At 36.6% G+C, this 72,089-nt stretch overlaps 5 protein-coding genes across 5 annotated transcripts; 2 read left to right on the forward strand and 3 right to left on the reverse strand.

The window, feature by feature from the left end:
• Positions 1–3,472: 3,472 nt before the first annotated feature.
• LOC114364304 (sodium-dependent neutral amino acid transporter SLC6A17) lies at positions 3,473–10,421 on the reverse strand. The gene is made up of 5 exons (XM_028320409.1): positions 9,706–10,421; positions 5,422–5,654; positions 4,660–4,890; positions 4,232–4,342; positions 3,473–3,718 (listed from the first exon to the last, which is right to left on the reverse strand). Exons 1-5 carry the CDS (start codon positions 9,968–9,970, stop codon positions 3,473–3,475), a joined length of 1,086 nt encoding a protein of 361 aa, XP_028176210.1. The 5' UTR covers positions 9,971–10,421.
• Positions 10,422–18,695: 8,274 nt separating this feature from the next.
• LOC114364305 (tyramine/octopamine receptor-like) lies at positions 18,696–20,090 on the reverse strand. Its single transcript, XM_028320410.1, has one exon. The coding sequence runs from the start codon at positions 20,088–20,090 to the stop codon at positions 18,696–18,698; it is 1,395 nt and encodes a 464-aa protein (XP_028176211.1).
• A 5,330-nt stretch (positions 20,091–25,420) lies between these two features.
• On the forward strand, positions 25,421–30,259 carry LOC114364289 (transmembrane protein 127). Its single transcript, XM_028320391.1, has 4 exons — positions 25,421–25,624; positions 26,423–26,671; positions 27,049–27,348; positions 28,154–30,259. Exons 1-4 carry the CDS (start codon positions 25,600–25,602, stop codon positions 28,432–28,434), a joined length of 855 nt encoding a protein of 284 aa, XP_028176192.1. The 5' UTR covers positions 25,421–25,599; the 3' UTR covers positions 28,435–30,259.
• A 423-nt stretch (positions 30,260–30,682) lies between these two features.
• Positions 30,683–31,699, reverse strand: LOC114364290 (nuclear receptor-binding factor 2). Its single transcript, XM_028320392.1, has 2 exons — positions 31,579–31,699; positions 30,683–31,503 (listed from the first exon to the last, which is right to left on the reverse strand). The coding sequence occupies exons 1-2, from the start codon at positions 31,600–31,602 to the stop codon at positions 30,751–30,753; spliced, it is 777 nt and encodes a 258-aa protein (XP_028176193.1). The 5' UTR covers positions 31,603–31,699; the 3' UTR covers positions 30,683–30,750.
• Positions 31,700–35,555: 3,856 nt separating this feature from the next.
• LOC114364317 (phosphatidylethanolamine-binding protein 1) lies at positions 35,556–37,225 on the forward strand. Its single transcript, XM_028320430.1, has 4 exons — positions 35,556–35,938; positions 36,025–36,117; positions 36,314–36,368; positions 36,704–37,225. The coding sequence occupies exons 1-4, from the start codon at positions 35,702–35,704 to the stop codon at positions 36,895–36,897; spliced, it is 579 nt and encodes a 192-aa protein (XP_028176231.1). The 5' UTR covers positions 35,556–35,701; the 3' UTR covers positions 36,898–37,225.
• The last annotated feature ends 34,864 nt before the right edge of the window (positions 37,226–72,089 follow it).

Here is a 72,089-nt window from a genome sequence, read left to right on the forward strand (position 1 = left end):
TCTAATTGTGTGAATCAATGAAGAATCTCGTAAAGGCGGGAATGGCCGCCATAAACGTATAGTGAAGCTTTATGGCGCGCCTTGTGTGGACTAGGGCATGAATATCGGAATCTCGGAATCTCGTAATATCGGAATCTCGGAGTACGAGATCCGATATTACAATTCCGATATTGAGCGACCCAATATCGTAATATCGGAATCAGATAAAGTTTTTAATTGAGATTTTAAACAAAGCGTTTAAACGCGCCACAACCTGCCACAAAGCCCAAAGTACATGATTGGCAAAGACCAATGATTTTCTCATGTCTCTCACCATCACTTTTTGTCCCACTGCAAATATTTATGGTTAATTTTACTTGTTCTAAAACAATTTTAACACTTGCCGTACTTGGTGAAAAACGACATTTCAACTCCCTTCCAAACATTAATTGGACTATGGCCCGTTAGTTCTGCGTAGCTACTATGTGCCCTGCCCATTGCCACTTCAGCTTGCTAGTCCGTCAGATTATGTCAGCGACTTTAGTTCGTTAACGGAGCTTCTCATTTCTGATTGGATCTCGTAAAGAAACACCAAGCACGGCCCTCTTCATAGCACTGCAACTTTGACGACACACACACACTGATTGAGGACTTTCGTCTTTAAGCACGAGGTATTTTGGACAAAAAGATGTTGTGTAGTTTCCCGAACGCGGCCCAGCCGAGAAGGATTCGACGATTTACCTCTTTCTCGAAATTGCATCTATGATCATCTATGAAATTGAATAGCTGAATCGTTTGTCCGAGGTAGACATACTTGTCAACAATCTCGAGAATCGAGCTCCCAACCGAAAATAGGTAGAGCGCAACATGGTCATAAGCTTTGTTTTGTCCATGTTCATCCGAAGGCCTACCTGTTGGGAGATTCAATTAAGGTCTTCGAGCATTGTGCCGAGGTCTTCCAGCGATTCCGCACTAGTTCGCAAAACTGACGGCCGATGGGGCAGCAAGGTTCTGGAATGGAGGCCACGTACCGGAAATCGCAGAGTAGGACTGCCATCCACAAGGTTGACCGACGACCTCATGCCGCTACCAACCAACCATTGTGGAAATTATTGGGGGAGGCCTATGTTCAGCAGTGGACGTCCTATGGCTGAAATGATGATGATGATGATGATGGCCCGTGGTTTTGTGAGTTGTACATCGATAATCAAAAGGAACAAATTACAAGCATATTCAAGTTTTTTTACCACTACCTAAAATTTTTGTAGCATTTGACTTGAATGACTCTACAAATCGTTCCGCCAGTATTGGTTGATGAAGTAAAAGTTTGTTTGATACCTGTTTTACAAAAACACTAAAATTCTTTGCTAGTCCATATAAGCCTATTATCAGTAACGAAATGCAATGGAATTGGATACCCATAACATACAAAAATGGTTTTAAATACTTCAATTAAGAAGTGCTGTTTTTTACCAAATTAAAGATATTGATTAAAATCATTAATTTACTGTATACAATCAAGAAATGTTACGAAAATAATCAAATATTCAATTTATAACACAAACTCAATTCCGATATTAATATCGGAATTCCGATATTGAGATCTAATATCGGAAGCCAATATCGGAATTGAAAGCCTTCCGATATTACATGCCCTAGTGTGGACCATAAAAACGCTTTCAGAGAAACATGTAGTTATGTTAGCCATCACCATTTGTGTTATTATTTTGATAGGCATACGTCTATAAATTAACATGTTTTGATTCTTGTAGAGTTGAGTTTATTTCAGAAAACCCTCTTTAAAATAATATCAATCGTCGTAATAAAATCCAAAGTAAAGGATATTGTAAAAAACAAGTTAAAGAAACTAGGTAACTAAATAAGTGTAGGTACCAGACGACATAATTAATAATATTATTTTAATTAACGGGACCTCCCACCTCTCATTCCCATGGCTGCAACTCCTGTGTAGCCAGGATAAACCTTGACCGCGGCATAAAAACCTGCCTTTAAAGGTATGTGGTAAGTAGGGATTACTAATGTTTGGCCAAAAAACGTTTCCCAAATTATCACATCGCAAACAATGTTTCGCAAATTTTCATTTGGCAAATTCTCATTTGGCAAAACATACATACAATATTTTACGATAAACTATTTACAAAATAATATAATTGTCGCATAGAATGGACTAAAAATTAGCTTGTGGTTATTATTTTGTTTAGTGGGTAGATAATATAAAATTTGTTCTAAATTAATTTTCATATTTCATTCTTTTTATCGAAATTTCCAAATGATTCATTAAACAATAGAGGTGATTCTAGCGCTCGGCGGCCGCTGCAGCGGCACGCTTCGCTCGCCTTCGCGCGTTAAGGGTCACTGTTCTAACCTAACCTAACCTACTATTTTCTGCGATACCTACTTTCTGCAACCATACTATTTTCTGCAGTCTCTTTGTTTTACATACAATTCTTGTGAAAACCTTGATCATCTGCCTTATGCTTTGATTTGTGGGTAACGGTGGGTAAGTATGTGAAGTGTCAATTTGACCAAACAAATTATTTGGGATATAATATTTGGCAAAATAAAACATTTGCTATATAAACATTTGCCAAGTAAAATTTTGCCAAATGATAATTTGACCAAATGAATTAGTTGCGAAAAGTACAGTTGCTAAAAGTTCATTTGGGAAATGAAACTTTGGCGATAAGTTGTTTGCGAAGTGAAATTTGGCGAAAAGTAATTTGGCCAAACGGAAGGATACCGGTAAGTAGCGTTATTTACCTGATGCTTCAAAATCCTAATGCAAGCTTTAAATGTAGGATATCCTTCTCTACTTGGTAATAAACGGGAATTATCCCACCAGTGCAACCAGGACCTATATTTTGACCTTCAATTAGATCTAACCAGTCAAAAGTAACTAACTCACTTGGTGATGCTGTTCTCCGTCATCATAGAGTCATAATGTAGCTTCTTCAAAAAATCCGACGGCTAAGCGAGAATATCTACCTCTTGATCCCTCACTGCCACTCCTGTTCATCCAGAATCTGCAGCTTGGTCTCCAATAAAACCCAGCTAAGAAGGTGATGGAAGGGAACCAGCTCACTCACTTGGCGATGCAGTGCTCCGTCATGGTTTAGGCCTTGAACCCGAGGATGCTGAAGACGACGACAGACGCGTAGATGGCGGTGAGCGGCTGGAGAAGCTAGGAGCTAGCTAGCGGCCGGGAGCCAGCTAGTAGCCAGAAGCCAGCTAGGAGCCAGAAGCCAGCTAGGAGCCAGGAACCAGCTAGCAGGCAGGAGCTACCTAGTAGCCAAGAGTTAGCTGAAGCTGGCTAGGAGTTAGCTAGCAGGAGTCTAGCTAGATTGTCCAAAAATTCTGCAACAAACGTGACTTATCCTACCTCCTGAATTCTCGATTCCTGGTGCATCTCTTGTACTCAAGGATCTGCAGTTTGATTGCTAAAGAAACCCAACCACTGGAAAGTGAAGGCGACTCACTTGGCGATGCAGTGCTCCGTCATGGTGTAGGCCTTGAACCCGAGGATGCTGAAGATGACGACGGACGCGTAGATGGCGGTGAGCGCGTTGCACACGGAGACCAGCAGCACGTCGCGCACGCAGTTGTTGTTGGGCGGGTTGTATGAGCCGAACGCGATCAGCGAGCCGAAGGCCAGGCCGAAGGAGTAAAACACTTGGGTGGCTGCGTCCAACCAGACTGTAGGTTGGAGCAGCATTTCCAGCTGTAAAAGAATAATGAACATTTCTATTGTATTACCCAGTCAGAATGTTAGTTATCATCATATCCATCTAGCTAAAGGGAGCATCGTCGTAACAGCGTCTACGGGACTAGTACCAACTTCTCGTTCCCACCGCTGCAACTCCTGTGTAGCCAGGATCTACAGCTTGACTGCCAATAAAAACCCAACCAGTGAAGGCCAAGTTTGTCCCGGGGGAAAGTTAAACTTTGAATGGACCCGCAACGAAATTAATCAGAAGAACTTAAGGAGGAGTTCGAAGTTAGGCTTCGACTTCCTTTCTTTCATATCCTACTAGTGAAGGTTGAGAAATCCCAGGAGAAACAGGTGGGAATTCAATGACAAGAATGGGGTAGCGTCTAGCCATACCATATCCAAGTAGCTTATTATCCAGCTCTGAAATGATGATGGTTAATAAAAACCACATTTAACTTTAACATCGTAGGTTACCTATTTAAAAATTACTATACCTAGTTACCTACTCTTTTTAACACATACCTTCGGCTTATACATGTGAATGACGCCGTCTGTCGACCCTGGCAGGGTGATGCCTCTGATGAAGAAGATTGTCAACACGACGTACGGGAACAGAGACGTGAAGTATACCACCTGAAACAAAACACAACCTTTAAGTGGGACTAATCAATTATGATTTTATTTTCATAACATTGCTACAGTTCCATAAAATTAGTTTATGTTACACTTTCTGTCAGAAGGACCTGCTTTCAGAATGCTAAGTACAACAGGCTGGATATTGATAAAAAAATATTGATAACATCAACATTTTCAAGTTCAACACTGCAAGCCACTATGTAACCTTGACCTAAAGTACTAAGTAAGTTTGACTGCTGATAACTAATCCGGAATCTGGAACTACTAGTAGGGTTTTGTCTAAAGATATTATGATCGCACTGAACATCACCAACCTTCCCACTGCTCTGGATGCCCTTCATCACAATGAAGAAGACTATAATCCAAGCCAGTAGCAGATAGAGGACGATCCACCACCGAGGCACGCCCGGCTCCTCAATGCTAGGGGCTGCGTCCAGAGCCTCGCGGTACCAGAAGTAGACCGTCGCTGTAGCCTTGGTGCACTCCTCTTCCGCTGTCCCGTTGTCTTGGGGACAGTGGGCCCAGGGGAGCTGGTCCGCTGTCAGCTGGAGAAAAAATATTACTTGTCAGCTGGAAAACTGGGTAGCTAAAGGTAAAAGATGAAGGATGAACAGCATCATCTCTTAAGCCAGTAGATGTTCATTGCTGAATGGAAGCCTCCAATGCTTGCAAAAAGGTCCATAATGGCTTGCATCCGTGACTCTATAATTTTACGTTTCTCATAGTCTTCATCAACAAGCATGTTTATCTATAGACGAGTGACTTACTATCACTGTTCGATTTTGCAATATCCTCACCCAACAGATCACATTAAGGGAGATGTGATAAGGGGGCGGAGCCAGTGTCGCAGCAATATGCCCAAAAACAGAACACATTGCTACGCGACGAGCGACGTCATAATGTTAACAGTTTACATTGCTTGCGTAGTACTAAAGATTCTTCGAACGTTGAGTACTGATACCGCAGTGGATAATGAGCACATATTTTGATTACTTAGTGTGTGTGAATTTCTAATGCGACACTGAGTTTCGAACTCAGCGCATTAGTTGGCATCTCTCTGTATCTCTATGACTCACCCGGATGCTATTGAACAGGTAGAAGAACACCCAAGTGATGATGACGTTGTAGTACAGAGCCACGAACAGCGTGACCACGCAGCTGGAGATCCCAATGCCTCCTAGCCAGGGGTGGATGGTGTTCCAGACGCCCAGGGAACCCAGACGCATCTTCTGCCCGATGGCCATCTCGATCAGGAAGAGCGGGATGCCTTCCAGGATCAGCATGATCATGAAGGGAATCAGGAAGGCGCCTTTGAACAAAAATTTACCAATGTTTTGACTCTGGAGCAGCGTTACTATAAGATAGCAGAATATTTCTCAACATGTTCATTGAGCATGCAGCATCCCCCACCGATGGGGTATCTTCAGTTTTCAATGGCATGCTATATTGAGTCATCTGGGTTGGGTCCTCAGCAAGTTTATAGGATAGTAGGTTTTTGAAATTAATTCAATGTGATAGGTATAATTTTTATGAATGAATCAAAAAATAATTAAACACTCTTCAATTCTGTAGGTATGTTGAGATTTAGGAGAGTGTTTTATTGTACATTATGACCTCGGTATAATAACTTAGTAATAAAAAATTCCATTAAACTTTTCTACGGTAAATTGTACACTAAAAGACGAATTCTATGCAGGCTTCGCCGGTCGTTCACTGCAGTGTTATTTATTTTATTTCACTTATTTTTAACTGATTTTAAAAAAAGGAGGAAGTTTTTATTTCATTTGTGTTCAGTTCCGGCGAGACTCATGTAGGAACCATTAACATTGCCAAATTAAACCTAAAACTCGGCACAAAAAAGTTTCCAGCCCAACCTACTTCATGACGTCATTTATAGGTCAATTAAAACACACCAACAACGCTCTAAAAGCTCTTTTATTTTACCAGAATGTGTAATGTCGGTCAAATTATTTACGAAGGCTACAACTAGGCATTGTATTCGGGCTGAGAACTCCCCCGGGAGAGATGGGAACGTATTTTTCATTCTGCTCTGAAGAATACTGAAAAATTCAGGGGAACTTCTCTCTGGAGACAATGCTACATGTCTAGCAAATTGCCAAGCTCTGAATGTAGCTATCTAGTAGTAACGTGTGCATATTATATTTAGGGAGGTACAGCTAGCAAGCACGAATTTTCGATATAGATACTTAGTTCTGAATTCAATACCAAAGTGGACAGAAAAAAAAGTGAATAATCAGGTCGACTGAATAAGATGGCATAATACATAGAATCCATTGCAAGGATAGGAAAGTTTAAAAAGAGCCCAAAGCGCGCTCAACTATTGCTTTAATTTATTTTGTAACATCCACATGTACCGATGCTTAGATAGATACATTAATAAATAAATAAATAACTTTATTTCAGTATGAAAGTTATGTTTGTAACATTATAGTTTTGCAATAAATTACTAGTATATTCTTGAGTATTTATAGTTCGTAAGACGGTAAGTAAAACTGTAAGTATGTAATCCGCTTCTTGAAATTCTTAAGTACCTGCTGATTTAACTTATGTAAGAATTACGTAACGCACACGTTGAGTTAAACCTGCATCATAGTTAAAATAGAACAAACTACAAAAATGTACCGTCAACTGTATACAATGCAAATGACGTCATAAAACAAAACAACATTATGTAAATCGCAATCAAGCGGCAGATGTCGTAGACACCCACGCTACGAGCTACGGCGTAGCCCGTAGTCCGTAGTCCGTAGCTTCGGATCAATAGTCGACGCGAAAGACCTAAAAATAAACCACGTAATTTCGGTACTGATTTCAATGAAAGCATGCTGTCTTCTTTTGATATACGGGATATAAAAGAGACGCCATTGAAGTTTAAAATGGAATGCTAAAATTGACTTCATTGTTTTAACACATGTTTTACGGCATTAATTAATATTTATTTATACTTTTTAAAGAATGTTTCAATTATCACAAATGTTTACGTAGTAATGGAGGTGTATTGACTTATGGCAGGCCTGGCTCACTCCGCGCGGTACATCCGATAATTACCTACAGCGAAGCGCCCCGCCGCGCCGGCGGGTATTATTATCAGTCGAGTGTCACGCGCACGCTCGTCAGGACGCTGGCGCGTGGCGTGCGTTGTAGTAGTATGATTATTATTCTATGATCGAAGTATTATTTAAAAATGGACATAAAGAGAAAGAAATATTGTGCGGCGTTCGGGTGTTTAAACGAAAAGTAATCTACCGGATTTATCTTTTTTTTTCGCTTTCCAAAGATTCTGAAGGGTATGTTGGCCATGTAGGTAATCAATAATTCTTAGGATAGTATAGGAACCTAACCTACTATGAAGGATTTCCATAATGAACGCATACTTACCTACATACGTACCTCATTACAAATAAGTAGATTAATTATTTTTTCACTAGACAGCAACCCTAACAGCGTAAGAAGAGTTCAGAGGCACGCGATAGAAAGAGACAAAACTTGTAGGTGAATAAAATTGTAGGTACGTAGTGCTGTGCGAGCTGAATTCCACTGTATCGCGTCGTAGCAAGACTCGCATTTATTTAAATCGTCTTGCGGAGTAATCCTTCTGTACCTGTACTATTACTTATTCTGTGCTTATGGTTATTACTATTACTAATTATCAATTTTTGAACCGAATAAAATAAATTGATTGTAAAACAAATGAATAATGTTTTACCTTGTCTTGGTGAATAAATGATCTTTAATCTTTCTTTAATCTTTTAAACCAGGGAAAACAACGTTACTTTTACGATGTTTGTTCCTTCTTCAGGAAAAGACAAATAGACAGATTTTGATGCCACTTCAATAAGTTATAGCATGAAATGTGTTTTCAGCATTAGTACACAAAAAGCAAAAAGTGAGCATATTAAAAAATACATCTAATTGAACAATTAAGAAAGGCAAATAATCATAAATTGGAGGTAATTATCATCTATGCTATTGCTACGAGAAAGAAACTTTTTCTAAGATTTTTTTATCAACATGTACTTAATTTGACCCTTAGTTCAGGTTGTATTTGCATGACACGTAATTAGTAAAGTCGAGCACGTGCTAATTAATGTAATGGTACTTATCCACGTTTCCAACAAGAGTTAACGACCCCTGATATAAATTACATGCTCATTTATGTGTGTAGTGACGTAACCTTGCATAATTTATTTATTCACTAGATTGGATTTGCGAAGACTACTTGCTCGCGCGACGTCACACACGTTAATCTTTGGAAGATGATAAATTATACAACATGCTCTTTTTGAGTACCTGGAACTCTAGGGTATTAATAAGACCACTTCAAAGAATGGAATGGTATTACATTTTTTGTTATTCAACAATTTTTTTCGACTTATTTTTTCATACGAAATTATTTAAAAACTTAATTTTTCACTGAAATAATTCATAATTTTCATACACTTATCAATAAAAAGTCTGCACAAAAAGACTAGGTGACCATTTTGAAAAAAAAAACTAGATAAGGAGCACGCGTTGTATAGCTTTCCTACATAAAGATCAAAAGCGATGTTACGGTGAGAAAGATAGTATAAGAGAGTCTTTCTCTCTATATGTAATCTCGCTAATCTTAAATGCTCATAAAACTTATTAAACTATTACGTAACTAGTTAACCTACGACTATTCCCACTACACGTCCCCTTACAGCTCAACTACAACTGTAATTAAGGCTGAGTTAGTCCCAGAGGCTTTAACCTAACTTATTTGGATCAGAAACCAAATTATTCAGAAGATAGGAGAAGTTGTAAACTGATTGGTATTACATATTAAGTTCTAGATCTAAATATACAGGGTGTTGATTTCAATCCTCGCCATAGGTATTTAGGGAGTTGATTAACACGTTGGACGCCACGCGGCTCACCGGTGAGCCTCGAACAATACAATTTCCATTGTGTCTAGCGTCTCGGCGTTCAATGACTTAAGTAGCCTATTCTGATCAGTAAAAAAAATTAAAACAAACTTTAACTTTAGTTACTAAAAATACCTATTTACACTACCTACTTTACGTGGATTCCTTCAGTAGGCTATCCGACATGATGAGCGAGCGTTCCGCGTATTTCGATGGTGCCGCAGTGTAAACGTATTGCAGTATTGCGAGCCACAGTACAGTTGATGTCGCACGGAAAATATTCACTAAAATCCACTTTCGTTTCTATTTTTTTTTATGGATAATGCGTTTATATAAGGCATAATAGCCTAAATAAATATGGCAAGAATTGAAATCAACACCCTGTAATAGAGAGGGTTAAAACTTAAAAGTTCAAAGGAAAAAGCTTATTTAGTTCACAAAAACAAAACTCACCTCCGCCATTCTGCTGGCACAAATACGGGAACCGCCAAATGTTTCCCAGCCCGACCGAGTACCCGATGATGGACAGAAAGAACTGCAGCTTCCCGGACCACGCCGCCCTGTCCGGATCGTCCGGGGCATCCCTCTGCAAGGACCCCCGGGACCCCTGAAGAACTATAGTGACCCCATGGGGCCGCTCACTCCCATCTGCCCTCGTATTCAAAGGCGCCAACTCATGCCCATTTCTCGGACCAATCGGCTCAGCCTTAGCCGCCATCTTGGATTTATTACGCGCGCAAAATTGACGTTTGTTTTCTTAAATACAATGGCAATGGAATTGATACGTGACGATTTATCTAATTAGATTTATTATTGTCTATTCAAGCGATAGTTTTCAGTTTAACGAGATTTTTCGAGTGATAATCGTTACCTATAAATATGTTCATAATATTTAATACTAGGTTTGGTGTATTTCGTAGTCATACGTGTAGTATCGGATGGCGTCTTTTTTTACGAACTCAGCCACCTTAAAGTATGTTGTTGTCCTTTGCAGTAGCTTTTGGCGTAGTTTTAAGGAATCCCTGAAGACGTTAGAAGCGTCTCTGTGCATAAGTATGAGTTGGTTTTTTGTCACTCGTCCGTAGAAGCAAGGGTCATTTCGTGGACAAGATTAGTGAGGGTTAGCGGTCGGGCATTTTAGTCGATGCCCATGTTGGTGAAGTTCCTGAAACAAAAAAAAAACAAGTTACTACATATTTTGGAACATCCTGACAGCTCACATAAAATTGAGTTGAGAACAATGTTGCTAAGATAGATTGACTACTTTGGGTACTCCAACAATATGCTTACTTTAATTGGGTACATTAATATGAAATATTGAATATCAAATCATTTTGGCTATCTTAGACGCTTCGATCTATCTGACGCTGACTGTACCTAGTCAGTCTAAAGTCTAATATCATGAAAATGAAAGATAATAAATCAAGCCAAAAGAACTTATAAAAACGTCAAATTGAAAATAAAAGCAAATTATTTTCCAGCGAAATGAAAACCTCTCGGAGGTGGCTCCAATAGAAAGCCCTGGCAAATGCCCAAAATGGCGATATCGTTCGCATTGCAGGCTATTACACTAAGAGGTACTTTTATTTTCGATGTGGTAGCGATCGTGGGAAAATATTTCAAACTAGTGTTTACCCGTGACTTAGCGCGCGTAAATAATAATATTCCGTCACAGATTCACAGAAAAACTTTATCGCGCGCGTACCTGTTGCAAAAACCGGGATAAAAACTATCCTATGTCTTTTCCCGGGACTCAAACTATCTCTATACCAAAATCAAAATCGGTTCAGTCGTTTAAGCCTAACAGACAGACTGAGTTACTTTCGTATTTATAAATATTAGTAGGGATAGATACAAGTTCCTAGTATTATAATGTGTATGCTTAGAGAAAGAAACACTTTGAAGTTATATTACGTGCTAACTGACAACTTCAACAGTTATTTTCTAATTTTCATATTATCTAAACCTGGTATGCCACTAGATTTTTAGCAATGCCATTCAACTCTACGATTAAATAAAGTATTTAAAAGTTTTGTTCTTTACAGCGTAATCTTAAGTATTTTAGCATTATGTAATTTTAAGGACCTAACCTACCGAAAAGGTTACGCGTTGGTAAATATAGATATTTATATTGCACTTTTTTTATCAACAACGAGGAAGCTCTTGGCCTGTATATCTCACCTGATGGTAAGTGACGATCCGAATGTGGAAGCGAGCTTCACCCGGAATGCTCAACCACAGAGGAACTGCTATCTTACCTCTAACTGCCGGAACACAACAATGCTGTTACATTGTTGTTATGGCGACAGACTTACTTCCATTAGGAAGCCATAACGGACTTCTTTTGTATGTTTAACCTTTCCGTCAAGTTTATTTTTAGTCTCACCCTAAAGTTCTAACATTTCGTCAGCCCGATCTTTCAAAACCCTCACAATTCCCCCTTTGAATCATTCTTCGTTACCTTTAACCCTTTGCATAACTCCAACACAATTTACAAGTACGTACAAATGACAACATCCGACAGCTTATTAGTGTTAAGCCTTGTTCGCACTGGTCAAGTAATTTAGTAACTAAACGTGTCTGAACACGAAACATTTAGGCTGGGTTGCACCATCTTACTTTAACTTTGACAAACGTCAAAAATCTGTCAAACTTCATACACTGTTATATGTAATACACTGGTTATCGTTATAGTTACGCGCAAAGTTAGGTGGTGCAACTCAGCCTTAGTCGAGTAGGTTATTAGGTATATCGTTTAGTCGTGCCTATCCATTTTGTTTTATTTTCACAGGCAAGTAGTAACACCATCACGCGATACTGCTCACTCACTCATCAGGTAAGTATACCTAGTAGGTACCTAAGCGATTCCGAGCTCGGCGGTTTATTTGAGTTCATTAAAACCACTAATTAACTGTAGGTACTAGACCAAAGTGTTTTGGTCAGTAGCGAGTGGTTTAGTTACTATACAAATTGTATTTACTCTGCTAAAAGCGAGTTACCTACTCTACTTAATTACTAGACTAGTGCGATAAAGTGCGATCGATTTTTTGAACAGTAGCAAGTTAGTTTAGTTAATACTAGCGGCCGCCCGCGACTTCGTGCGCGTGGATCTCGTTTTACCCCCCCCTTCATCTATCTTACGCGGTTCAGATTTTTTCATACAAATGTTTTTTCCCGCTAACTCCCGTTCCCGTGGGAATTTTGCAATATCCTGTTGTAACTAAGCTTTAAGTTTACTAAGGTACCTGCATGCCAAATTTCAAGCGTCTAACTTAAGCGGTTTAGATTTTTCATACAAAAGGATTTTCCCGCTAATTCCCGTTCCCGTGGGAATTCCTAAGTATCCTATAACCTGCCCAGGAGTATGAAGAATAATTGTACCAAGTTTCGTTAAAATCCGTCAAGTAGTTTTTGTTTCTATAAGGAACATACAGACAGACAGACAGACAGACAGACAGACAGACAAAAATTTTACTGATTGCATTTTTGGCATCAGTATCGATCACTAATCACCCCCTGATAGTTATTTTGAAAATATATTTCATGTACAGAATTGACCTCTCTACAGATTTATTATAAGTACATAGATAAATTTCCCACTAATTTGGCAACTATTTCGCATCGATCAAAAAAATAATTTCGTAAATCGGTTCAGAAATCTCGCGTCATCTGTCTACATCCTTACATAAAAAATCAACCGAATTGAGAATCTCCTTCTTTTATTGAAATCGGTTAAAAAGCGAGTTACTCTACTAAATTACTTGACTTGCGAACGAGGCTTCGAATTTGAGACGTCTAGGGCAAAATCCGTGTCAAGGACGACCGACTTAGAAGGGGTCTGGCCCCTCCCTACGAGGGTCCCTTCCGAGGGGTGCCTTAATGCCCTTTGATGTACAGATCTCCTTTCTAGATTTAAACTAGGGTTCTTTTCAAGTTAGCCAGTTGTTATTTTTTTGCCAGCCCGATTGAATGATTAAAGTTGGAGGATTTAAAAGTACGTTAAACTATAGAATAATACCGTACCGCGCGGGAATAACTTGACATCTCGACCTGCACTTTTTTTTTTTTATTAGCTTAAGCGCTTCCTCTACCTTATACCCTACTGGTATAAAAAANATTGAAGAAACTAGGTATTTGTCAGGTATACGATAATTATTAAAAGATGATTTAAGAAAATAAAAACATGCTATAAAATAACGTATTACCTAATTAAGTTAGGAAAGTCATCATAAAAATTTAAAAAATGAAAAAACTAGATTTGTTAAAAATATTATGAAAAAAAAAGTCACCTTACTGTAGTACCTTAGGTGTCATTATTTTGTATGTGTCATAGTCAAAGGTCGATATGCAGTCTCTTCGCGGAATGACTGGTCTATCCTAGGTTTGACCAAGGCCTTCAGGCAAACCCCGAAGTAAATTCTTATTTCGGCCTTTGACTAAGTCAAACCTAGAAGTGCCTAAACGGTTCAGTCAAACGTCGAAACTAAAATAATCTGTTTCGGTCTTTGCCTAGTCAATCCTAGAAACGACTGACAGACTCGGTCAAAAGTAGACGGCAAATAGAAAACCAGCCATGTGTGAGTTGGACTCGCTCACAAAGGGTTCCGTGCGACTCTTTTGTTGTATGGGAGCCCCCTTAAATATTTATTTTATTATAATTTTATGATTTATTTTTAAAATGCAACTAAAATTATGTGAATATTTCAAGGGTTCACCTGTTTACGTTTTAATTAATATCAAGTAAAAAACTGCAACAGGTCAGGTTTGCTGTATGGGAGCCCCCCTTAAATATTTAAGTATTTTATTGAATTATTTATTTTTTAAGTGAATGATTCATNCTAAATTAAGGCATTCTATCAAAAATGAAAACAACCCAAGTTTCAATAACTACTCCTGTAACTTTGGTTTCTACATATCAAATAATCAATTTCATTTTCAGTGCCAAAGGCAAGAATAATTGCCCACGCCAGATGGAGACCCAGCTAAATAATGTAGTAACAGCGCGTGGTCGTGTGATGAGGGTTCCTTGACTTGAGTTCTGGCGCAACACGTCCTGAGCCCCGATTACGGTAATTTTTAACGTCAACAATCCAGACACGCTTCTCGATTCTGCGATACGATTGGTCGTTCAACAGCGCACGTCAGCTGTTTTGACCAATCGTATTGCAGAATCAGAAACGCATCAGAAACGCGTCTGGATTGTAGACGTTAAAAGTTACCGTAATCGGGGCTCTGGGCACTAACATAACAACATAAAAAAACCCTGGCATAGAGGCGCGTCAATTGCATTTGATAGTGCAACACTGAGTACAGTCGTACCTGTGTTAAATTAATAGGCTCACTTTATGTATAGCCTGACCAGGAACATAAAAACTAGTGACCGACCGAATATTCGTTTTCGTTTTCGTTTTCGGCCATTTTCGGCTATAAAATGGACATTCGGCCATATTTTCGTTTTCGGCCAAAAACCAGCCGAAGCTTCGGCCAAACCGAATATCAAAAATACGCGAATAAGATGGTGACGTTTATCGTTCCGATATCTTCGGGAGTGAATCTGGTGCACTCATGGTTCCAATCAGACTTGAACGGACGCGGTATTGTCACACTCTTTTGAAGTTGTGAAGTGAGGTTACGTTGTAAAGGGTGTCCAGCGACAATTTTCCAAGTTCAAAATTGAATACAATAAACCCAAAGAGTTTTCATTAAGNAGGGTTATCCATTGTTTTTGGGACACCCTGTATTTTTCAACGTAAAGAGACTTAAATGACAACGTAAATATAATATTTTAAGCGATTACTCTCTTTATTTATGCATGTAATTATTTTAATTGTTATCATGTGCTATATCAATAATAAATCAGTTAGAAAAAGTTGTTAAATGTATCATTATTAAGTTTTAATGCAAATACGCCCATAACTATACTGTGCTCGAGATTTAGTTAGGTCTTTTAACATAATGTGTCATATTTTAAAAAAATATAAATAACTTGAAAAAATCGAACTGCCTAAGGCGGGAATTAAACCCACGATGCCTTAGGCAGTTCGATTTTTTCAAGTTATTTATAATTTTCAAATTAGTTTGAGATGCGACTCTTAACGCTAAAAATTAAATAACTATGTAATGTGTCATAATTTATAAATAAAACAATATGCTAAATATTTTCATGGCTTTATTTAAGATTTGGATTATAAAAAATATATATTTATGTAAGCAACTACTCGTATAGATTGACGAATCGTATGATAGGGCTTTATACGTGGCGTAGTTTTGCACATACGCCTATTTGCCTAAAATTTTATTTTGTATCTAATGGAAAAAATTTTTTTTTTCTTACTAACGTTATAGATTAAAGCAAAGTGAAATCATTGATTAAATAATTGGAAAAAGGCGTGAGCGGCAGTTTCGCCTTTGTACGTAGGAGCCATTTTGGTCGAACAAACTTGGAGCACATGTTGTTAACACAATATGTAAGTATCATTTTCAATTAATATGTTCTTGGAACGCTATAGAAAGTTTTTAGAAAGTTAGGAACACGTCTTGTTACATATTTTTCCCCTGAATAATATCTAGACGCTTTCTATTCATCAAGGTCTGTATCCATAGCTGTAACTCACAACCTATAATTTGCCCAGGATATTTAATTTTGATTCCGAGAAAAATTAATTATCGTTACAAAAGCAAAAAGACCCTTCATGAATCGAGTATTTAATTATCTGACCTTTTTTTTCATTAAGGTTGTTTTTGTGATTTTGTCAGTTTGGAATGAGTTATTGCAAAAAAATGATATTGTACTCGTAGAACCTTCGGTTTATTTTCGTTTACTTCTTATTGTTTTTCTGAAAAATGTAATTTGTAATAACAGTTTTACAGGATTCAGTAGAGAAATTAATAAAGGACACCATCCATTTTGGTCCAAAATCAAAAGTGCCGGCCAAAAAATAAAAGTGCTGTATTACATACAGCACTTTTTTTTGTTGGCCGGCACTTTTGATTTTGGACCAAAAATATAAAATATATGAAACGTGGATGATGTCCTTTCTTACAGTCATGTCATGTCAGAATCCCACAATATCGTTGGAAGCTAGTACATCTCTTCCTAATTAAGTAGTTAGCATTCGCATAAGGGCCGTAAACTTTGACCTCGGAATTTTTTTGACAATGCATTGTTGCCAACAATAAAAATCGTACAAGCAACTTCCTCAGTTCATAATGGAAAAGATTTTTCATAAGCTTCCGACGTTTTTGTGAAAATTCATACCCGTCTTAAAATATTCGTAAACTAGCTTTCCGCCCGCGGCTTCGCCCGCGTGGAATTTTGTCTGTCACAGAAAAACTTTATCGCGCGCGTCCCTGTTTCAAAAACCGGGATAAAAACTATCCTATGTTCTTTCCCGGGACTCAAACTATCTCTATGCCAAATTTCATCAAAATCGGTTGCGAGGTTTAAGCGGGAAAGCGTAACAGACAGACAGACAGACAGACAGACAGACAGAGTTACTTTCGCATTTATAATATTAGTTGGGATTACTTTGGTAAGAGTCAAGTTTAAAGTAAGTAATTTTAACTAACTTCAAAACTTGTTACGGTTGTTGGTCGGGTCGGTACACGGAATTTTCTTAGGCTGAGTTACACCACCTAACTTTGACCGTAACTATAACGATAACCACCAGTGCTTTTTGTATGGAGATTGACAGATTTTTGTCTTTTGTTAAAGTTAAAGTTAGATGGTGCAACCCAGCCTTAGAAGTACATTTTTGAACAGTGTTCCTTTGTTTGGCGAGTTAATCTATCACAAACTAACTAGTATCTTAGTTATTTTCTAATTACTGTCAGAAACTTAAGAGGCGAAATCTATACCAAACAAAGTCGGGTTAGTTACGCCATTTATAACTCAAGAACTGCTAGACAGATTTTGATGAAATTTGATATGGTGGCAGCTGACACCCTGGACTAATATAAATAGGCTATTTTTACCCGACAACCCAAAAAAGGAGGGTGTTGTTTTTAGTGTAATTAATAAACTAAGGGTAGAAAACTGGGCCTTAGGCTGTACGTAGTGTGCCAGGTCAGCTAGTTATTCAAGTATTTTGATTGCAATTCTAAGTCAACGATGTTGTTTTCTCCATTAACACATAAACTGGAAATGATTTAGTATTGCGTTGATTCGGAACCATCCATCAAGCGGTGTCACGCACAAGTGATGCGCTGACACATTGAGGCAATGAATTAATGATGGATAGCATTCATTAACCGGATATTCTTTGGGGCCAAACATAGATAGAGTTCGGATCGCATAGCATTTGTCTAAACAAATAACTGATTTGTGAGCTATCTTATGAATAAATTACGTAAAAAAAATATTCAAAAGACAATAATATTGTGCAATCGTTTGCTCTATCATACGGAACTGAGACATTAATACTACGCAATGCACAAATCAAATGAATTGAATAATTTAATAGCTTATTACGCCGTAGAGTCGTCAATTGGAATGAAAAATGACACAAGTATGTTAGTCTCCATCTACCTAGTGGCTCTCCAGAACGAACAAAAGCAATCGATCCAAAGGATAAGAAGTTAAGTGGCAATGGGTAAGACTCTTTGCTGCAGATTGTCAGTAGGGGTAGATCTAAGGGTTTTTGAGTAGGTACCTACGAGTAAAGCCGCTCGACGGCATCCTTACAATTATTAGCTGTAGGTAGGTACCTTTACCTTCGTGTCATTGCAAGATCAGGTATGCAACAGTGATCTCAATTGTCTTTCTTTTTAAATTACGAGTTAGTAGTAACTATCACTTACATCGTCTTGTTGTTAATATTAATGGTTTTGAATTTTCTTCAGATTCTGTGGAGTAGGATAAGGTAAGACGAGCTACGAGTATATTCAGAGTAAATAATGGACACTTACTTAATAGCATTAAAGCGTTCTGTAACCAATCACTTAATAAATAAAAGTACCGACTAATTTTTATAATGATTTGCGTTGATGACTTAAGCACATGTTTTATTATTTTAAAAAGAAAAAGCCAGGAATAAAAACAGTAAGCTAATTTACGAAGAACTTAAAACAATCGCCCGTCCGCATAAGAATGGTCTGCCTGGCTAACAAGATGTAGAGAGTCTCTAGCACACTTCACTACCCCGTGTTTTGTCGAGACACAATTAGATGAATATGTGGAACACACTGCCCTACGAAGGAATGTAAGTAAGTCACTGGTCTAAATATTTCATTTATTAAATTTTATTGACAAAACCGGTGTATTAAAATTTACTTTTATTGATAAGTTGTAGTTAACCGTGTAGGTATTCAAAAACATTGATGACTAGAAAGCTAAGTTATGCAACAAATGCTATGAAAGACTAGGAGGATATTATAAAACTTTTAGAAATAACTGACTAATTTAAAACCTTTTAACTACAGCAATCATAAGCTAAAATTTATTATCATACATTCAAACATAGTAATTTTTTAAAAGCTTTTCTAAATTCAATGTTAAAAATAGTGTATATCAACGGATTTACTGTAGAATTTAAATAACCTAGCCATGTTATAAAGTTCACTAGCCTATTGCTAGGACAACAAACCGGACAAAAGGGTAGCATTAAATACATTAAGAAAAATGGTAACCAACAAACTACAAATACGCCCATAATAATCCCGAGCGTTCGCGCTGCTCTCCTTTCTTTAGACAATGAAATCTTTTGTTTTTGCTCGACGAACTGATGCACTACATCACCGCTGTTATTTACACTTGCTAACAAACCCTTACCCTGCTTCTTCCGTTTCTGACTTAACTTCTTAATTGACCCCACGACTTTTGTGGTATAATTACTGGGCGTAACTCCGGGTTGTAGAGCCATATCACTTTCAATCCTTTGACGGGACAAAGGGTCGTTTAGTAGCAAAAGAGGCACAAAGAAGTTTTTCTTCATATCCAAGAACGCTTTCTTGTGGCGCTTTATACTCTCCCCACTATCAGAATCGTTTTCAGACTCTTCCTTATTGTCTAAGCTTTCATCTTGGTTATCAATCACTGGCCGTTTTTGAATTCTAGCTGCCCAATTATTACGTTTTCTTAACCGTGCTTTGGCAGCAGTGTATATTTTTATGTAGACTATCGCCATTATAATAAGAGGGATGAAAAACGACCCCAATGATGAATACACGACGTAACCTTGTTCGGAAGTTAACTGGCATGGGGTATCAGAAGTGAATTCGTCAGGCCAATCATTCCATCCTAAAAGTGGGGGAGAACTTATGATCAACGATAGCAACCAAACTCCAGCAATTTGATACAGCACTCTAGCCAATGTTCTTTTGCTAGCGTAGTTAATTGGGTCTGTGATAGCCCAATATCTATCTAGAGCTATAGCACAAAGGTTCAGTATGGAGGAAGTACAAGACATAATGTCGCAAGTTAGCCACATCTTGCACAAATGCTTTCCCCAAAGCCACCGCCCTAAAGTTGAATAGGCAACATTAAGCGGCATTACCAGCACAGCCACCGCCAAATCGGCCGCAGCCAAAGACACTATGAAGAAGTTTTGCATTATTCTTAACGGTTTGTATGTGAACACTCCGAGGATTACGAGAATATTCCCGAAAATGGTACACAGAATCACTGTTGACAGAAAAATAACTGTGGTGAAAGCTTCCCATTCGGGCACAGCTATTTCAAGTCCAAAACTTGTGTTGAAGTAAACAATATCACCAGCGATATCACATATTTGTTCTTCGAGTGACGAATTCGCTTCAATAGTTCTTTCAATGTCTTCGTATTCTACAGTGAAGTTACTAACTTCGTCCTTCAAAGCGATTAATTCGCTCTTCATCGCCATAATTTTCACTCCCAATAGATCTTAATAAGGTTCTTGTCACATTTTGGGTGACACTTCTGAAACAAGATAAACGGTTTAATTTTATTATAATACAGGAAATTGTGAGCTAATTACAGCTTATAAAGTTAAAATACTATAAATAACTTCAATTAAATACTTACACAAATGAAAAGTTTTCGCCTCAGAATAATAATTAACTCGTCTTTCAACAATGTTCATAGGTATTTTCTTACAGGCTATGTAACTATTTATTTAGCTGTAACCGAGAAGATCCGCCACAAACGTCTCGCAACGGACTGCGAGGAAAAAGATATTTTCGTGTTTCATAACAAGTCGTCGTGACCCAGGAGGGCTTGTGCATGGATGTCTAGGTAAAGTTGTAGGTAGGGAAGTCGTTCTAGACACAAAGGCGCACCCCGATTCACTGAAAACAGCCCGCTACAGAGCGGAGTTATTAAAACTATCTGCGTTACAAAAATATACCTAAGTAGATAGGTCTAGGTGGGCATAAAAATTAAAATTCTTACTGAAGTAATTTTGTAGGCTTAAAGGTACTATAAGACATTATTAGACTTGCTAATCAAATAACCCATAAAAATTTATAAGTTCGTCATTCTTATAGCACTTTCTAAAAACTTTTTAGTGCATAATTAACTAATAAGGTCATTGAAATTTAGACTTGATTTATGGATAGCTTTATAATTTTATGTGTTTTTATGTAGGTACCTATAGTTAGTTGAAATCAATATCCTTTGAATTTTTAGAATTCAGTAAGGGATCAAGATAAATAAAGCTTTTATAAAATGTAGACTGTACACAAATACACCATGGATCGCCTATTACAAAGATAATAAAATTTAAAAAGGTTTAGGAAAACCATTTCATACAGTTCCTCTATCATTTCTCAGTAATGTGGAACAGTAGGTACTTACTACCTTTTTAATAATGAAGACTTTAAAGAGGTTTTCCGTGTGACCGATCTACGAAGCGTTCGTAGCAATTCGTAGCCGCGGCGGGCATCAGTAAAGTACAAGTAGAGCACATTAACCTCCTGGGGCCCGGGAATTATTTTTATCGTGAATTCATATGAAAACTATCCAAATAGTATTAATAATTGATATAATTATCTTAAAAAATAAAATTAAAAAATTTATCTGGAAAACGGCAATTTTCTCAATGTCATATATTTACGACATCGGTTCCCAATGTCAACGACTTTTTTATTTCATGTACAGGATGTCCCGTAATAAATTGCACAAAAGTAATTCCTAGTTAAGTTTCTTGACTATTCAGATGCCAAAAATTTTTTGTACATATTTTAAATTTTTTTTCTGCCTGTACTTACTTTTTTTTATGCAGTGGATGCAAATATTGATATTTTTTAAGTACCTTTTCGTTAAAATGTAGCTAGATAGATTCTTTATCAAGTTTTATGTCATTTTTGGGCAATAACATTGCATCTCTATTTTTTTTAAATAGTATTTCAAAACTTTATTGCATTTCATATGGATGACTCAAATTAAAAAATCCTCGTGATAAAAAAATGCATCACACCAATGTGTAATTAACATTAAGTGATGTAGATAAGGTCAATAGCAATAAAAAAAAATAAAAACAATTTGATTAAGTGCCTAATGAAATTATTTTAATTTCATTAAAAAAAATCAAAGTGACTTGAGGTGTTGATAATACTTCTGGGCCGACTTTACCAGTAAAATCGAGTTTTGAGAGTTCTTATATGTTATATTCGCATATATCTACCTAAACAAATAAGAAAATAATATCAGATTGTATGCTATTTAATAGAAAATGTATAATGTCATACAGGTATTACACTGGGCTCTGTCAGTTTACACTAGTAATTGGGACTTCATGTAATACCTGTATGACATTCAGATTTCACCATGGTTTTCGTAGTTTTCATACGTATTTCCACAATCAGTGATACTCAGATAATAAAACAATTCAAATCCCAAAACGAATAATAACAAAGGCTTATAGAAATCGTTCATATTTTATTAAAAATTTCATTATTACTAACCACTTGTTCCCGGTCGCGGCGCCGTCGCTAGTTCAATTAAAGATAAAAAAATATAAATGTCACTTCACTAGCCAATCACAGCTAAGAATGATGGACAGATGCACCATCTAACTAACTAACGTAAAAGTTCTGGTAAATTTCAACAGATAGCGTTGATTTATATTTTTTTGTTTTATGTAATAAATATATGACGCCAGGCCTCAGGAGGTTAAGACTAACTTAAAAGATTCTAAGTTATTGTCATAAAAATAAAATTAACAAGTAGTTATGATCATAAAAGCAAAATAAAATTCATCTTTAAATTAATAAACGTAATGATAAATTCCTGAAATATTATGAACCCACTGGTCTTGGGATTTAGTGAAGACCGTGAAAGAAAAAAGTGATATTGCACTGGTTCTTAATTTTGTCTCTCGTGCATATTCAAAAACACTAATGGTAAATACGCCACCATTATATTTTACAATTATTCGGCAAATCGCTTACAAAATATTATAGGTACTGCCAAACATGACTGTTCACTTTCCCGCCAAGCTGTGGGCGCGATTTCTGGCAGCGCCATCTCTTGCAACATGATATCAACTTATAGCCTGACCAGAGGTGCGATTGTGTAAAGTTGTTCATGGATGGACAATGAATACAATTGATCATCGATCGTATATCTAAATTCGAATTGTGTAATTTTGTCCATTCCATGAAGACCGAAAAGTGACCGGTCGTATATAATCGTTTCATGGATTTGCGTTTTATTAATGAAAAACATTCGCTAAAACTCATTATTTTTTAACAAATAACAAATGAAATCCATGTTCAAATGCAGTTTTTTTTAATAAAATTTTATGATTGCACCTTAATAAAATACTTTTATTCATAAAAACATTGAATTCGAATTAAAAATTTACCTCTGCAAATCATATAACCAAACGCATAGAACGAATGAAATACGAGTTCCACTACCCGCCCCCAGGTGGCATACATACTTTAAGGCTAGGCAGGCTAAGTTGAATACTACTCTACAATAGGTGGCGTTAATGGACTACGAAAAACGACGTGAAATGCTTACTTCTTTTTATTTATTTATACTTTAATGCCAAAATTTTAACCTAAGGCGAACTTAATCTCACATTTAATAAATTAAACATAAATAAGTGTTTTGAGAAGTAGTATTTTAATCATGTTTATCGTATAGTACAGTCCACTATGAAAATTAGCTGTGGTTTGTTTCAACTACCTATTTTAAAAATTTTGTCACTTTCTAAGTGTTGAATTTTATGGAATTGGGAAAGAAGTACCGAGTTTGAAGCGTTCATGAGCAGACATTGCAGTTGAATATTCAAGTTCTGAATTTGATTATTGATGAATAATAAAATAAATCTACTAGCTCGATTGATGGTTTCATTTAATTTATTTAAATCAGGTTACCTATAATAATATAACTTTAAGAACAAAAACTTTTGCACGTCGCATGCGACAGAATATGCTGGAATTAACTAAATTAACACCAATCTAACCATGTTCTTGCAAATAAATGATTTTATTATTATTATTGTTACGTTTTCTTTATTTTTACTCGAAGTCCCTATGGTCTTCGGTTTTAACCATAACTCACGGGCTCATGCCAAGTGAGTTAAGTTATTATTATTATTATAATATTTTTTCGTTAATTTATGAAAATATCAAATTAGCCCGTAATCCTGAATTCTGCTGATACATAAAGTTAGCCTATTAATTTAACACAGGTACGACTGTACTCAGTGTTGCACTATCAAATGCAATTGAGGCGCCTCTATGCCAGGGTTTTTATGTTCCTGGTCAGGCTATATCAGGATTCAGGATTACGGGCTAATTTGATATTTTCATAAATTAACGAAAAAATATTATTATAGGTAACCTGATTTAAATAAATTAAATAAAACCATCAATCGAGCTAGTAGATTTATTTTATTATTCATCAATAATCAAATTCAGAACTTGAATATTCAACTTCTTGTACTTCTTTCCCAATCCCATAAAATTCAACACTTAGAAAGTGACAAAATTTTTAAAATAGGTAGTTGAAACAAACCACAGCTAATTTTCATAGTGGACTGTATAGTTCCAAAATATAGTTCCAAAATACTGGACTGTCCTGTCGATGACATTGACAGTGGGGCGCCACCGTCAATACCAGATCGCTGGTTCAGATTTTTGCCATGTTGGAAACCATATAGTTGAACGATGGTAGCGCCCCCCTGTCATTGAGTTTGGTGGGACAGTTCAGCGTGGGTCATCTATACTGAACTGTCCTATGCATGACATTGACAGCGGGGCGCCACCGTCAATACCGGATCACTGGTTCCGATTTTTGCCATGTTGGAAACCATATAGTTGACCGATGGTAGCGCCCCCCTGTCATTGAGTTTGGTGGGACAGTTCAGCTTGGGTCATCTATACTATACGATAAACATGTCAGTCAATTTGACAACCTTTGTCGGAAACATTATTCAATGAAAATATTGGCGGAACCCTTAGTATTTCTCTTCGAAAAATACTTTAACACATTGTGAACCACTTTTCTTTCACGACTATAAAATAGTCGTGAAAGAAAAGTGGTTTTATTAATTTTAACAATTTAATTCATAAAACCAATTGCGCACATTTAAAATAAAGTTTGTTTACACTTTGACAGCAATAGACTGACATGCAAGGTGACATGTCAATGAAGTTTTCAGTTACTGTTGCCATTATAGATGACCCACGCTGAACTGTCCCACCAAACTCAATGACAGGGGGGCGCTACCATCGTTCAACTATATGGTTTCCAACATGGCAAAAATCTGAACCAGCGATCCGGTATTGACGGTGGCGCCCCACTGTCAATGTCATCGACAGGACAGTCCAGTATTTTGGAACTATAAAAGAAATTAGTACCATTAGTTTTCCGCAACATGGCGAGGGTTTTTATGTTCCTGGTCAGGCTATAATAGCTTTCATCATGTCAGCCATAGGACGTCCACTGCTGAACATAGGCCTCCCCTAATGCTTTCCACGTTGATCGATTGGTAGCGGCCTGCATCCAGCGCTTCCCTGCTACCTTTACGATGTCGTTGGACGTCCCGGACGGACGACGAACTTAATAGCTTTAACAAAATAATTTTGGCAAATCATCACTGCATTTAATGAAACGTATAGTTCACACGTTATCCGTAGCGGCGCTAGTGATAGCGGTTAGAGTAGGCGAAAAATATATTATAGCGCGAGTGCGAGTGAAATAGATAATTTTCATGTGACACCACATGTCAACAATAGTACAAAGCCGTCAAAATCGTCAAATTAAATTTGACGTTTGTTTGCTAAAATAAAATTGTTGTGGTGTGTGGATGATACGTTTTTGCGTTGCGACCAAAAGTTTTGTTTTGTTGCTTTAACTTAGTTCATAGTGATTAAGTTCTTAAGTATATTTTTGATTTCAATGAACATCTGATCATAATGGGCTGCCTAACTTGGATCAGAGGTAAGACATCCTCCTACTTGTTAATGTCAAATCGTCAATAATAGGGAAACAGCGAATTAGTGTTACATAGTATGGAAGTTTTGCATTACAAAAGCAATTAAAAAGAACTATTTGTGTACGTCTTCCAATTGTAAATATTTTCAAAGCAGCAAACTATGTTAGTTAAGGTAATTCAGTAGGTACCTACTTAGTAACATTGGTGACCTTAGTTCTTCTCTAAACCTACTACATATACAGCTATATTCCGTGGATGTGTTGAAACCTATGGCGCAGTCCTAGTACCCTCAATTGCCTAGAACATAGTATTAATAGTACATTAACTAATGTATTCTTAAACCAAATGACCCCCCCTGAAGATACCCTATACATGTAACTACTTAGCATCATGCTATCTTTGATCAAAGATTTAAGTAAATTGAACTTAGTGCCATGATATAATACTAGCCTATTAGGCAAGATTATTTGCCATTACCATGGTTTAATAACATTAAGCTAGACCTTGTCTATGCCATTAGCTAATTATTGAAATACCTATTAAGTATACCTTGATTACAAACTATGGAATGTTAAAGTTAGGCAACTGATTGATAATGTAAATGTACTACCTACTACTATTTAGGATCAAATCAAAATATGTAACTTAAAAATATTTCCCAGATTAATCTCAAAACCTTTGGGCTCTGTTGAAATGAATATCCTAAGTTATTTTAATCTTTGGATAAGATTATGTAAGGAAAAAGAAATAGAAGAAAGTAATTAATTATGAGTTACCTATATTAATGTATGTATTTGTTTCAGGTTTCAAAATATCCTTTCCCTTTAAAGACAAAGAACTCAATAAAATAGCTGCTTTCTTCAATGTGGCAACATTTATTCTGACTTGTGCTGCTCTAGTGCAGCCTAGTTGGTTCAGGATCAAGGGCTTACACTGTTCTCAGAGTTTGTCCCTTGTTCAGTTCTTCACATTTGACGATGATGATGATGAAGATGATGATATAAGCATTCACCAAAGCTCTATATTTGATCCAATGAAAAATGATTTCAATGGTAAGTGCTATTCAATACACTTCTCAACATGAAAATTTTGAACTATTATGTTGCTATTTTTACTATAAAATTATGACTCCACGGGAACGTTGGGAGGGTAAATATCTTAATTACCATTATAAAAAGTTTTGTTGTAAAATACGGTGGAGTGATAATCTTATATGAAAATTTTGTTGAAATATTTATTAATTTATTTAGATATATTTAGGAATAGGGAAACATTAATGATATTTTATACATTCAAGCTAGTTTGCATAAATTGAACACTTTTCTTGGAATTTGTATTTGTAATTTGTAAAAACGAAAAAGCTTTTCAAGAATGGGCTTTAGCATACTGTAACTTGCATAATTCAGATGAAATGTATTTACAATTTCAGGTTTGCCTCCGTGCAGTACACCAGAGATAATCACTTTAATGAGAATACTAATTTTACTCTGTTTTATGGTGCTACTTTGCTCTTTTGTTGGCATTGTTATTAACATCACAAGTTTGGAAATCAGAGCCATAAAGACTCTGCGGAGAAACGCAGTCCCTAGCATTATGTGTGTCTTCTGGGTCATCGCAATAGTAGGAGTGTGCTACTACACAACCGTTGTGTTAGGGAATGAAAACAACACGGATCATAATACAATACAAGTGGATTATGAATATGGCTTTTATACCATAACTGGAGCAGGTCAGTAAAATACGCTTTTTATGCGCCTTTTTCCTGTGATGCGAATTTTTGTATGTTTTCCCTTATACGCACGCACATTGCGAATAGGAAATATATGTATGAAACAATGAAATGCGGGTCCACATACGGACCAAATGCGACGCGTTCCGAAATCCACATCACAGGAAAAAAGCACTTTTATTGAATAGTAATATTTAAACAAATAAAAATTTCTTATGATTATAACTATACTCAACATCAAATAAACCGCACCTTCCGCGACGCGAACTTTAACGATTTTCTTCTGACACAATCATGGTGCCCCAATAATATTGGTGTTATTTGAAAGCCCAATAAATATCCTTAAAGAAAAACACATTTAATTTCTTAATAAATGATTAACATATACCATAAATGTGACTTGAAAAAATACCTCACTTTGGGCCCACCTATGGGCTCAATTAGACCAATTTTTATGGTTATAAAACCAAATAATGATCTCACGTGTCCTCTTTAACAGATGGATAGCGATTAATCCCAACTTAACAGTTTTATAGCCATAAAAGTTGGCTCTAGCGTAACTACCTATTTTTTGAAGAAGTGACTCTGGATCCTTCTAAAGACACATTTTTGGGGTAAAAACCTTTCCTTTAATGAAATGAAGGTTAGAACTAGGCTTTCAAATGGTGCCAATATTGGTGGGAAGTGGGGAAGCATACGTTTGAAAATGCTTGTCGCGGGAGGTGCGATTTATTTGATGTCGAGTGTATATTAATTATATTCCCTTTCCTTCCAATATTATTAACATAAAATATAATTTTTTCAGGAACATTAGCTCTGTTAGCATCGGCTGCAAATCTGTGGGGTGCTCCTTTGTCAAACGATGAAGATGTCCTAACACGAAACCTTATGGAAGACTGGGACGGTTTAGATGCCCACACCGTTGGCCCCACCCCTGCAGTCCCGACTCTTCCCCCTTACACCCCCAACGCAGATTATATACCTACAATTCATACAAACTACGCCCCACCTACTTTAGGGACACAACAATACTTCCCTTTTGATGATCTATCAGTGTTACCACCACCACCCCCATATACGCCATGAAACTTTTTCTACTCACTCTCAACATTTTGAAATCATACTTTCTATATTTAACGATCTCCTTATCATTTTCTTAATTTTAATTTTGTGATGGTAGCCATGGGGATTGTAATGTTGTAGGCTAACATGGTTGAGATTGTTGTTTGTTCTCTTGAATCATTTTCACTAAATTAACACTAATCCTAAGTGTCTTCTGCCCACTTAAAAATATCTTGCTATAAATCATTATTTGTCTCTGAGGTATGTTTGACCAGGCAAAATAACTGGGTGGTGCATGGTATTGATATTTTATGTATGTAGTTAAACCCTTGGGCTAGTTTCAAGTCATGCATTGACTGTAAACTGGAAATTAGCCACTAACTAAAAGTTAGCTAACATAATAATATAGTAGTTAACATAATACGAAATAGCCAAATATACTTGTTAAAAGAAACCTAACAGTAGAAAATTGTGAGTCTTGATAAAATCGAAATAATTTGTTCTATGTATATTGTGGTTGTGAGATGATTACATTAATGACAACTGTTCACTTTGTGATTTGCCATTTTAGTGCCTAATCGTATCGTGTTTCTCATGATGCTTAAACATTTACTATAAAATTTGTTTCGACTAATATAATTGTCTAGATTGGATTCATTATTTGAAATAGAATTTGGGTCAGAAAATCAACCCTTGAATATGTACAGGAGTACCTAAAGGTAAACATAATTACCCTTAGGTAATGTTGTAAATAATGTAGAGTGATAATGCCTAAATAAATGATTAAAGCATCACATTAAGACTTCAAGTATACAATGTTATTCTACTTCAAATAATTGGACCCATCAAGACTGTAATTTGCACCCTAGATTAAGATTTATTTCTGTAGGTAGTTTATACTTATTTATATAAAACTATGCCTTCTCCAAAATGTTCAAAATTTAATGTTATAGCGTAATTATTTTAATTCCAACAGATAGAAAGACGGAAGTTCATCGTTCATTTCCCAATATAACTTAATAGTAAAATATACTTACTGCATTTTATCAATATGTGTATGAAATATAATAAAGTGTGTAGGCAATATAGAAAGAATAATAAACTTTCCAAAAGGTAAAATTTAGAATAATATTAACCAATAACCAAATAACCTGAAAGTAGTTGAACAACAACAGTGTTTAACAACAAAAATAAGTACTTTTATTTGGTAGGGAGGTATGTACTGTCTATTTATCCTTCACCATAAGACAAGTTTTGATTGAATTCAACTTCCTAATGTTATTATAGATCTACTTTAGATTTTATCAAACAGAAGTAAAGCTATAATAATGAGGTGCTATTTATGTATGTATTACATTTCTATTTTAGCTTTTATTTTCCTTTTTTATAATGTTAATAGTATAATAACCTGAAAACCCATCATTATGGGGGATGAATAAAATTGAATCTTAAAATATTTTCCACAGTTGGAATAATTTAGACATTTCCTCCATTATTGTGATAGGTTTTAATTGTAGGTCTTAAGTTTATTTGAGTGTGAATTGTGTTATAAGACTTATGTTTCATTTCATTAATCTTTAATAAAAATGAGCTTTTAGATTACACAATCAAAAGATCTGAGTTTTTCAATAAATGGACGATGACTAAATTGTGTATGTACATTAATATTCTAACAATAATAATAATTAATAGTACTGGTAGCATCTGATTTGATGTAATAGATTCTGATTAAATGATATTCTATGTTACCAAAAATATTACAAGTGTTATTAGTTCTTGTTCGTTAATGTATAGAATTCTTCTAGGTGTAAGAATAGTTATTCCTAGTGATGAACTGGGAAGTTTATTTTTACATGTAAAACAAGAGTAAGATTTTATTTTTGTGTAAGACCAATATGCAATACATATCTATAAATAAATCAGTCTGTTTGTTATTTTCTACAGCATTCCTTTCATCAAAAAATAATAAAATTAATTAATGAAAATTCCTCATGTCTGTATGTGAACTATTCATTTTTAGAATAGAATAGAAATCATTTACATCATTTATTTAGGCTTTACAACGTTTGCATTTGTCACACATACATAATTAAAACATTTATATTATTAAGATTGCATAAATAAGGATCTTGCTATGAAATCATATTTTATTTACATTAATATTAAAATATACATCATGGGAAATCAATAATAAACCAGCACTTATAGCACATCAAAACTGACAGACGAGTGATATAAAAACAAACTAGAGATGCAAAAAATATACAATGTCTATTAAAATTCTTCTATTGTTGCTATAACAGGATTGTACACAGTCATTGTACACAATTGAAATTATAATTAGTCATTTCTTAGTGCATTCAGATCAAAATGAGGCTGTTGGGTAGGCCTGTTGCTAATTGGTTTACTCATTTCAGTAATAACAGGTAACTTCTGGGCTAAATCTACACTATAACCATCTCCCGTTGTGTTTACACTGTTTCTATGGCTTATTTCATATGATGAAGGCAAATTTAAGTATCTAGTTCTTTCTTTTTCTAAATAATTCACCTTTTCTTTCAAAGTTGTATTTTCATCTTTCAGCACTTCTACTTGCAATACCAGTTGTTCCACAAGAGAATGCAGATTTTGGCTCAATGTCTGTAATTCTTCCACAACTGTTTGTGGAGTTTTTTCTTTCTTTCTTCCATCTACAACATCTTTAATGGCCGTGTCTTTTGCTACTGGTTCATTTGCTTTCTTTGTTGACAGCATTTGCAACAGTGAATCTGTTTCATTTATTGTCCTGTATATTGCTACTTGCACTTTAGCATTATCATTAGCTTGTAAATTGTAGAAAGGATCTTTACCTAAATTTTTAATGTTTTCTAAGGCTTTCTTGACTCTAGCATATTGTTCTTTTTTACTCTTGATTAGATCCTTTTGTTTCAGATGGTAGCTGTGTTGAAGTGTGATGGATTCTAAAGCTCCCGAAGAAGTGGTAGACTTCATGGCATCCAAAAGCAATTCAGCCGCATTATGGTGACACTGCATAGCTTCATCGTATCTGTAATTTATTATGTGGGCTTCAGCACGACGATGTTGTTGGTGTGCCTGAAAACCACGTCAAATTATAAACGAGAACATAGGACTTCCTTCAAAGAAGACGCAAAATGTTAACACATTTACCAGATTTAAAGGATGGGATTCCATTGAAAATACTGCAAACAATTAAAATTTCTTCTATGAAAACGAATGTTTTGTTGAAATCAGCTGCGATTGTTTTGCGCAAGAAAGAGAAGAAAAATTATATTATAGCTGTCATAGCTGTCAATGTCAGTCAACTTTTTTATGCTAGAGTTGACCCCGCGATCATAATAATCGTATTATTATCGTACCATGTAAGTCACACGTCTAGTATACGATACGATAAATGAACAATTTTAATTGATCTTTTGCGTTATAAAATCCTTATAATATGGCTTATCCACTATATTTTAAGCTCGTCTGGTAAATTTTTAATTTTAAGACTTTAGACCATTTCTCAAAGTTATTTTAAATTTTCCGATGATGGGCGACCTCTATGACAGCGATGTATGAAATTTTGAATACAACTAAATAAATTCTTCTTGTAACATATTGCAACCTTTTTAAATAATTATCTTGTCATGGCATGGACAATTAATTATTTTTTTTTTTTCGAAAAAAAAAAGTGTTTACGCTTGATTACGCTATTCACTGAAATAATTTGAAGAAAATAATTAATTCCAAAGTATTTTTTGGACATGTCTAAGCAAAGATTTTCTCGCGCCTGGTACAAGAAAAGTCAAGAAATACTCAAATCTACTGAGATGTCAATTGCTAAAAAAATTTTGGCTTATAAAATATTTTTACGTCCGATTCTAATGTACGGTTGGTTTGAAGAACAACCTTCGCAGCTCAAGGTTCTTGAAATTAAGGCTCTTCGACAGATATTTGGTAATTCTAACGAGAAAAATCTCTATCGAAAATATACGGATATTGATGTAGTAAGCTACATGAAGCTACAAGATATCCGATGGCGGAGGACCACTGGTTCTGGAATAACGAGTATCCGGCGAAAGTTTCATACGATTTTCGATGCTGATGATCCATCTTCATACTTTTCAAAGGCAAGTTTGTGCAACACATCTAAAAGACGAAGACTGATTAAAGCTGATAATCCAGGAAGTGAAACAACAATCGATACCGTCCGTAGAAGCCACCGGTTAGCGATTAAAGCCCAAAATAAAAAGCCTTGAAACTGCAATGGTATCATTTTATTGATCTTTTATTTAATCTTAATTATTCTAACTCCACGACATCACACAGCGATTACTTATGTTCACGATTGAACTATTGTGGTGTGGTGGATTAGGTTTAACCTTAGCCAAATACTTATTTCAATATTTAGTTCAACTAGGCGCTTCACGAGTATTCTGAACTGTGAAGCTTAACTCGTCACTTGATTCTCGTATTGTCAAAGAATGATTTTTAGTTCTGCTTGCAATAGACTCGTCGCGTGCGGTATTTGATGTAGGTGGTGGTTTATCCCACCAGTGGACACGCTTACGACATTTCTTAGAACGCCTTCCCAGCGCTCGTTCTTCTATTCTTAGCAAGCTCTTCCAAGATAGTCTCTCATGACGAACATGGTCCACAATATCCGTATCCCTGTACCTTTTATAAACGGCTCTCATATTGGGTCGCAACCTTTTAGGGTGTCTGTGTGGGTACTTTGACTTGTATATTTCTAAAAGAGTAGCACATTCAAAGCGAAGCAACTTCTTCGACGATCGGTCATCTAGAGCCCACACTTCACATCCGTATGTAAGGATAGGTCTGACAAAAAACTTGTAGAGTTGGAACTTGGCTTGACAATGCAGGTCCGGGTCACACAGCATTTGCCAATATTTTTGGCACCACAGTCGAGCACACCTTATTCTCTCGTTGATTTCTAACACCATGTCTTCTGCACTCAGTTGTGGTATACCTAATTTAAGTTCAGCACGACTTCTGCTTTGCATTTCAAATTTAAACAAGGTTATTTTTTCCTGTAGGAAGGTTTCTGTGGATATTAGAAATTAGGATGTTGTTCAGAATGATCTCATATGTATGGGAATCGCAAACCATGAAATTGTCATTTAGATTAGTGACGTAAAACTTCATAATCAGTCACACCTTATCACAGATTCAGTTTGCTGAATTTTTTTTAAAGGTAAATGTACACTTATTCGAAAAAAGATACCAATCAGATGGTTTAGTGCATAAAGTGCATTGCATTTTGGTAAGTCTTAGGCCCAGTTTCCACCAAGGCGGAGCGGAGCGGAGAAGTGTTTTGAATATGGTTTTAAATAAACTATCAGATTTAATTATGTAATTCCATTTCTCTTCTCCGCTCCTGGCTATACAGGAGTTGCAGTGGTGAAAAAGAGAGATTACCAAGTCCCATTTACCTATTAATTTTAGACCATTAAGCTTTAATAGATCATTCATTCTATCGACTCTATAAAAATTGGCAGACTGGTTATGTAATGGCCAAACATACAAGGGTACTTCTCATTTACACACAAATTTGATGGTCACACAATAATAGTTCATAAACGGTATAAGTTAAAGTAATAAATAAATAAATAAATAAATAAATAACTTTGAAATCAGATGATAAAATATCTATTTAGCTACATACAAAATAAAATTTATCGTAATAGAAGCAAAAATAATACGAAAACATCACATGAAACGATAAAAAACGGGGTCATTTTTCGCGTTCTCATCGTGTCACACCTTCGGTTGCAATGAAACATTTGGTTACTGCATTCACAATTTTCATTCAATTTGTGTGTAACATATACTAAAATCATCGTAATGAAATATACTTTCCACACAACAGTCAAAAAAATATCTTCTTATAATTATTTCGAATTGAGAAAGCGAAATACGTTGGTCACACGATTTTAGGTACCTAAAATTTTGAGTAATAATACAAGATTGCCGTTAAACCAAACACCAGCAACCAATCACAGCGTTCTATTCGGTTAACGTCAGTCGCGCTCCGGCCATTGGGGAGGTGAAATAGGTCGATCGTCGCTCCGCGAAAAAAATACGTAACTTTTTGTGATTATCCATAGACATACCGTCGCTTGTTTGAACTATATTTTCTACCTCTAAAATTTAAACAATTTAATTGAAACTTAGGCCATTTAAAACTTAACATGTTAGACTTATTTGTGTAGTATTCGACTTGAACCGTTAAATTCAAATTTAAGGATAATTCATAAAAAACTAAAATTTTCGTCACCTTCGTGGCATCACCTTCGTGGTGTTTTATACACGAAGGTGATTTTAGGCCACGAAAGTGATTTCTTGCTTTGGTTTATTTTAAAATATAGTGACTGGTGTTTATGTTTTTACAATATTTTAATAACTAATAAATTAATACGTGGTAAGTAGAGTTCAGTACATCAATAAAAAAATAAGGGCCTCGTATTTTTGTTGTCTGTCTGTCTGTATGACTGTATGTATGTCTATAATATGTGACTGTGTACTGTTTGTAAGATAAATTTAATCTGAATTTTGAGTTAAAAGTTGTACAATAAAAATACGGGGCCCTCTGGCCTCAATAAAAATATATTTTTGTTGAGGGACTAATAATCAGTTAGAGTTCTTTTTATTGAGGTACTGATAATCCTTTTTTTGCTTCTTTAGCATTTCAGAATGCCACCAGTATCCCCCTTAAAACCAATTGCATAGAATCTTGTAATTTAGTAGGTGACGTTATCGGTAAAATTTTATCTTGTATTTAAGTAGGTACTTATTTATATTATGTTATTGCTATTTATCTATGAAAATTAGACAAAATATATGTTTTATAAACACTTAAGAGTCATTTACAGTAGTAAAGTTTGAAAAAATTATTGCTGTGAAGTACAGAATCACTTTCGTGGCATCAAAAAATTCAAAACGTTAAATCTTCCAAACGAGACTCACTATTTGACTGATTTACTGAGAATACACTCTTCACATCAAGCGCTACAATTTTTGTTTACAAAAAGTTGAAATAAGTTAGAAATAAAATTTGCCACGAAGGTGACGATGAGAACCGTGGCGATGAGAAATACCCACAAACTACACTTGTACCTCTGTTTCTGCTTTCGTTTACGAACAGTTTGTTTGAAACTAATGCGTCATACCATTGTTAACTGGCAATGTTTAACTAACATTAGGCAAATTGAAAAAGCTGACTTCACCGTTAGTAGTATTAAATTGATCTTGCTACACACACGGAGGCAAAATGCTTTCTTTGCTCTCGAGTATTCTCCTCATATTTTCTTTGAGTTGTGCTAATGGGGCATCACTACAATGTTCCGTCACGGACGTAAAGAGTCTTCTGGAGGGATGTGACAGGTTGACCGGTCTAAACGTGACCAGCGTGGGGGGAACCATGGTCAATGACCACAACTGCGACGTCTTGCTTCCAAAGCAGGTGTTCATACAAGAACCCTTATTCCAGTACGCGTTGGCTGATTCGGTAATACAATTCATCAACTTTAATTCATTCGGTTAGAATGTTATCTAATCTTTGGTTAGACGGTAATCTTTACTTTTTTTCTATAGAAAAAGTTCTACACAATAATTCTAGTGGATCCAGATGCGCCACCACAAGTGGAAGGGGAGTTCTACTTGCATTTGCTGAAGTCTAACATTCCTGTAAGTAAAAAGATAACCTGCGTAAGTTCCTGTTCATTAATTTGTATACTTGTACCTACCTACCATACAAGACGAATATCGCTTATGTGCAAAATGCTTCTCTGACTTAAGTGTTAACTTTACCTATTTCATAATTAAGTTACACTTCAGAAAGAATCAATAAGATTTTAAATTATTGTCTTATAATCATTTTCAGGGGCTTGCCTTAAAATCAAAGGACAGCAGCAAAACTTCAGGCATTGATTACCGAGGTGAGATTAATTAAAATTTGATTTCTAGTTTAATGAAAAAAACTGTGTACAAATACAAATTGTGATAAAATTGGGTACGTTATTACTTATGTAAACGTCGGTAGGCAACGAGTTTAGACACCTAAGTAAACATTAAGTAAATTTTATTCAGCAAGTTACCTATGGCTCTATCACATTTTAAAAAATACATTTGAGGTAAAGTTAAGTTGGTACCGTTCGATTTAGAGGCAAAGTTATTATCATGACATAAAAAACTCACTAGTGCTAATAGATACCTACTAGAATGTCTACTTACTAGTATCTATTACTGTAAATTTTCCATAAACTTTCCCCAGGTTACAAGCCGCCAACGCCACCTCGCGGGACCGGTCCTCACCGCTACTTCGGCCTTCTCTTCGAGCAGGCGGATGGAAACAACTTCTTGCCGACCGTGCCATCGACGCGCTCTCGCTTCGTGCTAGCCAACTGGCTCCGAGGGAAGAACCTCTGTGGACCCGTCGCGGGCACTTTGTTCCGATCGCAGTTTTAGATGGCGCTAGTAGTAGAGTTTTAAGCTCAATCTCTACAAAGTTCGAAGTAATTTGAAAGTCGATTATATTTTCTTAGCGATGAATTAGTAGGAGCGTACCTAATTATTGCAAATGAACTTGCTTTAAGTATGTAGTAATTCATTTGTGTTGAATTTAGTATCTGTCGTATAAGGCTTTTACGCACCCCCCCAGGAAAGTTTTCCTATAAGATAAAGTAAGCATCCTAACAGTCTAAATCTAGCTCCAGATTATGTGTTACAACATAAACGTAGTCGCAGGCAAGTGTACAATTGAAAATCTTGTGAACTTACGAGAGCAGGTATCGACCCAAACAAAGTTTACCATGTTTTAATTAATAAAATAAATTATTTTTCATCTTATTTTTTCTTCTCCAGCCTACCGATTCTACTTACTGATGCGATGGTATATTTCCCTTTTCTTAAATATTGAAAGTCTCCTTATTAGGCATTTGATACCTATTTTATTCTACCAAGTACCTAACTCCTTTCGTAACTATGTGCAATCGAAACAAAAAACATACGCCTTTTGTTTCGTTTCAACAGCCAAAGAAAAATGGCTACGTAAGTCGCGTAGGCTGCGCACGCGACTGCCTCTAACCTACCGGTAGGGTTGCCAACGGTTTCATTGCAAACAGGATTCACCATTCCTAAACATTTTCAATTTAATCGAAGTTTGTTTTCTTCCTTTATGTAAGCTAATAAGTAAGTAAATATAATAGAGTTCTGTTCCTTAGTATACTCGAACTATTAAAACATTTTAACAATCATTAGGTACGCAAGTATTTCAAGGTTAGTGAGATAAGAGTGACTAATAAAATTGGCACCACATAAGATTTATCTCTAATCCTCTGAGAAGACTCTACTTCAAGAAAAGATACTGAAAATACCTTTTAGGACAATTTGTCCACGTCCTAAAAAGATTTCAGAAGTGGAAAGCCTACTGCGTCCCACACGCGGCCACCGAGCCTAATTTATATAAACAAATTATTTTCTCATCTCGACCTAACTACTGGTTTTATATCAAGTGATTTATGCTTGACGGATAGATAAAGCTGGACACCTTTATGTTCGCTGGCAAAGGGCTTTTAGCGGAATACTGTATTATTTGAGTTATGTATTCTATGTATGTAGGTTTCATAACATCTATCATCTGTCTAAATCTTTAAAGAAAAATCCTCAGTCTATCACTAAGTAATAGGTACTCGATCGTATCATCTCTGAAATTGCTAGGTATTGTATACTTGATAGTTCTTATAGCAGTCCTTTTAGCTTAGGACTGGTTTGTAGGTAATATAAAGATTTTTTTTTGGAAAATCCACAGGAAATGTCGATAATTATTACACAGCTGTTGGTAAGTAGGAAGTAATGTAAGATCTAATATAGACGACTTGTAATAACTACATCGTGTCTAGACAAAAGTCCGAGATCTTTTACTGTAGAAGTGAATGATGAATGAAAGAGAATGAACCAGTTTCTGAGAACGCAGCCGACCCTCGGTGGTCCCCCGTTTTATAGCTGCACGTAATGTTCAAATGTTATTGCCGTTGTTTTCGGATGTCGCTGCAAAAATCAGTTTACTGCTCAAGTTACACTCGAATATTGTAAGCTTGTGGGAAATTTATTTCCGCTATAAATTCCAATGTTGCAACCTTTTGTTGGGAGTCGCTTTGTTAGAATCTATGGAGTTATCTCGAATTACAGTTATAAGCCTCTATGTTTTATAGAGTCCAATACGTGTATTTATAACAATGAAATGATGTTTCGTGTATTTTTACGATTTGTCGAAACAAAACAGACGTTCTAAGTTTTACGATTATTGTTTCAACATTCGCATGCAAGGGACGACAGCATGTCAAGCTAATCTTATACGCAGTATAGAACTTCGGTATAATGATGCAGTCTTCTTCAATCATAGACTAAACCATGACTCAGGTAATACCTAACCGAAAAACAAATTCTATGGCGCCACAAAAATAATTAGCCAATTGTTTTGTAACTGTTGACTAGGTCACGACATTTAAAACATGACACCACGATACGTTAAAATAGACAGTAAATGATTAATATTCCTGGAAATAAAGTATCGATGCTAGATGAATAACCGCCTAACCGCAAATTATTGAAAACAATAATTAGCCGATGGCGAATCGTTATGAGGTCCCGCTTTTATTATTTCCTAGAAGTTTTTCGGCGCTAAATGCTTTATGAACATTGAAGTGAATTATCACTTCCTGATTACGAAATAAATGTTTGAAAGATTTCACGCATTTTAAGATTGTAGGTATAGCTTGAGCCTTGTAAAGCCTTTTGTAGCTAAAAATGAAGAGTTTAATAGTTAGAGGAAGTTAAATTATTTTCCGAGATAGAGATATTTTTATGCTTTCAGTAAAAAATAAAGTGTTTCAGAATTGTTATTTTTCTACGACTTTTTGATCATGATAAAGTTTTTTATTTGTGAAAAATATTATAAATGTGGGCGAACGCGTAGGCAGAAGCTAGTTCAAAGTATTTAAAAGGTGACTTTAAATTTTTACAATGTGAAAATATTACTGACCTGCTGGGCGACGTCAACTGCTTCATTATTTTTTCTCCCTATCTTCTTTTCTCTTACATGTTAGATATCTGATTAATAATAATTGTCACTCGCTACAATTGCCTACATGGCGTTATCGAGCTAATGAACATGTCTGTTGAAAGCCTGGCATTCTTGGCCAACGGTCAACATGTCATATCGCCGAACTCGGTTTTTCTGACAGGAAGCCCGTCTATCGTAAATTAATCGACATGGCTTCAAAGTAGTGCTGTGGTTCGTGATTTTATCGATAAAACCGTAGTTACCTTAGCTAGGTACGTAAAAGTGAGACAATCAACATAGTATGCATAATTTTTTCCTTATTTTCACATAGACTATTTTATTTGAAACTTAACAGGAGTACTCCAATCGATAAATGAATAAACAAGGGTCTCAGGAATAAAATTTATCCCATATCTACTCGTAAGAGGAAACTGGGGTAAGAAAGTCTGAAAATCAACATGGCATGGATAGGTATCTGTAGCGATAGAGTCGCCAATAAAATTACAAAAAAAAAACAATACGCGATAAACAATTTCTGTGACAGAACAAAATTCATACAGACAAAGCCGCGTGCAAAAGCTAGTCCACAAATAATGTGAAATCTGTGGTCATATTAAGGCCTTCTATGACCTAACCACCTCACTCAGACATACATATAACTAAGGAATAAACAGAGTCACCCATCCAAGACTCTATATTCAAGGTTACCGATATTTTTATCGATAGTCCCCTCACTGGTCTCCAGAAAGACCAAATTAGTGGACCGGTTTGGCGTGTGCGCGTCGCGTGCCCCGCGCCCCTCCGACCGGAAATGCCGCTCGAGAGAAACTACAGCCTGACACGTTTGAATACTGATACTGGCTGTATCGCAACATGAGAGGTTTTGGCGGGAGTTAATTAGGTAGATATAGTTTAAGTATAACTATAGTTTTAAAATATGTAGGTAAGATAGTTTCAAGTTGTTTAAATCTAAAAACAGTAAAAAGCATTATTTCCAAAAAAATAAGTATAATTTTAGATCGATCTCTGCACTGAGAGTAAGCTTGTACGAGTATCTACTATTTATTGATGCTTTTTGAATGAGGATAGACTTTGTACATACACTGAAGCACTGAAGATCTGCACCAGAACTAGATGAAAGCTTTCATAGTAAGTATTTCTATTTATTTGTTACCACTGAAAGAAAATGCTTCAGGGTTATAGGCGAAACGTTATTGTTGAACTGATCATGTCAACTTTCTGTCCATATTTATTTTAATTTGAACTTTTTTTTATCATTTAAAAAGCTTATTTAACCTTGTTCATTATCCTTCCATTCCTACCATCCAACATCACCTGATTAATATTTTAATTTAACACCTTGACATTAAAAAGACTAGCATCCAGTTTCTATAAATGAAAATACACGTGTTCATCACTGTTTGAAACAACGCTTGCGCGATACTCAATTATTCCTATCTGTGGTTTACCTTAAACCAAATTAAAATTGCTACGTAGGTACCTATATTAATTAATGTAAAGCACAGAACAATGTTAATTTTGGTGCCAATCAAAGCGTATTGCTTTTATGTGAGATAACTAGTACTTTAAAAAGCTTACTGGCTTTGAACAACGTAGGAATTTACGTAAAAGCTCCATTCACAAAAAAGATTGGTTCAAAAAATACCCAACTTACCCACATTTCAGTCAAAATTAGAAGCAGGCTTTGTCGCGGTTCCAAAGTTTCCATCCCTACGAGTATTTCATAGAAGGCCGCGCGCGCAGCTGCGGAAAACGCTTCCTTCCGGCCGCCTACGCACGCCCACGCGACGCCCGCGCGACGCTATAATATCAATCATTTAATTCAACAGCCCGATTTCTATGATAATACAAACATAATGATGTTTCTCCCGCAAGATGGCCCGTAAAATGTCATAGCAACCGATTATGATAGGGCCTATTGTGTCGGATAAAGGACTGATAAGTGGTACTTGCCTTTCAATGTAAACAACGGGTTGTGAGCATTATAAGGGGACGTGGTTTGCACTTTTATGTTTTTTGATCAGTCTTTGAATGTGCTTGATTCCAATTTGATATACGATGCTTGGCTTAAAAATATTTCCATTATTCCATCCCATTCTATGCAAAAATGGAAGTTATTTTGGACAGTAAATTAGATGTATCAAGTCTGGTAAATGTAACATTACAAAATCCAAAGAAAAGGAAATTGTGTCAAAAGAAGAAGAGAAGTAAGAGTAGGCTAAAAAATAAGCTCAAGCAAATTGGACTCTACCATATTATGTGATTTATTTACATTGCCCCAGGCTATACAGTTACAATAAAGTATTTCATCATAGGTACTTTGTTTTTGTAAAAACAGGAAAACGGAAGTAAGTAAGTAGGTAGCAATGGCGAGGGCAAAAAGAGCAATTCCGGAAAAAGGCATTAACAGACTGAAAAATACTTCAGTTTAATTATTTTCGTTTTAATACAATGTTAATGAGGAAAGGAAAACAAAATAAGGAAAATCTCTAATCGTATTATTTGTCTTACTTGGAACAGCATGATGTTCTCATGGATTAATTCTTCAATTTAAAAAGTTTACATTCACGAGCAAGCCTCTCAGTAAGTAGGCCTAGTCACTTAGCAATCTAGCGTAAGACCACCAGCTGAATGTACTCGAATCAATTGGAATTTAAACGAAAACCTTAACTACAATCACCATTCACAGTTTGTAAAGTGTGTCGTTTGTATGTATGGATGACGCAATTAGACATGCAATGTCGAAGAAGGCCCGGCATGAGCATTATGCAACACAATCTGCGGTAGTAACAAGCTGACCCACTACTTAGGTGGCCGAACTGTGTGATTCGAATTTGCGAACCAATGATTGCATAAAGTGACAACCGATATTCGATTGTTTATCCAATAAAAGCAAAACCACACTATAAATAAATCGAAACAACCCAATGATGTATGATAAGTATGATAACTGAACAACCCTAATCGAAATATTTATTTGTGTAAAAAATGCGTGGTCGTATGAAAATTCTGAAGAAATGCTTAAAAGGATAATTGCAGATGGCAAGGACATTATTTGTTTAGGAGTAAAATTCATCGAGAATATGTATTTTTTACGGTAAAGCATTTAGATTTTTTGTTAGCTTTTAATTAAAGATGTATATTTTTGGAATGACTATGATGAGTCTAGAGGACAGATGAGCCCACTCATGGACCATGATTGATCTGACAGGGACACAGCAATTGATCAGCTTCAAAATAGACCAGTGCACTTCTCCGTTTTCGCACAGGACATATCCAGTTTCCACCTAACGGTACGCCGTATAAATCACGCGATTATAACCAATTTATGCCTTATTGTTTAGAGAATAAGGTCAAGTGCCTAAGATAAAGTTACATTAAGAAAGTTTCTAATACAGCCAGCGCCAAATAAAGCGAGTCGTTTCTCAATGGTCGAGATAACTACGGCGACGACGTCATAGTTAAATTTGAACGAAGGCTAACTGGAGGCGTTAACAGTGCCAAAGCAATTAAATAAATTAATTATTTCCTTTCAAATTCACTGGCATAAATTACCAATTGATACTGTGACAGATCGCTTTAAGAAGTCTGATTGGTGTCGTATCTTTCAAGAAGTTAATTTATCGGACTTTAATAGGAAACTCGGATAAATGGATTTTACTCGGTTAGGCCAATTTGCGTCAGTAATTAAAGTTTCAATTTTAACTATCTCATCTAGAGCCAGTTTAAAATACACATTAATATAATCAATTCTAAGACATTAATGAAGAGAAAAGTTCAATCAATATTTAATTAGACTAACAAAGTGATGTTTGTAAGTAAAAGCTAGTGAAAATCAAAGCGAAAACAATGTCTAACTTAAAAGGAAACGTAACACAGTCCCAATCGCTGTACAGCAACTACAGTAATGTATGAATTAGCATAAGTAATTAAAACATTGTCGTTATGCAAATGTATTCCAAACATGATCTGCATTTAACATCACGGCAGCAAGTGTAGCAACCAACGAGCCACCAGGGCGATCGTGAGCTAATGAGAAAGTACTACCTTTTTTAATACGTACCTAGGTAGTGCTCACACCTAGTTCACATTGAGAGATTATACATACAGAACTTAAAGTCCATGATTAGTCTTTTTGACCAACGTTTGTTAACTACGAAAAAGCCCTTGAATCAACAGCCTGTACTTAGAGTCAAAATAGAGCACCAAGTGTCCGTTGGCAATAAATAAGTAAGTATATCCAAGTGCTAAACCGTCTTAATAAAGATCCAGCAGTCTGAGCCTATTTATATTTGTCTGTATCTTCGAAAACAACAAGTTATTATGTCATATTTATTATTTAACATAAGCTCTACCTTGTATTACCATAAATCAACTTAAAAGCAGAACTTAGTTTTATACAAAAGATTATTTAGGACAGATCATTAGTCCAAAAATAAACGAAAACACTTGTTGCACTGCAATACCTAAGCTTCAAATGGCGATGGCCTGGCTAGAATTTGAATGGCCCATTAGGCTAGCAGTTAGCTGAGGTTGCTTAAGCCTAAGCGCAACAGTGGCCGTCTTTGTCGTGTTGACATTTTCCATTAGCAAGGTTGGAAGCACCGGGAGGCTGCGGCGATCGGCCGTGACACGAGACGGCGTGCGTACGACACAAATTCGCCGTTCATTGATAAAAAGCGTCGCCCACTCGCGGCGGAGCCTCCATTCACCGGCGCCGGTTGCGCAAGGCGCGTGCGTGGCTGCGAACCCCGCCGCACTTCATTCTAGGCAGGCTGCCTTCCGCAATGGTTGTTGTTTCCTCAGATACCCTCAATACTAGCCGTATAACCCGTATCGTACGTAGGCATTCCTTTCTATCCGTTAATATTCGACCGATCAGGCGACTGCCTGACTTAGTGGTTCGTGTATCGGAGGATTTAGGACCTAGTCACTATAGTACAAACCTAAGATAAACACAACTTTACTTATTATTTTGTAAGTTCAACTAACTCCTAATTAAATAGAGCTTTAACAAGAAGTCTAATGACGACGTGGCGACGGTTAAACACCCACTAAAAGTTTTCGAAACTAATCCAATGCAAGAAGTTGACTATTTATTAGTTCGAGCACTAGCTATTAATGCAGTCTTCACAAAACGGCTTATGCCTTCATTGAATCGTACCTGAAATAAGTCCATAATAGATAATGGCGCTTTCTGATGTGCCTTAACAGGAACATAACCCATTTTGGCGCTACTCCGATCAAAGGATTCCAATTATTCATGTCACTTGGGCATAACAAACAATTCCCCAAGGAAATGCTGAGATCCCGGGCACGCGCCTCACAATAGCTTTTCTAATATCCACTGCGGATAACAATGACGTCTTGTCACAAGATTAAAACAGATCTGTAAGTTTAAAGCGATGTTAACGACGCTTTTACATCGCGAGCATTAAGTACCCCATAAAAGAGCGAAAGGAATCTCAATCGCGATTATCGGTTTACATGGCGTAATATAATAACACTGACACAAGTAGAAGTCGGTTCGCTATCGCATTAAGTGACCTGGAGAGTTATGCTTGGATTGTATTAATTAATGTTTAATTTATACGGATTTAAAAGGGGTGTGTGGCAGTAATTCTTGCTAATCAGCTGTCTCAAAACCTAACTGACTTTCCAAACTTTATCTCATGTTAATTGATAGTAACTAGATGGATCTCATAATATCGAATTTAGTTACATTAACTTCTGCCACAATATTGTAAGAAACTAGCAGACCCAACTGACGTTATCTTCCTCGAATGGGACCTTTAAGTAGCCTCGGTCAAACGCATGGAAAAAATATCGAAATCGGTTCAGCAGTTACGGAGGTGTTACAGTATCATACACGCGTAGGTACAGAAAAAGTAAATCTCGTTCTTGAGTTATTTATCAATTAAAAAAGATAAAAAATGTTTGAATCTTTAGAGATCGCTTTAAACTTAAAAGCTTAGAAAAAGATCTTCGTCGAATTGCAGTGTGCATGCATCATACTTACAACCATGCCCTAATGCTGACCATGCAAATTAACAAGGCTTGCGCATAAAGATAATGTCTAGTTGAATCCTTCCACTCATTAACAACTTTGCCAATATCGTAATACTCATTAACGTAGAGATCATTAAACTGTAGCCTTAGACGTTGGGAAAGACTGGATCTTTAGATTGGGACTCGTATTCGTGATTATCTTGGCCGAAGCCTAGCAAATATCTGATTTTATCTTCTGTTTTTCAATATCCATCATACATAGATGACATGCTCAAGTAATTTACCCCAGATTTGTTATTTTTGAAGTAGGATAAAATGAGATCAGATGACGTGTTACATGCACAGAGGTGCGCGGGTGAACGCACTTGAACCAGTTCGTAATTAAGACGCCATTTATATTCATTAAAAAGTATACTTTCCTCGAACCGATGCGACACTTTTAATAAAATCGCTTAAGTTGAAACACCAGTATTTTCTATGGATAGGGTCACCCGAGATAAGGGCCGAACTACTTAATGGTTGTGAAAGCTACTTGTAATTTTAATAGATATTGCTACTTTGCATCTTTATTACAATCAACGGAAGAGTTGGTTCGATCTCATTACCTTCCTAGCTTTATTAAGAGTTTTCTCAATAAATAGTTTTATAATTTTTAGGTAGCTTAAACCTTTATAGCGATATTATTAATGGAAAGTTTATTCATTACAAATAGTGCGTAAAATTTGTTGTGGTTAAGTAACCTACTTAAAATGTTAAACAATATTTCGCATTTCAAAATACTGTCTTTAATTTGGCATGAAGCATCATCGTGGTAATGACTCGCCTGATATCTTTTCTTTATCTTTTCTGAAAGGGTCGATTAACATCTGACGCGTGATTTATTGGGGATCAACGCGATGCATTCAAGTGTCAGGGCTCCGCGTCGGCCCGAAGCCTCTGCGGTGGGCTCACGACCTTTATCCTTCCACAATAAGGTACAGTATCATGTCAGCGAGCTGACCGCACTATGGAGGTCAAGGCAACCGTTTTTGTTCATATTCTGATTCAATATAAAGTGATTGTCGTCAGGACATGTCAGGGTTAGTCGTATAACGTCGTGGCTGCAAGCGACCCATACGACCACTCCACAAATTACTAACTTAAAGCGACACTTACTGGCACACCGGACTATTATTTAGAATTTCACGATTTGAACGAGAAGGTTTTATTAAGGGCTAACCACAGGGTATAATGCTAAATTACAAAGCCATTAATCGTATTCAGAGATAAATAAGACATTTTGTAAAACGAGTTACAAACTTATGTAATGACTATTGCAATCTATTACTTACACCAGTCACTACTTATTGCATAATTTTAATGAGCCTAGATGTGGGAGTGAAAAAACACATTATGTGACTATATGGATAGATAATTTTATTAATTATCTACAAGATCTTCAACTGGAATACTTTTCAAACCTCATTTTTGCCTCCTCTGCCTGCTGGTTTCCCTTTGAAAATTGTTTGCCGTGAGTCCATCCATCTGGAGGTCAATGATCAGCAGCCTTCTATTGACTGAAATGAAATAAGCAACTGGAATTGTAAAGGCAATAATTTAAAACAGTGTTTAACTCATCCCTGGACTATTGCGACGTTAAAGATAATACCTTCCCCATTCGGTAGAAAGCTAATAAACTGGTGCTAAATAAGATCAAAATGAGCCAATAAGCGTGCACTAAGCAAGCGAGCATAAACAGCAGGAAGTGTAAAGTAGATGGTGCAAATGAAACAATACTGTATTGGCAAATGCGTTTGCTGAGCGCGAGCGGGGGCGGCCATGAATGGACGGAGTGATTCACGGAGGCCCATTCATAAGCAACGCGTGCGCATCACACGATATTATGCTGTTTGTTCTGCTCATTTTTATGCGGCACCGATTCGCTATGGGATCTGGAGGTAGAGTGGGATAGCTTATATTCTACGCACTTCTAAATTGTAGAGCAATTTATCAATAGGTATTTAAGTGAGAAAGTTGGTGAGTCTTAACGTAAAAACTGCTGAACGAGCTTTTATGAAACTTTACAATGTTATAGCTCAAAATTATAACCTGTAGGTGTTAGTTACCTTTGTATCGTACACTCTTCATCGTCCTTTAGGTAGGTATTACTTATAGTTAGTAGGTATTACCTAATCATAGTTACTTTGTAAAAGCTCAGCAGGGTCCGTGGCCGAGTCCCCCAGTTTTCGACGCACCCGTGGTCGACGCCCCCGGTCAGTTAAATTCGATTTGAAGCAATTTTTAATCAAATGTACAGTCAGGCACAAAAATGTTTATAAACTAATAAATATTTATTAGGCCAGTAGAATTAAACGCAAAAATGAATCTAATGAAATGAAAATAATTCCTACAAAAGTTTTTTGTTTCTTACTACTGCTGGTTTTGGGTTAAAATTTTGCTCCCAGATTGCATAAATACCGTCAAACATGCATAGTTTAGTATAATAATTAGCTTGTGAAACTTTTTTCGTTGACTGTACTTAGTGCAAAAGCCGAAAAAAATGTGATATGAAATTTATTGAAATCGGGGGCGCCCACCACGGGTGCATCAAATACTGGGGGACTCGGCCACGGACCCGCTCAGCAATACATAGGTACATACACGGGGAGATACTGGATTGTTTGTCTTACTGTGCATAGGCACAGTAAGACAAACAATCCAGTATCTCCCCGTGTAATTTTGTATTTATACTGTGATCACTATTTATTGTCATAAAATAAATCATAAAACGTATTTTTGATCTAATCTGACCTTCCTGGGCGACTTCGAGGTAACGGGTTTTCCGCTTGATTAATTCATTCTTTTGATTATGATTAGAACAAAAATTTTATGAATGAATAAAAGTCGAGATAATTTTATGCCTGTGGCTTAGCATGTGGTATTTTATTTTTGTTATAATTATATTTTTATTATTTTTTAATCGTACACGCACGGTGTAAAAGGTCTCGGCGGTCAGTGTGGACTGTGGAGGCTCGTACCTCGGCAGATTTGACTCGAAGGCAAAAGGTTATGAGATTTCAACCCATAGATTCGCTGATAGCATTTAACCGGACCGGTAATTGTTTGGTGAACGGGCTATTAATCCAACATAATGGTTTTAAGTCCGCATTTAAATTACCTAACGAAATTATGGTTACGAGCCGATCCGAGACGCCATTGAAAGGTTGTAAATGATCGGTGAATTAAGCTCTTGAGTTTTTATCTGAGCATTTTTTCTATACTAATTTGTCTGTGTTTTCCTTAAAGTAATACCTAATGAAAGAAACAAGTCCGCGATTTTATAAATAATAATTACATAATTGAAAGGAAAAAATATTGCAAACTTTTAATTAAACTGATTTTAGCAATAGCCATTACGTGGATTGATCGTCGATAAACCAAAAGATCGATAGCTAGCCTTTCATTTTATTGTATGTGGGTTTATGTTCGTTTTACAACATCGTAACCATATAAAGTGATACAAAGTTGAAATCTAAAATGTAATGTTAAGTTACGGCAACTACAAAGAATTGGGTAGGTACACCATAATAACATTGAATTCTTGTTCAGTGCCCAAGCGATAAATGGAAATTGTATCTGATACGTAATCGTGTAGCCAACGATGTATTTACAACTAGCGATTTGCATGCAAAAACAATCATGCGTTGCGTAAATGGAAAATATTCTACAGGAATGAACCTAACAAGGGCCGTATATAAAAGAGGTTAGATAAATGATAGGTAAACAATAAATTGCGAAGATAGGCGTTTCAATATGTTTACAGTTTAAGTGGCACTGATAACCGTCTTCACCGGCGACAGCCTGGAAATCTGTCGCAATGTAAACGAGATCTGATCAGATCTGTCGGGGGATAATCTAGGCTTATTTATTAACACCTCTTGTAAGATTCAATCTTGATGCACTGACAGGAAAATGCATGGCCTTACACTGTATTTTTGCTAGAAAAGAGCGCGCTGGTTTTCGAGACTAAACTATGTAGAGCGTGCAAATTTTTTGTTTTTTTTCTGAAATGTAGCTGATCTGTAATTAACAGTTTGACACAATTAGGAGGTTTACGTAGAATGCGTAAGGTAAGGACTATTTTGGGTGAGCAATTAGTCTAGCTTATATGAGTAATAACTTTATAGTTTGACTATCTTTGTTTCTATTTATGATGTTTTCTTCTCAGATAAGCAATGAATCAGAGGTAGGTAATTAAATACCGTTAAAGATTTTTCAGTACATTCCCCCGGAATCTGCACCATTAATAGATAATTGAAAACTATAAAGAATTAATTAACTAAATGAGCGATGAAGATATTTCTTAAACTGTTTTTATTTGTTTTGAGGTCATTAATAACTGTACGTTGAATTTTTTTCGACATAAACGTACTAAAATTAATATTTTATTCTGGACTAGGAATAAGAACGCCCTTTGTAATTATTTACAGGCAATTATAATTTGCAAGAGTATTATTATAACACTAGCTGTGCCCGCGACTTCGTCCGCGTGGAATAATGACTTTGGGTAGGCGCTTTTAATAATTTAGTCTAATTATTTTACAAATAGCTTTTGCCCGCGACTTCGTCCGCGGAGAAGACGAAAACGATCTCATTCGATTTTTAAGTATTTTCCTACAGGTGCTACAATCACCAAGCTTCTAGCATGCCACTGGCCGTGGGAGAAGGAGCTTTTCCTCAAGACTACTCCCACTACCTCAAGGGCCTCCGCCAAAACTCTCGCGCGAAAATGAGTNAACACAAAAATAATTTTTCAAATCGGTCCAGTAGTTCCTGAGATTAGCGCGTTCAACCAAACAAACAAACAAACAAACTCTTCAGCTTTATAATATTAGTAAGTATAGATTAATTTCCACCAAATAGATACTCGGTAAGTAGGCGTAAACTTGTACTAATTAAGTGCGTATAACGCGTAAATGATGCCAGTGGGTTCTTCAATGAATCCAAGGATATTATTAACTAGCGGCCGCCCGCGACTTCGTACGCGTGGATCCCGTTTTACCCCCTTCATCTATCTTACGCGGTTTAGATTTTTTCATACAAATGTTTTTTCCCGCTAACTNGTGAGTCTCCAAGACCCTACCAATCAACCACTTTGCAGGTGGCAACCTGTCATCTTTTATCAGCACAATGTCATCAACTGTTAAATTCTCCTGAACACTAGTCCATTTGTATCTGTTTTGTAAAGTTACTATATACTCTTGGCTCCACCGTTTCCAGAAATATTGCAATTTTTGTTGCAAGTATTTCCAACGCTGCAAATAAGGTACTTTAACATCCGATAAATCGTCGTCCGGTGTTGATATAGGTGTTTCCCCAATCAAAAAATGGCCAGGGGTGAGTGCCATGTCATATTCATTATTTAAAGCAGTTAATGGACGAGAGTTCAAACAACACTCCACCTGACACAACAAGGTATAGTATTCCTCATAAGTTAATTTGGTATCACTTAAAACTCTAGACAAGTGCTTTTTAACAGATTTAATATTGGCCTCCCATAGTCCNAATCACTTACCATCAGGTGATCCGTCTGCTCGTTTGCCTCCTATCACATAAAAAAAAAAGATGTTTTCTATATTTATCGATAACTTAAACTCAATTACGCGTTTAAAAAAAAACCGAAATCACCTAGTTATTTATTTAAATGAAATTGATTACAGCTATTTTTGAAAACGATTGAGCTTTTTCAGACGACTTCAACATCTAAGGGTTATACTCTATCAAGCATTATTTCCTACTATAGAAGAAGTAAATTCAATGGTTTGTTAAATTAACAGAAACATTTTAATGAGTGGCTCCACGCCACCCGTGTTCATATCTCAGTTAAATTGGTTTAGCGTATAATCGCACAGCTGTTGGAGAGTTAAGAAAGTGAGCCACATAAAGATGGCGCTGCCGGCGAGATGGTATCGTATAACTAGATGTCGTGTGTTCCCGACGCGTCGAGACAGCTGTGCTGGTGGATTTTTGATGCACATATACGAGGAAAAAAGTACCTTGAAAAAAGTACATTGATTCATCTAGCTAGTGAATTTCACTATTGAGACTTTCAGAGATTAAATCCAAAGCATTGTTTTGTAACATGCCCAGATTCAAAAGCCAAATTATGTTGGTATCGGACTGCCGATTTTAGGGTCGCTAGTTTGATCCTCCTGATGGACTATTATGGTGAATCTGCTCCTAACAAAAGCATAGTTAGCAATTTATGCGCTACGAAAAACAACTGGGACTCATTGTCCTAATAAAATTTACAGCTTTAGTTGCATTACTTGCATTGCTGTTTTTAATAGAAGCTATATACAATATCTACAGTACTTGTAAATCGTCTGTCTAATCTTCTTTCTTCTAATCGCCAATGATCCTCGTTAATATGAATCTTAACATCTGCAGCAACTGTTAAGAAATGATATCGGGTCTACGTTAATTGTTGCTGATTGCTTTTCCCGGTGGCTCGGTATCAGTTGAAATTAAAACCGCATTAGATGCGATCTCGAATGGAACATTAACTATCCTAATGTTATCTCCGTGGATCTAGTTGGTCTGGTCAGCTTGAGATTTGATACGACTCGTTTATGGAACTGATAAACAGGTCCTGTTACTAATTGTAATTAATTTATTAGCGTGCTATATTCCAAATTAGCGACTTGGCTAACTTTGCTCAACATCATTACATATCTAACAGTAACTATCGGGTCAGTTTATTTTTAAAGGAAATAAGTAGGTAGTATCGAGGAAAGGTAAGGTAGTTTCTACATGAAAAACTAATTTATCTATTTATTATTAGGTAAAGTTACAGTACATAGAATACACTTACTCATAGGAAAAATATAGTTGCAAATCACTAACAAATTTTAATAAGAGTTCGAGTACAACAACTCTGTCTTTGCACATTGTAACTCTGGTGCTCAATTTTAAATTGTCATTGTTATTGCGCAATAAAGTGTCAAGTATCAAGCATTAAAAACAATTGAACACAGCCTCGTTATATTGATGCTGTCCTTAACCATTGTGATCCGTTCATTCTAACATTGTACACCATCAGCCTTCATTAGCAATCATGCAGAGCGATGTAACGCGCTGCTAACCACTTCAGGGTATATATTATAGCCGGCGCCAATAGTTACCGGCAATTTTGTGATAAAAATCGACGCAAACAGAGACTGAGCTATCTTAGTTTACTACATTTTATAAACGAAGGACTAACTTTGGACCCGACAGGGTCTTGAAACCTGCTTTCGGGAATACTTGCCTCCACGGAATCCATAAAAAACAATAAAACTAAAACACTATGTCCTGTTCCACTACTTCCACTTGATTGACATTGGCACAAAAGGGTTTGATTGCCATTACACAAAAGAAGTTTTTTTTATGCATGACAAAGCAGGCATTAGACTGCAATCGCACCTGGCGTTAAGTGAGACGCAGTCTAGATGACGAAGAAGATAACACTAATTCTGTACTCATTATAAGTGTGGAATCTTTGCTGATTTCTGTCCTATTTTTTGTGTCATTATTTATCTATGTATGAAGATTGTTTGTTTCCCAAATATTGATAGATAAATAAATACTCACTAGATGCACAGACACCTGTATCATTGCTATTCGGTTTTGTTGGAAAATTTGCCAATTTCAACTGGCGCGGTACGGACGCCCACCGTCAACTTTGTGAATGGAAGCCGAAGTACTTGCAACATTCGCCTACGTCCAGCCCTGAAGGTCGCCTACTTTCATTCATAGACCGGCGATCTCGTTTCGTACTCGCCAATCTAACAATTTTGATTGCAAGTGTCACTTTGCCTGGACCAGTCGCGCTAATATTTAATTTTGCATATGACATCATACTTGTTTTTCTTTGCGCGTTGATTATTAAAGCGTGTTATTAAGAAAGTTTGTATCGCTTGGTCGCTTCGGAGGACGGCTATTCTTGAATTGTACATACGGCTCATGGACTTAATGGACATGGCATATTTTAGTAAAGAAGTGGAAACTGGAATCGAATCAAACACAAATAATTGTGCTTTTATCTTTAACTTGAGGAATTTAATATTTTTGAAATGTAGAGTCACACAATGTTTAGTTTCAGGGAGTATCAAAGCGTGTCTTATATTGTATAAAAAGTTTGAAAATCGAAGCTTTTAAGTAATGAGGCATCGTAAACTAGTCAGGCTTGCGATTTTCCACAACAAAACGTCCAAGATATCACCGGATGTCGTTAAATTATAATTGATAAAAACCAACTCCTCAAACTAGCGTCTATTAAACCGCTTAAATCATCCAACCCGTCGACTCGGGCCCGGCGTCCAAAGTATTCCCGTTCATTGACACGTGCCAAACCAGTTTTCGGGCCAGTTTTTCTGAATGGCCGCTTCCTTTGTGAGCGTAAACATATTCAAATGTTGCGATTAATTCATAGCTAGATAGTGCCATGCTTTTATGAATGGAAGCAGAGGTGCAGGCGTGTGTGTGTCGCGGCTGTGCAGCGCACACATTAGCATACCGGCTCGTCACGTGGCCTCCGAGCACAGTTACCTCTTCAATATTCGAGAAGTTAATTTCAAATGTAAATGATATTTGAAAGTCAAATAGTTAATATCAGACCTTTCAATAGGGCTTCGAATCTTGACTCTGATGTTCGTTGCAGTTCGTTAAAGCCGCAGTCATTAGGATACCCCGGCACTGCATTGTGCTCACCCCGTACAAAAGGATGAATGTTTGCATGCGCCTGCACAAGCACACCTTGTTAGCATGATTTATAACAACTTTGTAGAATAACCTTTTCAATAGTATCAATGTATGGATCTTGATTGTGTAAATAATGCGACATGCCGTTGTTGAAAGAAGGCTTCTTCTTTCAAAAACTCCGAATTGTGTGGCATATGAGACCAGAAAACTCTGGCTCTGGAATGAAATAAGGTACTTAATTTTGAAACAGTTCTTCAAATTAGTGTAGGCGTCAAGTTGCTTTTACTCACCTAAAGCCATCGAACGTTATGATTCAAATACTTATATAAAATGGGTAATATACGAGTAGTGACTTTCTTGTTTTCGTTAGAGACGTCGTGATCGCGAGATTAGAACTGCCTTTATAGCGGAAAATTACAAGTGACAATAGCAAAGGCATATCGCGTGCTCATTGTGCTGGGTCTAACTATACTGCACCAGGGGTAGGCAACCAAACAATCATTAGCACATTTATTACACGTTACAATTAGGAGAACTCCTTGAATTTGTTAAACCTTGGTTGATCGATTGGGGTGGAAAATTGTACTGACCTTTGGGACGCGTAGGTAGATAAGATTTGTTTGAATTTGTGAAAAAATATTTATTTTTATAACTTCCTGAGAAATATTATACTTCGCAAATTAGTCCTACATGGGACTTACTTTGTAATTAAATAAGCCTTCCCAAAGTATATACCTATATGTAATGTTCTATCACCCGATATTCTTGGCTTACTTATAAAGGAACATGGAAAAACTACATTTTCTATACTACAATAATATAATTTTCCGTTAATAAAAGCCTGTAAATCAGGGTTACCGGAAAATGTTCGCCAGTCCTGCTCCATAGAGTGCTCAATAGATGAGATCGCGTGCGCAACAAGGGCCCTTGGATGAGCAAGCCCCCAGTCATTTCCGGTGCACAGTTGTCTCGATGTCGAAACGGAGAAGAATCGCTACTAATTTATAATCGTCACTTTCGTACTGACTCACGCATAAACAAAACTAGGCGTCGGCGCTGTGTTGGCGGATTTTGATGTGATAAGTGCGGTTTACACGTGGGGATTTTAGACACTATACACGATCTATCGCTAAAATATAATGTATTTATTGTGATATTTTAACACCTAAATAGTATGTAGGTATCATTAATAACATAAAGTTAATATATTTATTAGCAAATTGTTGCAATTGCTTCTCGACTCTACTACATACTCCTGATGATTGGCACTTGATGAGGACTTATCATAAGCTCCAAAAATATTTCAGGAATTTCTTCACACGCGTTCGTTAGAAGCCCGTTTGTTTGAGATTTAATTGGATTTAATAAAAACAATGTTGACCGGCAAAAATACTCCATATTTATTTACTACCACAGACAAGATAGACTTTTTTTTTTTTTTATCATAGATATTATTGGCATTGAGTTTATAGTGAATTAGTAAATTAAACATTCAGCCCCCCAAAGGGCGACAGACCTTTAAATCAATAAACAAAGATACAATATGCATTGTGTAACAAATAAAAATAACAAATAAAACTAACAAATTTCTAGGGTTCTGGAGACCTTACAGGTAATAAACAAACTTTATGAATAGGCCTTTTAATTATTGAATTTTTACATTTTATGCTAACTACTCGTGTCAAACCATCTGATCCCGAGTGAGTCTCCAAGACCCTGCCAATCAACCACTTTGCAGGTGGCAACCTGTCATCTTTTATCAGCACAATATCATCAACTGTTAAATTCTCCTGAACACTAGTCCATTTGTATCTGTTTTGTAAAGTTACTATATACTCTTGGCTCCACCGTTTCCAGAAATATTGCAATTTTTGTTGCAAGTATTTCCAACGCTGCAAATAAGGTACTTTAACATCCGATAAATCGTCGTCCGGTGTTGATATAGGTGTTTCCCCAATCAAAAAATGGCCAGGGGTGAGTGCCATGTCATATTCATTATTTAAAGCAGTTAATGGACGAGAGTTCAAACAACACTCCACCTGGAGCAGCTTCGCCAACAACACCGCTCCGCACAACTCCAATCTCGGCAGGGACACCTGTTTGACCGGTGCTACGCGTGTTTTTGCTTCAATCATTGTCACCGTGATGCCAGTCGATGTGATCACCCGGCAGTACACTACTGCTGCATAGGCTATGGTAGATGCATCTGAGAATCCGTGCAACTCTACCTTCACGTTGCTGTCACTAAACCCAATCCATCTGTCTAGTTCAATTGTAGGCATGTTGATCAGCTGATTACGGAAAGTCAACCATTCTTGATGTAGTAAAGGAGGTAAGTAATCATCCCATTGTAATTTATGTATCCATAGTTTTTGAAGAATACCTTTAGCCACAATGACTACAGGTGCAAGCCATCCAGCAGGATCGTATATTTTTGCAATATCACCTAACACTGTTCTCTTAGTGATCTCTGTGGTTGCTGGAGGAAGCTCTATTTTCAATTCAAATTTATCTGTGTTGCCATTCCAGTTAATTCCCAATATTTTACGGTTTGTCTGCTCTGTGTCTTCTATTGCTGTGCTGTTTGACGCCCATTTGTGTAATGTAAATCCACCTTTTCGTTTGGACCAAAATGTTTGAGATTTAATTGGATTTAATAAAAACAATGTTGACCGGCAAAAATACTCCATATTTATTTACTACCACAGACAAGATAGACTTTTTTTTTTTTTTATCATAGATATTATTGGCATTGAGTTTATAGTGAATTAGTAAATTAAACACGTTAGACCCTAGTTAACGATACCCTGAATTTCGTGAAATCGGAATATGTAGAGTCGCCATATTCCTTTACGCAACTTTTAGCCTCATCTCGCATTACCGCCGCGTGATAATTGCGCGGCGCCTACTTTTTTGGCGGCATTGTGCAAGTGTGAATTAGATACACTAATACGCTATTTCACGAGATTTATAAAACCTTGGTCGTAGATACTGTGTGCTAAGTTTTGAAAAGTTTTATGTAACTGTCATATTTCTCGCATGCAAAGTACATTGAAGTGATTCAATTCAAACAATAATAACAAAAGCTGAATAAATTATTTGGTGTATGTTAATGCGCTGTGCATATGTATTGTGTATTGTATGTCTAAAGAACATTGTAGTTCAACAATTCATATACTTTACGAGTAATGTTGGCACAAAAAAAACTTTGACCTGAACCTTGAACGGTATGTTTAGAATATGGATTATATTAACCTATTACAAAATAACAAGAACGACATTTTTGCTGTCTCATTATAATGTTTATGCTAATTAATCTTAAGTACCACACTATTATCCGTTATTTCTCGAACAAAACTTGTCGCTTTGTTATTTTTCTTACCTCTTATCAATCAAGTGTTATTTTAGTAGGCATGGCATTGTGTCAAATATGTGGCCATACAGCATGCTCATTGGCTATTCGTGACCGTTACGAGTACGTGAACATAATGTATGGCTGTTGTGGTTAACCACTTGACACGGTCGCTGGCGCCAGTCGATAGAAACTATCCTAATTTTTCCGTTTCCATCTCATTAATATAGACGTTCACGTTATCTATCGATATATCGATACACAAACATTTTAATATCATATAGCTATTTTGTACTAATATAATCATAATCCAGTTTTATCGAGTAGAATTCGATTATTTTATTAATTTACTTTGTCTTGAGTTCAAAACAAAAACAGATTGGTGTTTTAATCAAGAACAAACATATTCGTAACTAATATCTGTAGGTGGACCTCTCAATTGAAGATACTTTTGACAAGTTAGGTATTGGCATTCAAACAAAATACCTAATCGTTACTGAGTTTGAAAAAGAATTCGTCCTCTTTATAATATTAGCCACTATCAAAGTATCGACATAATTTTATCTATCGATGCGATATAGTGAGCATCTCTACATCGGAGAGACGACCGCATAAAATCTATCCATACCGGTTTATTCACATCTTTATGCAAAGCATTAGAACAACTGAAGTGGAGCTTAATTGTGAATACCCAATAGCATAACAGTTTCTTCACAAAATACTCCGTAATGACCACCATGCTACGATCAAAGCGATTTGATGTCCACTTAAGAGCTTAATGACGTATTAATATTTTTACTGCATAATATTGTGTACACTTCAAAATAGAAATATCACAATTAACATAATGAAGATATGTTTCAAGTAATAAAAACATTTGGAGACTAAATTACAACATGGTGATAAATAATACTGGCTAAAAAATTAATAAAGAATAAAGAGTTTTGATCTTAATAACGGTGCTCTTGCTTCTTATTACGGCCAACGTACCTATAAATCCCTTGAAAATAAATTAGGCGTCTTTTTCGTGAATAGTACAAATCAAATGAATGAAAGCAGAATAGGTAGGTATATCGTAGTAATATGTGTAGGTGTCAGTCTAGACGACTGTCAGGTTTGCGCTTATCTACGCTACGGACTACAAAGCAAGCGGTCGCGAATTCAATTCCTGGAAAGAGATAGGGTAAACCAGAGAGTGATTGCCCACTGGTAGTGATTGCCCACTTTAAGAATAATATTGTCAAGTGCTGACTTTAAATCACTCTAGTTAGATTTGAATTTACTTAGTTGATGGCTCCGAGATCAATGTCCTACAGTAGATTTAAAATTTACAATAGGAAACACTAAAAAAACAGTCATGGCGGATTTTGTCAAGACGGGTGAAAATGTTACTCAAACAGGTAAAGACTTTAACAATTTTACTAAGGAATTACTTGCTTAGAGGTTAATTTTTTTTTGCAAGTTATTTAATTTTCAACTAATGGTGTATAGTCATGATGAAATTATAAGTGTTTTCTCCATTATCAATGAAAATAATTGATAAAATTTGATTTCTAACGGTCATTTTAACGGTGGGTAATCACTGCACGTAAATCTGTATATTTTTAGTTATTGCCCACCATCATTTCAGTTATTGCCATATGTTAATGTATAGTTATTGCCCAGGGAAATTATTATTAGAGTGTTGCCACCATGCAGTAGCAGTGTTTAAGTTGCTCATTGCTAGACTTGTTTTGCAATTTACAGGCATAAATATTAAAATGGCTTTTAATGTTTCATTTTCAGTATGCCAAAGACTCCAAAAGTTCAATATAGCATAGAAAATTTGCAAAAAGCGATCGAAGCTGTACAAGATGTATCCAACAATTTATCTACAAGATAAATTGCTGAAAAATATGGTTTGGCTTGAAAAAATTGATAAAAATTCAAACGCAAATACAAAAAATGAAAATCCTACGTTAAATCTACTAGTGAAAATGTTAATTGTAAGGAAATAGATACAACTTTAGGGAAGAATAACCAACAGCTAATTGAACATTCTGAGCAACCACTTGAACTGATATCAAAGAAGATAAAAAAATAAATACATATAAAATTTACATATAAAATTCAAATTTTTGCGTCATCTATGTTTTGAAGTAGATGATTCTGTCTCTACCGATTCTGACTCATCAACATCAGCTCAAGAAATATTTGATAATATGTTAATAAGGCCAAACGCAATTTATTTTGAAATTTTGAAGACTGTACTACTAGAATTTAAGTTTAATGTTTTGTTTTGTTTATTTAAAGTCTATTTTGTCATTTTAAAATTGATTATTTTGTTTTAAGATACTGGGCAATTACTGTGCTTTGATGTGGGCAATTAGTGTAAGTAATGGGCAATGACTGTACTTTTTGGAGGATTTTAAATTTATTTCAATATTTTCTAAGTTACGTAAGTTTTAACTAAAAACTGTTAATATTCTGTTTAACAGTTTATTGAGGTATAAGAAAAAAGTCATAAATGGTCGATAATTAAAATACTTTCTTCAATTTTTCATCTCAATGTGTTTGAAATATTTAAGTGGGCAATAGCTATACGGTTTACCCTAATGTTTAATTAAATTGCCCTGAAGCAAATTAATAGGTCAAAGGACTTGATCAGATGTATACTACAGATATTAAGGTATACAGCTTATAGTACAGCTTAGAGCATAAGTTGTATATTTCTAGGATACTGAAGTAAGATAAAAATGTAGGGTCGCGGGCGCCACTCTCCCTTGCAACTTTAGTTACTTTATTTGTTTAGTAATTATGTGATAACTAGCATTAGCCTGCGGCCCTGTTTGCGTGGGACTCTGTTAGTAAAAAACAGACTATGTAGTTTTCCTTTGGAAAGTATTTTTATTTCTGAGATAATGCCTTATTATGAAACTTGGAATAAAAGCTTTTTTATTTAAACATTTTTAGGATAGAAAAGTTCTGGAATACAATTTGGCAAAATGTGCAGAAAAAGACGTGATACCGGTTGGGTGGCACAGTGGACCGACGACCTTATACTGATTATACAGGACCTTGTAGTTTATAACCGGTTGTTCTGGAAATCTAAGAGCAGGCCTATTTTCAGCAGTAGAGTTTAAGGCTGATAACGATGATGATTACGATGACTTTGGAAATTAATTGTTTTCATCAATAATTAGATACCTACTTGTATAGAAAAGAATCTTCGTTAGAGCCAAAACACTACTTACAAATTATTAATATCCGCCAAGGCACAGATATTTGTTTAACCTCATAAGATCCTCTGCACTTTTCCTCTCCTAACTTTTGGCTTAAAGATACAATTTACTTTATTTTTTAGTTTTAGGTAATCCTTTTAGTGCAGAATTAGTTGATTCGTATGAGAGTGGAAGGTAAAAAAAGCTTTCTAACTTTTTCAGGTGAAAAAGTTTTTTTTTTTTTTTTTTATGTGATAGGAGGCAAACGAGCAGACGGATCACCTGATGGTAAGTGACTACCGTCGCCCATAGACACCCGCAGACCCAGGGGCGTTACAGGTGCGTTGCCGGCCTTTAAGGTAAAGATACGCTCTCCTCTTGAAAGCCAATTTTTGGGATCTTGACATGCCCATATTAATAAGAAAAAGTTATATAACTTGCAATAACTACTATCACATAACCTCTCAAAACTTTTTTACCCAGAAATATCCTGGAGCCTGTATTAGCCACAGTTGAGAGGTGAAATCTCGATGCATGATTAGCTATGCTGTGGAATTGCGTATCTTTTTTGGCTGCCTGGTGAATTATAGCCGGCGCCCACACCCGGGACAGTCATCTTCGGCACAATGTCTGCATACGAACACATATCTAATGGACGATTACGATATGGGTCACATGCTTTTTGTTTGCCGAACTGCTATTGTGAATGAGAAAGAAAGTAGGTTCTTGGAAACTGTATTTACTGTTGGTAGAACACTGTTTAATTTTACTTATGTTTTATTTGTTGTGACATTGACTGGGTGCCCACTTTATCAAAACTGTAAAATTTATTTTTTATGGTCAATGGTCATAACATCTTAGATTTCTAGTTCCCCAAATCTGTTAAGTTCTTATTTCTATCTAAGCAGTTAATCATATCCTATAGGCTTGTAGAAATTGTCATATTAAATGCAAATGGAGAATATTATGTAGTAACTAGTCCGGTGCAACTTTTAAAGCGGTATCATTAATTGGCATTAAAAATGCGTGTAAAGTAAAATAAACAACACTTTTTATTTCCCGCACATAATTACCTAGAGACCGAGCAAAAATGTTATAATAAATACGGCTTAATAACACGATAATGACTTTATATCCAGGCAACAGGCCATTCAGAATGTAATTACTGATTGTGAAACAGCTGTTTAATGAGTAGGCGTTACGTAAACAAAGAGTTGGGCGGACCTGCCACCGGGCACACCCCACCCCTCCCCCCACCCCCCTTCCACCTGCGCACGAGTTGATTTTCGCAATCAACACGAAATTCGATACTCGACGCGCCTGGCGTGGCGCCACGGTCGGTTGCTCAAGTGGTAAACAACGGTGCTATGAATGACTCGCTTGTCATGTAGAAATATTTTGAGGTGGAAAGATGAAGAATGATCGAACACAACATTGTTTTACACTTAAACAATTTTGGTTCAGTTAATAGTCATGATAAATAATAATAATAGTTTTAGATAAAGACGGAGTTATTCCATACCGATATGAAGTTTTGCTATTTCTATGTTGATCTCAGAAAACTATTGATTGAGCAGTAGAATGTCAATGCAAAACTAAAACTTTAGCAGATCAGCAGGAAAATTACTTATGTTACTAATTTATCACTGGTTAATCTTTTACTTACTAGTTGTTCTTATTAATTATTACAATCTGAAATTATTCAACCAGTAAGTATGAAGATACATGAATTTAACCTACCTATATTTATTCCACTGCCTTCCAAAATGGTACTACTGCGGTAAGTGTTACAAGTAAAACTTGTGTTAAAATGATAATCCCTCATCCTTTACCCCAAACTGTAAACTGGTCAAGCGAGCAAGAGGAAGCACCATAAAAGGCTCGGAGAATGAACCAGGCAAACATTAATGATTTTGTTTCATTTACATTTACCATTAACAAAAAATATTCTTGAAAAGTCGGCGCTAACTACGACCACATATGGCGTCGATTCGCCGCCACCTACTAATTGAGAGCGACACTAGACAAATATATCGCCTTTTATGGTCGCGACCGGTATTAACTATACTGATTGGTAAATAAACAGAATATAGGATCTCAGAGCGAGATGAATCAGCTCTCGATCGAGCCGTGATTAGAGGCGATTAGCATGCGCCCGCGCGGCGTCTACCAAGTACAGTTGGCTCACGGAGCTTTCGAACGCTTCCAAGTTTCAATCGTATGTCAGAGGACATACAGCGAGATGTTACGAGCTCCTTACGCTCCCGACTGTACCTTCCAGCGGGCCACGTGGGAGGTGGGAGGACCCTGCTCACCTATTGTCTTACAACGCGTTATAGCATTATAATAGCACAGCTATTGCACACTATTTATGTAAATCTACTTGAGAATTCAATTTGTCCCTGTAATGTATTCATAGACGGATATTAGTATCAGATGTACTAATGTGACGCGTTTACAACCTGTCAACGGATAGGGCAGTCAAAAAGCTTATTCTTCATAACCAAATATGGCAGTCAAATAAGCCACGACTCGATCGATTGTTTTCAAATTAATTTCTTATGATCCATTTGTCTACCCTGTCTTCATGTGAAATATTGTAATGGTCCGAATGATTGGTGGAGGTTGCTGATAAACTTTGTTGCACAGCGCGCCGGAGACGCGTCCGTAGCGGCTTCCATTTGTCGGGCACCTCACTTACCCTCGGCGCTAACAGATATCCTGCTTTATTGTTATCCTGTCAGGCTAATATATGGTCAGCGCTCGCCGATACCATCGCCCGATGTCAGGCTCCCAGGATATCAGCACAAAACGATAACCAACGCATATGACTGAATATCTGGCTGAGTTATCGGCGACCGCACTTGGCATTTGGGGTATTACTATACTGGACGGCGCGCGTGCCAGAGAAGCGCCGCCGTTTTATTGGTGTCGGCGCCGAAAACTTTCTCTCTCTCCAACGCGCAGACAAAGACGCTCAAATTGGACAAAATCATTTTTATAACTCACCTTTATAGGACTGTCGTAACGCATAACAATCGGACTCGGGATAGCTCAATCGCGAACGTCTATTACCTACACGTGAACTGTCGTAAATTCCGAACGGCCACTTAACGCAGCAGCGATACTGGGAGTTATTCGGGCTGTTTGCTCGTTACCGTGGAGTAGGTACTTCTAACGAAGGCACGACCGTTCCCACAGTCGCCGATCACAGCGGTAAAAAAACGAAGTGTCTACGAATTAACACGTCCGCGCGTTTGTGTATGAAAACACTCGGTGGCCGCGGAGAGCCCTCGTGCTGACGGCGACTTGTCGCCGCGCTGACGCCACTACATCGCGCGCATTCCGCGTAAGGTGGTTGTCTGATGTCTTTAATTTACTTTAATTTGAAATACCAAAAGATTAACATGCACCGTCTCGAGAACCCTTATGTTTTGATTGTCAGTCGAAGGCGCGCGCTCACCGTTGTTTATGTGAGTCGAAAGCTCGAGCTGTAGTGTCTTCGATGTCATCCATTATGCATTTTAAAAGTAAGCTCTTAACGACGACCAAGAATGAATCGGACCCACCGCCCATTAAGAGAAGCGAAGCTGTGTTGTAACCAAGGTGTTCCGCGACAGTTACGCTCCGCTACTAATGCCCTGAGCAAACAAGTGACCAGTGCGTGTGTGAAACCCAGCCCAGTTCAGATCGGACACACTCGCTAATGCGCAGTGTACACCACACTTAATCTTTCACTTTGTACCGCTTAGTGAGAAATTAACAAAGAAATGCTACATAAACACTGGCTATACTCGATGTATTAGCGGGTTCCTTTGCTGATTGCGGGAATCTTCCAATCGCCTTTAGCTCTATAAACCGAATAAACATACATTTGTGTCAGTGTGCCGTGTGAATGTGGCTTTCAAACAATTTGTAAAGTTTTTTAACGGATGATAGGCTACTTCCGTGGCTCAAAACTCATCTATTAGTTAAATAAATACGAGAAGTTAGCACGACCTTAACTCAAGAACGATCGTTTCGATGCACAAGAATCACTTGACGGATTAGAAGTGCACGATTAGTCCAAATTGACTTACTAATGCGGTATTGAACTGAATACAATTTTAAATGCCAGTGACTTCTCACGCATGTGGCATCCCTCATTATTTAAAAAGTATAAATGCAATCGTAATGAACCGAGAGAACTTTGTTGCTGAAATTGAGCTGTATTTCTTGCATTTAGTTTATGCGCTAGTATCAGGAGTGGGGTATAATAAGTCAGTGCGCGACATTCGGAGTGGAGCGTGGCCAGAAGGCTCAAATAAATCAGCATTTGCCAGTAGATGGACGGTTTAATTATTGATTTATTGTGCGGTGTTCGAGCCACGGCGCCACTAATTGGTGCTGGCCAGGCTCGCGTGACGCCGGCTGCGGGAATTATTGAGACAAAATCGTCCAATATTGGAACAAGTCGCCGCATGACTTCGTTACCATTATCGCGGTAACAATGCGGTTGTTACACTTTAATAAATTAGAGAGCGCATTCGTAGAGTCTGGTACACGGAATAATTCAAGGCGTATTTCGGATAGGTGGCGCTGGTTCCATGCACTCCCTGTTCCCTATCCCTGTCTTGAAGTGTTAGATTTTAAAGTACCTACCCTTTGCATAAAACTCAGGTTGAGTTTGTAGTATTTTTTTTGTTTTTGTTACACCTGTTTTATATTTACCTAATAGGGACATTGGTATGTCTAATTGATACCATAGCTCATTGATAAAATCGTGACGAAATCAAAGGTAAACGACAAATTGCGCTGACAATTTGCTAAAGGTGAAGTTACGTCACAGCCTCAGACAGCACGCACCGGGTCAGTGGCTATTAGTTCACAGTGGTCTTTGCAGGCTGCGTGAACTGTTAGGCTATTATTCTCTATAGGTTTAATATATCACCGATAGGTTTAATAGGTGTGTCCTCTAAAGCTCAGAAGCAATGACGTACTAGGAAATACAAAGTAGTATTAATTAGAGCACGCGAACAATCTATTTCATCGGGTTTGATCTATATTTCATTAAGAAGTTGATGTCGTACTACTCGTAGCTCGCGGTGGATAACCAATAAGTCAACAGCAAGCATCGTCGCGGACACAAGCACGCACTTAGTTCTCGTTCAATATTTTAGTAGCGACGCAGAGCAAACACAACTCCTTTGTTGGAGGTCAGACGTGTGTGAAGAGAGTTTCCGTGTCACTCACGGGCTCGCTTGGTTACACATTAGCGCAGACTTCTCGGACAAATATTTTTTGTTCTCCCATGATCACCATTAGCTGGTAGGCTTGACATATTTCGACTGTTTGTTGTTATGACATCCCGGCCAGTTTTATTTGTGCCGCGTTCATCGACACGTTCGATTCGGTCGGAACGATGTTTATCTCGAGCATTTGAAGCTCGCGCATTATTCGGGCTTCGAGTGCGGTTGTCAAATTTCTCGCGTTTTACGGCGGTGGATTTCCAGTTAGGCTTTTATCGGATTCCCCGGGCCTCGGCGGCCAGAAAGGGATGTCGGGCTAATGCTGAAGTTACGAGTTGCAGCCTCAAAGATAAGCTATCGGCCGACGCGTAGTGACATTATGGGCATCGATAGCATCGCAATCGAGTTCGCTCGACGATAAACAAATATTTTGATTGGTCCGTCTGCTACAAATTACGCTCGATAGGATCTGCCGCGGCGTCGGCGATCTTCAAATGACAGCCTTTCTGACGTTCAAATGAATAGGAACCGTTTATTTTACATAAACTTGTGTCAACGACCGCCGTTGTCCAACACCCGTGAAGGAGTTCGAGGCGATCGACAATTAAGCTCAGACTTCTTACGTTATTACTGTGCCAATACGTGCTCAGAAATGTAATCGTGCAGAAAACGCCCTCTCAAAATGTCACACCTATATCTTGTTAATACCTGATCACAGGTCATAAGTTTGTTGCTATTTTACGTCCTCGCGATAAAATGGTATCTGTAGTTATAATGTTGATAAAAGTTCCAGATACATTACATGAACCGTTCACGTTAAACGCACTACGGACGGCACTAAATAAGATATGGGAGGAACTAAATTTTAAATGCTTAGTTTATATTCCATAGACTATCTGGAAGTTGTACACTACAAACAAGCTGAGACAAACCAAACACATAAAATAATATATATATTATATAAATAAAAATGAATTGATGTTCGTTAGTCTGATTAAAACTCGAGAACGGCTGGGCCGATTGAGCTGATTTTGGTTTTAAAATGTTTGTCGTAGTCCAGGGTAGGTCTAAACGGTGAGCAAATACGCGCGCGATATTGTTTTTCTGTGACAGACAAAATTCCACGCGGGCGAAGCCGCGGGCGGAAAGCTTGTTTAAAATAATTGTGATACTCCATAGTGAACGGAGTTACATGATAAGGGTTATAGCGAATGTCCGGAACTAACTATATTGAACGAAATCTAAATATATTTTTGAGCAGGTAGTAGCAAACTACACGGTTCCCGGAAATATAAAAGCAATTTTTTTATTATTGCCCCGGAAATAGGTTGAGGCAGTTTCCGTGAGTTGAACAATAGAATTTCTGTGAAAATTTATAAAAGGAAGAACTCGTAGATTCACCGGAAAAGCTTTATATAGAACTTAAGTGCTGCTAACGCCGATACCCACGTATCTTCTCAACTCAACACTTACTTCATACTCAATAAAATTGTTTCATTCAAGGTTACGAAAGAAGGTTTACCTGCTATTTAATTTAAAATACGAGTATTAATATAAAATGTTGATTGTTTCCTTAAAAACAAAAGCATAATAATAGTTATTATTATCACTTAGTAATGACTCTACCATGAATCTCAATTAATATTTAATTAGAAATCAATACAACAGATGATATTAAAATAATGGGACATTATTTATACATAGGATCTTCATCAATTCCGTATCAGAAGCTCATATCGCTACATATTTAATTTCAATGAAATATGTAGGTGAATACATCTTGTAACTTGTCGACGGGAATTTCGCATAGATAACGCCTCGATAAGCCGCTCTTCTCGAACCGCTGTCGTTATCTCAACACCATAAATAATTGATATTTTAATGTCACAAATGATCTGTATGTAACTTTAAAACGTTACAACCTCGCAAACGACTTTAACGGTATCAAAAATTCATTCCAAAACAGCACTAAATATGCTCCGTGTAGAGTTCATTTTAGTGCTCCATTTTACAGATCTTATATAGTATTTTATCGGAGGCGATTGGACAACGTGTTTTTCAAGCAAGTGCCGTGCCTAGCCCATAAGTTATCGTGTGTAATAAAATTAAATGTAACACATTTCTCTTTTTCATGTAATCTTCATAATTTATACACATTTTTAGTTTGCGACGTGTATCGGCGCCTGGGGGAACTTTGTGTATGTTGCCTACTTTGTACACTTGTACCACATCTTTGGCGCATAATTAGGTATTTTAGACTCTATTTTGTAGGCAGTAGAGCCAATGTTACGTGTCTAAAGATCACGGAATTGGCAAACACTTGTTCCTTTCTGAATTTTAGATATCACAAGTTTATGAAATCGATATAAAGAGGGATAAGTTACCTAGTAAAAATAATTATGAGTGTGTGTCAAAAAAGGTCATTGGCTCAGCATTAGTGTACTTAATGAAACTTCAATTCAGTATCAACATCAGCTGAAAAATTTCAATAATGAAAATTATTTTTATATTTATTTGAGAAATTAAGCTTTATCTCGTCGTAAACAATGAAAGCTATGGCAATGGCATGTAACTAAACACTTACTAGTTTAATTTCCATAATTGCGTGTTTGTGTTTGCTAAACATAAGCTTGCTCAGAAACAATTAGTAGCTGTAGTAATCATGCTAATTAATTGTGTGATTATGCTAAATAACGCAGTGGGGCATAGCAAAATATATTATGGCAATTTATTTGATCTCTAACGTTCTCTAATTTTAATGAGTTATTAATTAAATGTGAAGTTATAGTATGTATTAAATTTATGACACGAATTCGTTCTATTCTGCAAAAAGCAAACAAGAAGTTTCTTGAGTATTTTTTAAGTTAGGTATTTCAGTTGTAAAGCTTGGTATTGTATAAATAGTCTAAATGTTCGTTCGTTCATTCGTTTTAGCCGAAAGACGTCCACTGCTGGACAAAGGCCTCCCCAAGGATTTCCACAAAGACCGGTCCTGCGCCGCGCGCATCCAGGCTAATAAATAGTCTAATATTCATCATCATTCCTGCTAATGTTTGTGATAATCCTTGATGATAATTATAAAATGCTATATCAGCCCGCTTTGAATCTACTGAATGACTGCAGCATGACCAAAAAATTGGTTATTTAGATGATTTTACATATTTTTTGCGTTTATGGTCATTGCCATATTAGTAGCAGAGATCAATTATCTGTAACAGCAAATCATTGTTCAGTTTTCAATTAAGCCGACACTTGACTATTACGTCTCAATTATACCCGGTGTCCTCTAAGTCTGCCTACACACGTGCGATCGAGGTTGTGTAACGATTTATTATTATTATTAACCGTTCCAAATGTCACTGAATAAACTGACCCGTATCACTAATTTGTTAGATATGTACTTCATGATTTGCAAGCTTAAGTGAGACTCTTTTTTATAAAATTAATGTAGATATAACATAATTAATATCTAACAAATTCTAAGTTGTAGATCTTGAAAGAAGCTTTTCTTTGTTTAAAGTTACGTAAGTAATTTAAAGACTAAAAGTGCCTACGAGTTAAATTACTTTTGAATGTAAAAATAAGTAAGATTTATAATTATTTATCTTTTCTGAGAGAAAAAAATAAACCAACGAAAGGAGAATATCCTGAACAACATAACTGAACCCTCAATGCGATAGACCGACTCACACTTTTATTTTGTCGCGTCGCAAAACGAGCTTCCAAATTGGAATAACCTATGCAAAATTTAAATAATTAAATATTTTTAATGGCATAATAAATTCAATTTTTATAAGTAAAAAAGTTGATCATTAAGCTTCTTCTTGTTTTAAATTCGAGTATACATAAAATTAAAATAAATAAAACATTACTTATATTTTTTAAAACAAAGTATTGTATTCCTATTAAACGGGATTAAAGCTATTTAGGTACTTATCAACATTTATTTTTAACTTCACTCACTGGCAGATGCGAGCCTATCTCGGATGTAACCCGGAACCCGTGGACAAACCGTAATTTTCCAGGATAGGTCCAATCAACTAAAATGTTCTTATCAAACAATCTTAAAAACAATACTTCAGCTGTCATGAACGTACACAAAACAAAATCCAGACCACGAAGGATGTTTACAATTACCCCAATTGACCTCATATCGCCAGATCGCAGCGTCGAATGAATCAAATCGGCTTTCAACGCAAGGCCTGGACCAGGCAAAATCCATCAGAGGGCCGACGATGATTTATTTTGAGGAGGGCGCGTACCTCAGCCGTGTTCTCGTAGCGCAGAGGGATGCCCAGTGAGAGGCTATAAAACCATAAGTTCTCAAACCTCCAAGTTATCCATAGCAAGGATGACGATGTAGCCTATTTCCAGGAATTTGGTTTCTGCATGTAGAGAACTACAGATTCTGATTTATAAGTTTTGGATGTGGGACTCAAATGAAAGCGCAATTTTCCGGCAAAGTAACCATTTTCTTGAAGAATCTCCCCGACGACTACTAAACGTTTTGTGCTTGGCTGCTATTTCCGCAGAGTTCCTGCTTTTTCAACCGCTGCTTAATCTCCCAGGAGTTATTCCTGGCGTACCACACCCGTCGATGAGTTGAAATGAGCTATCGGTATACGTCAGATCCCGGGGCTGACATCCCCTTTGAGAGCCACTGGCCGAGCCTCCTGCGGCGGCAGCCCCGGCCGCTACCTCCGCCCCGTCAGGTGGCGCGCACAAATAACGTAATAAATACCAGCTTATCGCAAATCAGCTCGTCTCACCGTGGGGCGATTTATTCATGAGCCTGCGCATACGCTTAACCCCGCTTACATTTATCATCGGCAGCCTAGTCAATTAAATTAACCGGACCGATGATAGCACCGCACCAGATACCAGGTTTTCCCATACGCAAGTAATTTATCGCTGTGTAATTTGTATTTGTATTATTGTCTCGATTTATGGACAAATAGCTATGTTTGATCTTGCCGTGGTTACTAACATAGAGCGGTGCAATGATGCTGGCGATTTGTATGCAGTGAACTAGATTTCTGAATAGGAAAATTCCTTATGTGGACCGTGCATTGGCAGCATTTATTTCTGGGTTAGCAATTCAATTATTTTATTTAATGTAAATTAAAACTTAGTTTTCAGCGTATAGTGTGCACTAAAACTTTATAGAACTCTGTAAAAAATTGACCTTATTAAAAGGAAAAGATCTCGACGAAATCACTGCAAATGCGTTCATGCCCTGCTTATCGAAAAAAATATATATATGCACATATATATATTTTTCAATAGCGAAGAAAAAGGGATATACGTGATTCTGCCACAGTCAGATACTTCCCCAGTGTCCCGGACCACGCTTCGACACTTGTTGCTTGTTGCCAAACCTGTTGCTAACTCCAAGGACAAGGAATATGGCAGTTAAGGTATGACAAAGATAAGATGACCAGCCGTTAATTTTCATCGACTCACTCAGAACCTGATATTTATGCCTTTGTAAGTAGAAGTCTATTGCATGAAGAGAAAATTACTATACAATGAAATTGCCTAACAACATATTCACACCCCCGCCGCAAACAAGAGCCCTAATTATTTCAATACCCATGAATACATACATACATTAAGTGTATCAGATTCAATTAAAATTGATTAATATGAATGCTTTATATTATTCAAGTTTGATTGTGAGCATCGATCATCTGTCATTGAGCGACTACCTCTTCGTGGTCGGATTCGCTCACTATGCGATGCGCGTAGCGTTGCTCGCATTTGATTCATACGTGTCATGAGCGTACTATATCATCAATCGAATTGTTTAGAGACATAAATTAACTGTGATGACTTTTGTTTGCCTCAAGATTTTTTTATCTGCCACTAAAGAAAAAGATTTGAAAGGACTTCAGAATTAACATAAGCATTGACGTTACAAAGGCGATATGGGCTTATCATTATAAATCAGCAAGGGTGCATCTTATGCCTTTATCTCGCCGACAAGGCTCCGCTTTTAACGCGCTAAACGTCCATGCGTTCATCGCAGCATTATCCTTTCGACACGGTAGCACTAATTGGATAAA

This window comes from Ostrinia furnacalis, unplaced genomic scaffold (assembly GCF_004193835.3).
Source record: "Ostrinia furnacalis isolate ACB-3 unplaced genomic scaffold, ASM419383v2 OfSCF7368, whole genome shotgun sequence".
NCBI classification, from domain to species: domain Eukaryota; kingdom Metazoa; phylum Arthropoda; class Insecta; order Lepidoptera; family Crambidae; genus Ostrinia; species Ostrinia furnacalis.

What these genes read in the sequence shown, in the direction of transcription:
- LOC114364304 (XM_028320409.1), bottom strand. Translation starts at nt 9,970, where the DNA reads ATGGCGGCTAAGGCTGAGCCGATTGGTCCGAGAAATGGGCATGAGTTG. An exon ending in GTGCCAGCAGAATGGCGGAG is followed by an intron (nt 5,655 to 9,705) that starts GTGAGTTTTGTT and finishes TTTTGTTCAAAG; the next exon opens with GCGCCTTCCTGATTCCCTTC. An exon ending in ACCTGTTCAATAGCATCCGG is followed by an intron (nt 4,891 to 5,421) that starts GTGAGTCATAGA and finishes TTTTTTCTCCAG; the next exon opens with CTGACAGCGGACCAGCTCCC.
- LOC114364305 (XM_028320410.1), bottom strand. Translation starts at nt 20,090, where the DNA reads ATGGCGATGAAGAGCGAATTAATCGCTTTGAAGGACGAAGTTAGTAAC.
- LOC114364289 (XM_028320391.1), top strand. Translation starts at nt 25,600, where the DNA reads ATGGGCTGCCTAACTTGGATCAGAG. An exon ending in AATGAAAAATGATTTCAATG is followed by an intron (nt 26,672 to 27,048) that starts GTAAGTGCTATT and finishes TTACAATTTCAG; the next exon opens with GTTTGCCTCCGTGCAGTACA. An exon ending in TTATACCATAACTGGAGCAG is followed by an intron (nt 27,349 to 28,153) that starts GTCAGTAAAATA and finishes TAATTTTTTCAG; the next exon opens with GAACATTAGCTCTGTTAGCA.
- LOC114364290 (XM_028320392.1), bottom strand. Translation starts at nt 31,602, where the DNA reads ATGGAATCCCATCCTTTAAATCTG. An exon ending in AATCCCATCCTTTAAATCTG is followed by an intron (nt 31,504 to 31,578) that starts GTAAATGTGTTA and finishes CGTGGTTTTCAG; the next exon opens with GCACACCAACAACATCGTCG.
- LOC114364317 (XM_028320430.1), top strand. Translation starts at nt 35,702, where the DNA reads ATGCTTTCTTTGCTCTCGAGTATTCTCCTCATATTTTCTTTGAGTTGT. An exon ending in AGTACGCGTTGGCTGATTCG is followed by an intron (nt 35,939 to 36,024) that starts GTAATACAATTC and finishes TTTTTTCTATAG; the next exon opens with AAAAAGTTCTACACAATAAT. An exon ending in TTCAGGCATTGATTACCGAG is followed by an intron (nt 36,369 to 36,703) that starts GTGAGATTAATT and finishes AACTTTCCCCAG; the next exon opens with GTTACAAGCCGCCAACGCCA.